The 72,089-nt window shown below is 40.3% G+C and overlaps 1 long non-coding RNA gene across 3 annotated transcripts; it reads left to right on the top strand.

The window, feature by feature from the left end:
* The first annotated feature begins 25,314 nt into the window (after window positions 1–25,314).
* On the top strand, window positions 25,315–64,048 carry LOC122551121. Of its 3 annotated transcripts, none has more exons than XR_006312012.1 (3): window positions 25,315–25,409; window positions 58,899–59,016; window positions 62,695–64,048. It is a non-coding gene; the product is annotated as an uncharacterized LOC122551121 (long non-coding RNA). The 3 variants fall into 3 exon arrangements; XR_006312013.1 differs by lacking the exon at window positions 25,315–25,409 and adding an exon at window positions 27,647–27,777; XR_006312014.1 differs by lacking the exon at window positions 25,315–25,409 and adding an exon at window positions 57,812–57,949.
* The last annotated feature ends 8,041 nt before the right edge of the window (window positions 64,049–72,089 follow it).

The following is a 72,089-nucleotide window of genomic DNA, read 5'->3' as shown; positions in this document are numbered from 1 at the left end:
CACCTGAACCAGAGGGGCACCTATATCCTGGGAGGTGTGAATTTGCTAATGCTATTCGGGAGAGTTTAAACTAATTCAGCAGGGGGATGGGAACCTAAATTGGAGTTCCAGTGTCCAGGAAGCTGATTGTAGTGATGTCAGAAATATGGTTTCAAAGTCGCAAGAGTTCACCGGCAGATGCAGGAAGGTGGTTTGAAGTTGTCTAATTCAATGCCAGGAACAGCATACAGTGGGTGAACTTGCAGCATGGGTTGGTACATGGGACTTTGATGTTGTGGCAATTTCACAGAAATGGATAGAGCAGGGACAGGAATGGTTGTTGCAGGTTCCAGGATTTAGATGATTCAGTAAGAAGAGAGAAGATGGTAAAAGAGGGGGAGGTGTGGCATTGTTAGTCAAGGACAGTATTACGGTGGCAGAAATGACGTTTGAGGACTTGTCTACTAAGGTAGTATGGGCTGAGGTTAGAAACAGAAAAGAAAGAAAAGGCCACACTGTTGGGAATTTTCTATAGGCCTCCAAATAGTTCCAGAGATATAGAGGAAAGGATAGCAAAAATAATTCTGGATAGGAGCAAGAGTAACAGGGTAGTTGTTATGGGGGACTTTAACTTTCTAAATATTGACTGGAAATACTATAGTTTGAGTATTTTAGATGGGTCAGTTTTTGTCCAGTCTGTGCAGGATAGTTTCCTGACACAGTATGTAGACAAGCCAAAAAGGGACAAGGTCACATTGGATTTGGTCCTGGGTAATGAACCTGGCCAGGTGTTAGATTTGAAATTAGGTGAGCACTTTGGTGATAGTGACATCGGTTTGCTTATATTTACTTTGGCGATGGAAAGGGATAGGTATATAATGCAGAGCAAGAGTTATTGCTGGGGGAAAGGAAATTATGATGCAATTAGGCAAGATTTAGGATGCATAGGATGGGGAAGGAAACTGTAGGGTTTGGGCACAATTGAACTGTGGAATTTATTCAAGGAATAGCTACTGCGTGTACTTAATAATGATGTACCTGTCAGGCATGGAGGAAGTGGTTGAATGAGGGAGCCCTGGTTTACTGTAAAAGTTGAATCTCTTGTCAAGAGGAAGGAGAAGGCTTATGTTAGGATGAGACGTGAAGGCTCAGTTAGGGCAGTTGATTGTTACAAGTTAGTCAGGAAAGACCTAAAGAGAGAGCTAAGAAGAGCCAGGAGGGGACATGAGAAGCCATTGGCAGATAGGATCAAGGAAATCCCTAAAGCTTTCTATCGGTATATCAGGAATAAAAGAATGACTAGAGAAAGATTAGGGCCAATCAAGGATAGTAGTGCGTCAAATCCAATGAGGTAGGAGAAGCGCTAAATGAATATGTTTTGTCAATATTCATACTGGAAAAGGACAATGTTGTTGAGTAGAATACTGAGATTCAGCCTAGAGTGTGGTGCTGGAAAAGCACAGCAGGTCAGACAGCATCTAAGGAGCAGGGCAAAAACCCTTCATCAAGAATCATCAGATAAAGGCTGCTAGACTAGAAGGTATTAACCTGAAAATGTGTTGCTCGAAAAGCGCAGCAGGTCAGGCAGCATCCAAGGAGCAGGAGAATCGACGTTTCGGGCATGAGCCCTTCTTCAGGAATGAAGAAGGGCTCATGCCCGAAACGTCGATTCTCCTGCTCCTTGGATGCTGCCTGACCTGCTGCGCTTTTCCAGCAACACATTTTCAGCTCTGATCTCCAACATCTGCAGTCCTCACTTTTTCCTAGAAGGTATTGACGTTCGCAAGGAGGAGGTGTTAACAATTCTGGAAAGTATGAAAATAGATAAGTCCCCTGGGCCAAATAGGATTTATCCTAAGATTTTCTGGGAAACCAGGGTGGAGATTGCAGAGACTTTGGCTTTGATCTTTATGTCATCATTGTCTACAGGAATAGTGCCAGAAGACTGGAGGATAGCAAATGTTGTCCCCTTGTTCAAGAAGGGAAGTAGAGATAACCCTGGTAATTATAGACCAGTGAGCCTTACTTCAGTTGTGGGTAAAGTGTTGGAAAAGATTATAAGAAATAGGATTTATAATCATCTAGAAAGAAATAAGTTGATTAGGGATAGTCAACGCCATTTTGTGATGGGTAGGTCGAACCTCACAAACCTTATTGAGTTCTTTGAGGTGGTGACCAAACAGATGGAAGAGGGTAAAGCAGTTGATGTGGTGTATATGGATTTCAGTAAGGCATTTGAGAAGGTTTCCCACAGTAGGCTATTGCACAAAATACAGAGGCATGGGATTGTGGGTGATTTAGTGGTTTGGATCAGAACTTGGCTAGCTGAAAGAAGACAGAGGTTAGTGGTTGATGGGAAATGTTCATCCTGGAGTTTCGTTACTAGTGGCATACCGCAATGATCTGTTTTGTGTCCAAGGATGGGTTAGTAAATTTGTGGATGACACTAAGTTCGGTGGAGTTGTGGATAGTGCTGAAGGATGTTGCTGGTTACAGAGGGACATAGATAAGCTGTAGATCTGGGCTGAGAGGTGGCAAATGGAGTTTAATGCAGAAAAGCGTGAGGTGATTCACTTTGGAAGGAGCAACAGGAATAAGGAGTACTGGGCTAATGGTAAGATTCTTCATAGCATAGATGAGCAGAGAGAGCTCAGTGACCATGTGCATAGATCCCTGAAAGTTGCCACCCAGGTTGATAGGGTGTTTAAGAAGGCATACGGTGTGTTAGCTTTTATTGGTAGAGGGATTGAGTTTCGGAGCCACGAGGTCAGGCTGTAGTTGTACAAAACTGAGGTGCAGCCACACTTGGAGTATTGCATACAGCTCTGGCCACCGCATTACAGGAAGGATGTGGAAGCTTTGAAAAGGGTTCAGAGGAGATTTATTAGGATGTTGCCTGGTATGGAGAGAAGGTCTTATGAAGAAAGGCTGAGGAACTTGAGGCTATTTTCATTAGAGAGAAGAAGTTTGAGAGGTGACTTAATTGAGACATACAAGATAATTAGAGGGTTAGATAGGGTGGACATTGAGAGTCTCTTTCCTCAGATGGTGATGGCTAGCATGAGGGGACATAGATTTAAATTGAGGGGTGATAGATATGGGACAGATGTCAGAGGTAGTTTCTTTACTCAGAGAGTAGTAGGGGTGTGGAATGCCCTGTCTGTAACAGTAGTAGACTCTCCAACTTTAAAGACATTTAAATGATCATTGGATAAACATATGGATGAAAATGGTATAGTGGAGGATAGATGGGCTTCAGATTATTCCACAAATCGGCACAACATCGAGGGCCAAAGGGCCTATACTGCGCTATAATGTTCTATGTTCTAAAGCACATACCCATCTCAATCTGAGCCACAAAGGCCTTGAATCCAGGTAAAGCATTAATTAGCTAGCCTCTAGATGCACAACTCCATTCTATCTTGGAATTAAATTGACTGTTTAGTGGTAAGCCATTTATAAGATTTTAGATTTCTTTTTATATTCATTCACAGAGTGAGAGCATTGCTGGTTGGGCTAGTGTTTTTTGTTATCCCTAATTACCCAGAAGACAGTTAAGAGTCAACCATATTGCTATGGGTCTGCAGTTGCACGTAGGCCAGATCAGGTAAGATTAGCAGTTTCCTTCCTTAAAGGACATTAATGAACCAGCTATGTTTTTCCCAACAATTGATTCATGGTCATCAAACTCTTCCAGATTTTCTTCTTGAATTCAAATTTCACCATCTGCCATGGCAGGATTCTTGGTCTCTTGGTTAACAATCCCATGATAATACCGCTAGGTTATCACCTCCTCATCATACTGTCACCTCTCTTTATGACCGGATTGAGACCGGAGACTGGATTGATACACGATCAATGCAAATGAACTTGTCATTGTCTGTAATTATGAATGTATTGTATATTCCTTCTTCCTAGTAAGTCAAACTATCCTCAGCCCTCTATGCTACACTTCAATAACAAAGCCACTCAAGCTTGTTGTCATTACACAATTCAGAACAGGTACATAAGCCTTTTTATTTCTATTTCAACTTAAACTCATGAACCAGTCCTCGAACAGAATGATCTTACAAAAACTTTGTATCCACTAAAATTTCAGAAGGGAAATCATAGAATTATAGAATGATTGAATCCCAAGCACGTGAAAGCAAACCATTAGGTCCATCGAGTCCACACCGAACCTCTGAAGAGCACCCCACCCAGATGCACATCCCTCCCCTATCCCCTTAATCCTGCATTTCCCATGGCTGATCCACCTAATCTGCACATCCCTGGACAAATCAGGAAACATTTAAACTTCCAAAGGTTAATAGAAATTTGGAACTCAGTTCTGCAAATCGCAATTGATGTTAAGTCAATGTGAAATCTTGTCATCAAAAGGAATTAATAAATGTTGGTAAAGACAAGAATATGGAGTTAGATTATAAATCAACATGATCACATTGAATGGCAGATCAGAGTAGAAGGGCAAATCCCCATGTTCATATTTTCTTTAAGAAGAAATTTCAGAGTCAGAAATACAGGACATACCATTAGACCCCCTTGATTGAGAAATCAAGCATGACAGCCCATCGGTATGGACTACTTTTGTGAGTTGTACTCTTTATTTTGACAGATTATACTAATTGAATGAAATAAGTTTAATGGTAGTTGTTGTTTGGTATGTATTACCACAGAGAAATAAAACAGCTAAAGTCTTGAGTGAAGTCTCATATTATGGGTTTGGGTTGGCTTTTAAACACATTAAGTACAAATAAGAAAGATATGATTGTTCAAACATATCACAAAGGGACCCTATTGTTATCTTCATCTGTCAAACAGATAGGAAGAGGCAGTGGTATTGCAGTAATGTCACTGGCCAAGTAATCTGAAGGCCCAGACAAATGTTTTCTGGGGTCATTGGTTTGAATCCCACCATGACAGATGGTGAAAATTGGATTCAATACATTTTTACAATGTCTGCATCGACAAGTGGCCATGTTATCAGTTATTGTAAAAACCCATATGGTTCACTGATGTTAGTTAGAGAAGGAAATCTGCCTTCCCTACCTGTACTGGCATAAATGTGACTCCAGCCCCACAGCAACTCTATCTTGTCAGTCGGGGAAGGGCAATAAATACTGGCCTAGCCAGCGATGCCCACACTCCATGAATGAATAAAAAATAAGATATCAGTGTGAGTAATTTCCAGTGAAAGTAATATGTACTTAAAATAGTGCTATTAATATTAAACACCAGAAAGACCCTATGGAGGTCAAAAAGATACACTCTGCACCTTTATTACTACTGCAAACATACACCAGAAGCTTGCAAAAATCAACTGATATTATATATTATCAATTTGTTTGAGAATTTGGAGAAAAACATTATTAGTGATATCCAATTGAAAACATACATCTTTTTGGAATCAGTAAAGGACACTCTAAATCAATTAACCCGGAGCAAAAAAGGTCTCAACCACATGATCTTTAGGATTAAGGGTCATTCCATTGCAGCAGGAAAATCGATGTTTCGAGCAAAAGACCTTCATCAGGAATGAGGGACTCCTGCCCGAAATGTCGATTCTCCTGCTCCTCGGATGCTGCCTGACCTGCTGTGCGTTTCCAGCACCACTCTAATCTTGACTCTGATTTCCAGCATGTGCAGTCCTCACCTTCACCTCGTGCATTCCATTTTTTAAGTGCTATAAAACAGCAAATATCTTTCTCAGAGAAATGGACTGCCTGTTACCTATTTGCAGTAATTCCTTCTAAAAATATGTCTCAAATTGGGAAGCATTATTTGCTTTCTTGTACTATGATTTATAATTATCAGCTTAAATGAAAACAAAACTGTTCTTGTGCATGATACATTAAACAAATTATCACCATATTTGGAAAACTGCAGGGGTAATAAAATTAATCCAGCATGCCGGAATATTGCACAAGGTAATTGATTATGCATCTTCCTGGATGAGCTTTTACAGATGCAAAAGTACATTTTCTTACACTTATTTCTTGGTAGAATTTTTGCATTCCTGAGTTAGCTTTCAAATTCTAGTGAATGTTCATATGTTTAACAAGGTTGGCAGCCTTAACACCTTCATTTGAGGAGGTGTGTCCAGAGGAGGAGTGCAAAAAAGAAACAAGCTAATTCTGAGCAGGTTTCATTCTTAAACATGACCATCACTTCAACAATTAATTAATGGGTTCAGACTTTTCTGCAAGAACATCATTGTCATATGTTGTGACCAATGTGCTATTACTTACTCATGGTTTTGACTACGAATTACTTCTTTCTGTCAATAACATGATCTTTAACTGACAGCTTCCCAGAGCTATAACATCAGAAAGTGCCTTAGAAATAGCCCTTTGTAGAAAGGGAGGCAACTCATTTTATCTCAAAGTTAAATTAGATTAGGTTAGATTAGCTTTACAATTATTGTCACATGCACCAAAATATAGTGAAAAGCATTGTTTTGCATGCTATTCGCACAGAGTTACCACTGTCTAGCACCATCTTGGATTTTTGTTTAAATAGTATGTTATTACAGCAATATCTTTTATATTTTGTCAGGTACAGTTCCCGCTTGCACACCTAGCTGAGATCTCTTTGGCTCTCCTTCCTGCTGCTGGATATCGGCCAGGTCTTGGTTTCAGATTCGACCTTTACCGCTGCTGCCACTCCTGCGGTCATATGCAAGCTGGACCGTGGGCCTGAGTGCTCTCCAGCTGGGTCTTGATTCTAAGCACCTCCTCCACCATTGCTCCCATTCCTACCGTGCTGACCATGGGCCCAGGCAAAAGAGTCGGTGAACCTGCAGACAGAGTGGAAAAACATCCGTGGAAAGACAATGAAGACATTACGGCATCGAGAACATGAATGATGAAGGTGTGTGGGAGAACGCGGATTACAGCATTGTAGTATTTTTCTATGGATCCATGTATTCATATGAAGATTTTGAAATCTGATACTTTGTCTGGATTCAAATTAGGATCAATATGCACATCAAGCATGCTGACACCATGTTTGTGTGATTGGGTGGTAAGGTCTGTGCAAGTGAAGAATTGTGTGAATCAGTCTTCCAACGTGAGAGCTTCTGATGAAGGTAATGCATTGTCGAGTGAAGTGGAATGAAGTTTTGAAACAGTTATTTGAAAATCTTGGCAATTTGCTTAACATTTCATGATCATGCATCCAAGGATCAACATGAACAATGCATTCTGAGAGACGATTTGAATTTCATCCCATTTTCTGCACATCTTGGAAGGATACACAAGTGTATTACAGTCTATTATCAGATACAATTTACTGAGTTATATTGAGCATACTCAATATGGTGGCGAAAGAGAAGGTCAATCACCAGAATGTAATCATGTCCATGAACTTGGAAAATATCAGTGACAACCCAGCACCCGAGCTCAAAATGAATTTCATGTAGAATAAGAGATTCTCTTGATGCTTGAGGTTGTTGAAGTTGACATGTTTCATACAGATTAATCAGTTCATTAATGTCCTTACAAATGCTGGGTGAATAGATGGATTCACATGCAATCTTTTGATCTTTATTGATTTCCATATGTCCAATATGCATATGAATAAACATTTCATGACATAGAGTCAGAGAGTCATAGCGATGTACAGCACAGAAAAAGAAACTTTAGTCCAACTCGTCCATGCTGACCAGATATCTAGCCAAATCTAGTCCCATTTGCCAGCAGCCAACCCATTTTCCTCCAAACCTTTCCTATTCATATACCTATCCAGATGCCTTTTAAATGTTGCAATTGTACTAGCATCCACCTCTGGAAGCTCATTCCATAAACGTACTGCCCTCTGTGTGAAAAAGTTGCCACTTACATCTCTTTTATATCTCTTCCCTCTCACCCTAAACCTGTGCCCACGAGCTCTGGATTCCCCCATGACAGGGAAAATAATTTGCTGGAAATGTGTTGCTGGAAAAGCGCAGCAGGTCAGGCAGCATCCAGGGAACAGGAGAATCGACGTTTCGGGCATAAGCCCTTCTAAAGGGCTTATGCCCGAAACGTTGATTCTCCTGTTAGAAGGGCTTATGCCCGAAACATCGATTCTCCTGTCAGAAGGGCTTATGCCCGAAACGTCGATTCTCCTGTTCCCTGGATGCTGCCTGACCTGCTGCGCTTTTCCAGCAACACATTTCCAGCTCTGATCTCCAGCATCTGCAGACCTCACTTTCTCCTCAGGGAAAATAATTTGTCTATTTATCCTATCCATGCCCCTCATGATTTTATACACCTCTATAAAGTCACTCCTCAGTCTCTGACGCTCCAGGAAAAACAGCCCCAGCCAGTTCAGCCTCTCCCAAAAGCTCAAAACCTCCAACCCTGGCAACATCCATGTAAATCTTTTCTAAACCCTTTCAAGTTTCACAACATCCTTCCGATAGGAAGGAGACCAGAATTGCATGCAATATTCCAATAGTGGCCCAACCAATGTCCTGTACAGCCGCAACATGACCTTTCAACTCCTGTATTCAATACTCTGACCAATAGAGGAAAGCATACCAAACGACTTCTTCACTATCCTATCTACCTGCAACTCCACTTTCAAGGAGCTATGAACCTGCACTCCAAGGTCTCTTTGTTCAGCAACACTCTCTAGAACCTTACCATTAAGTGTATAAGTCCTGCGAAGATTTGCTTTCCCAAAATGCAGCACCTCGCATTTATCTAAATTAAACTCCATCTGCCACTTCTCAGTCCATTGGCCCATCTGATCAAATCCCATTGTAACTTTAGGTAATCTTCTTCACTGTCTATTACAGCTCCAATTTTGGTGTCATCTGCAAACTTACTAACTATACTTCTTATGATCACATCCAAATCATTTATATAAATGATGAAAAGTAGTGGACCCAGCACCAATCCTTGTGGCACTCTCCTGGTCACAGGCCTCCAGTCTGAAAACCAACCCTCCACCACCACCCTCTGTCTTCTAACTTTGAGCCAGTTCTGTATCCAAATGGCGAGTTCTCTCTATATTCCGTGAGATCTAACTTTGCTAACCAGTCTCCCTTGTCAAATGCCTTACTGAAGTCCATATAAATCACGTCTACCACTCTGCCCTCATAAATTCTCTTTGTTACGTTTTCAGAAACTCACTCAAGTTCATGATACATGATTTCCCACACACAAAGCCATGTTGACTATCCCTAATCAGTCCTTGCCTTTCCAAATACATGTACATCCTGCCCCTCAGGATTCCCTCCAACAACTTGCCCACCACCAACATCAGGCTCACTGGTCCCTGGCTCGTCCTTACAAACTTTCTTAAATAGTGGCACCACATTAGCCAACCTCCAGTCTTCTGGCACCTCACCTGTGACTATCGAAGACAAAATATTACAGCAAGGGGCCCAGAAATTACTTCCCTAGCTTCCCACAGAAGGATACACCTGACCAGGTCCTGGGGACTTATCCACTTTTATGTGTTTCAAGACATCTACCACTTCTTTCTCTGTAGCATGGACAATTTTCAAGATGTCACCATCTATTTCTCTACATTCTATATCTTCCATGTCCTTTTCCACAGTAAAGACTGAAGCAAAATACTCGTTTAGTATCTCCCCCATCTCCTACAGCTCCACGCAAAGGCTGCCTTGCCTTTTCTCTCCCTAATTACCCTTTTATCCTTAATGTATTTATAAAAACCCTTTGGATTCTCCTTAACTCTTTTTGCCAAAGCTATCTCATGTCCCCTTTTTGCTCTCCTATTTCCCTCTTAAGTATACTCCTACTGCCTTTATACTATTCTAAGGATTCACTTAATCTATTCTGTCTATACCTGACCAATGCTTCCTTCTTTTTCCTAACCAAAACCTTAATTTATTTCGTCATCCAGCTTTCCCTATATCTACCAGCCTTTACTTTCACCCTAACAGGCATATACTGTCTCTGGACTCTCGCCAACTCATTCTGAAGGCTTCCCATTTTCCAGCCGTCCTTTTACCTGCAAGCATTTGCCCCCAATCAGCTTTTGAAAGTTTTTGCGTAATGCCGTCAAAATGAGCCTTCCTCCAACTTAGAAGTTCAACTTTTAGATCTGGTCTATCCTTTTCCATCACTATTTTAAAACTAATAGAATTATGGTTGCTGGCCCCAAAGTGCGCCCCCACTGACACCTTAGTCACCTGCCCTGCCTTATTTTTCAAGAGTAGCTCAAGTTTTGAACCTTCTCGAGTAGGTACATACACACACTGAATCAGAAAATTGTCTTGTACACACTTAACAAATTCCTGTCCATCTAAACCCTTAACATTATGGCAGTCCCAGTCTATGTTTCAAAAGTTAAAATCCCCTACCATAACCACCCTATTATTTTTACAGATAACTGAAAACTCCTTACAAATTTGTTTCTCAATTTCCCACTGACTATTAGAGGGTCTATAATACAACCCCAATAAGGTGATCATCCCTTTCTTATTTTTTAGTTTCACCCAAAGAACTTCCCCGGATGTATTTCCAGAAATATTCTCCCTCAGTACAGCTGCAAAGCTATCCCTGATCAAAAATGGCACATCCCCTCCTCCCTTGCCTCCATTTCTGTCCTCCTGTAGCATTTGTGTCCTGGAACATTAAGCTGCCATCCTGTCCAGCCCTGAGCCACGTTTCTGTAATTGCTATGATATCCTAGTCCCTGATTTGCCCTGAGTTCATCTGCCTTCCCTGTCAGGCCTCTTGCATTGAAATAAATGAAATTTAATTTATCAGTCCTACCTTGTTCTCTGCATTGTCCCTGCCTGCCCTGACTGTTTGACTCGTTCTTTTTCTCAACTGTACCAGTCTCAGATTGATGTCTTTCCTCACTATCTCCCTTCGTCCCACACCCTCAACTTGCTAGTTTAAATCCTCCAGAGCAGCTCTAGCAAATCTCCCCGCCAGTATATTAGTCCCCTTCCAATTCAGGTGTAATCCATCCTTCTTGTACAGGTTACTTTTACCCCAGAAGACATTCTAATGATGCAAGAATGTGAATCCTTCTCCAACACACCAGCTCTTCAACCACACATTCATCTGCTCTATCCTCCTATTCCTGCCCTCAGTAGCTGTAGCACCAGGAGTAATCCAGATATTACTACTCTCGAGGACCTCCTTTTTAAATTCCTGCCTAACTCCCTATATTCTTCCTTCAGAATCCTTTTTCCTTCCTATGTCATTGGTTCCAATGTGTACAATAACCTCCTGCTGGGCTCTCTCCCCCTTGAGAACATTCTGCATTTTCTCTGAGACATCCTTGATCCTGACACCAGGGAGGCAACACACCATTCTAATGTTTTGCTGCTGGCCACAGAAACGTCTGTCTGTGCCTCAGACTGTAGAGTCCCTAACACAATCGATCTCTTGGAAGCCAACATACCCCTGATTGCATTAGAGCCAGTCTCAATGCCGGAAACTTGGCTGTTCGTGCTACATTCCCCTGAGAACCCATCACCCCCCTACATTTTCCAACAAGCAAACTTGTTTGAAATGGGGATAGCCACAGAAGACTCCTGCACTACCTGCCTCCCTTTCTTACCTTTCCTGGAGTTAACCCATCTACCTGACAGTATCTGTGGCTTTTCTCTCTTCCTATAACTGCCATCCATCACATCCCCTTGTTCTTGTAAATTCCTCATTGCCTCAAACTGTCGCTCCAACCGATCCATTCAATCTGACAGGATTTGCAACCAACGGCATTTATTGCAGATATAATCCTCAGTAACATGTAAACTCTCCCTAAACTCCAACATCCGACAAGAAGAACATTCTTCTACTAAGGGCCATTTTTGCTTCTTCCAATCGACAGACCTAGAAAATAGCACTGTCTTATTCCTCTACAAACATTGCTCCAGGCTAACTTAATACTAATGGCTTATATTTTTAACTTTAATCAGGAGACATATCTCAATAAAACATATAATCAAGAATTCACTACTGCAGACTTACTGTAAGACCCCAAGGCCATACTTAAAACTGTTCATTTATCTGTCGCTCTACTGTGACCTCTCACAAACAGGTTCCTCCAAGATCAGTTGTGAATTTCACTGTTTGCTAAGTTTTCCTTGACACACGCCGATGTCCAATGATACATTAATTCAACAGCAAAGGCAGTAACTGCGCAGGTTCACTGCTGCGTCAGTTAGCAGTGTGGGATTCTTTCTCTCTCTCTTTCTCCTGCACTGACCTGACCATGTCCCTCTTCCTTTCAAAAGTGCCATGACTTTTTTTCTCCAAAGTTCCAAAACAATGTAACAGCATATTAAACAGTAATTGCTGCTCTTGGAATTTGAGGATCTCACCTCTAACACCTAAAATACCTCAAAAAAGAAGCAGCCTGTTCCAGCCAGAAATTTTTCCCGTCCTCCATCTTGGATTACCCAGCATCAAGCTTTGGAATAATCATTTCTTTGCTTTTGAAGATTACATTCCTAGACAATGCTGGTTCATTTCTGATTGGGCAGAAAGTGCTTGCTTGGTTTAATATATGGTTCAATGTGTCCAATCCATCTTCTGCTGATGATCGTCTAGATCATCATCAAATGTAGTTTGCTGGAAGTGTTCTGCTTCGTGGTGAACAGATTGAGGTAGATTGGTGTGGAGATGATACTGTAACACAGATTTGATAATATCTGCTTCTCGGTATTAGAGAATATCTTTGTTCTTAATGAGATTTCAAAGTTGACTAAGCACATTGTAAATAGTTATCTTTGATCTTGGTTTTTATTGTACTTCTACATTGTGCCCTTGGAGCAAGTAGTCGTGAGATTACTTGTGAGAGATTTTTGACAGATTATTATTTTCATTGGTGTATGGTTGGTACAAATACTGAAATGTTTGCTGAGTAATGATGTGTGAAACATTTGTCTTCCAAAAGCTGGACCAAGATTTTCATCTGAACTATTGTGAGAACTTTCAAATCCAAAGTAATGCCATCCTGTAATAGACATATTGCAAGGCCTTCTTGACATAAATCTACTTCCAATGTTGTAAGCCTGGAGGGATCAAAATATTGAAGGACAGATTTCCTGGTTGAGAAAGTATTTCTGAGAAATTAAAAAATATGCAGGTGACCTTCCTCCATATGCATGATGCATCTTTGAGGAGCAAATCATGAAGAAGAGAGACTTTGTTCGCAAAATTTATAAAATGTGGGAATAAAAATTTGAAGAAACCTTTGTGAATCATATTTGATTTATGGTGAAACCATCCTTGGTATGTCTTTTATTGTGGTCGGTTTAGGTCTAATAGTTTTCAAAGAGTAGATTGATCTGAAAAAGTTGATTTGGCTTTGCTTGCTGTTGAAAATGAAGTGGTGTTGCCTGCCACTCCATGAGCGGATTGAGGTTGGTGACATGTTCCTGTTTAGTTTTCCTGAGAACTGTAATGTCATCTATGATACAGAGACAACTAGCAAATTCTTAATGATACAATCTCTGTGTTGCTTTACTATTTCCTAGCAATTGATAGTCAAAATAGTAATCTGCAAAAACAGTGTCTACAAAGTGCGTTCTTAAAGTTGTCAGTTCCTGGGGGAAAGATATGTACGGATCAACATTCATTCTCGGCATTGAGCTTGGGAAAATGTCTGCTACCTGAGAACTTGAGGTCAAGCTCTCCCAGGGTAAGATGTGGACATAATTTATAATCAGTCACCCTGGATATAAAATACATATAGAGTGTCATGTTTCTTCAAAATAAAAGTAACGGAGTTGCACCAATCAGTATTCTGTTCAATATTTCCAATGTTATTGCTGTGTATCAAGGAATCCTATTCCAGTTTGAGTTGTCTTGAATGTAAACGCTGCATTTACAAGTGGTGACGGGAAGGGGATCAGGGTCAGTGCTGAGTTGTGCATCATCTTTCAGTTGTAAGGTTTTAAAATTGCCAAAAAAAATCAAACCACTATGAAAATTTGCTGCGAAAGAAGTGCAGTGGTATTCGGTCTTCAGAGAAAAGCAGCTTTCATTATAATTAAACAACTAGCATTAACAATGCTAGTGATAAGGTATTATGATAATGATAAACTCATGTGACAGTGTCTGACAGCAAGACAAACAAACTAAGAATAGAAGGAGACCATTCAGTCTATTTTGATCCACACTTAGGCAGCAGGAACAACATGTTGCATTTACTTTTAGGGTATTAAAACAAATTAAATGACTCTATATTCATATAGAGAATGCCTAGCTATTGTTCTTGTTTGTAAGAATTTTAATCAGTACCTTGTTTGGGAGACACAAAATGACAGTGGATCCAAACACAAACCGCTTCAAAGCATCTTTCTTAAACTATTTCATTCTGCTCCAAAATATCTGCAGAGAATGTTACTTTATTTGTAGTTACATCATCTGGGTATGATTTATAAGCAAAAGATATACATCAGTGATATGCTGACAAAGCAAAACACTGTGAATAAAAATTGAAGAAGCTAAGCTAAGCATGACATTTTCCTGATTCAATGAGACACAACAGTTTGACATACTCTGAGAGTTATCAACCCATCAGAAACATTGAATCAAAAAGACAGGTATCTTGCTCAGATTAAGAAATCTGAGCAATAAGATGCAACTCTTCAAGTGCTGCAGGAAGTGATGATGAAATGATGGCCTGAAAACATTAAAACCAAGGGTTTTGTTATAAGACAGCACTAGGCTTACAAAAGTGAAGTGATAGCCCAAGATGACATCATCTTCTTCAAAAGAAGTAGAGAAATTGCCCTGAAAAAAATATTGAAAGAGATAGTGAACCTCAAACACGCAAGACATTGAGACTAATCTGGATAAGGCAAGAGAAATGCTCTACTGGCCAAACATGAACAATGAATTTAAAGATTACATCAGCCAGTAAAGTGCTTTTACTGAATTCCAAGTTAAGCAAGCCCAATTGTCACTTATGACACATGATATCCTATACAGACCACGAATGAAGCTTGGAGTAGACCTCTTCACTCTCATGAGAACTGATTATCTTGTCATCAACTACTGTTCTGACTACTGGGAGTTAGACCAGCTGACATCAATGACTACCAGTGAGATTAAAAATGCCTGAAAGCACACTTCAGTCATGATAGCATTCCAGACATAATGATGTGACAAAGCCCCTCAGTTCACGATTTAAGAATTCAGCTAGTTCATAAAGGTTTGGGAAATTCAACACCATCCATCATCTTCACACCATGCATCCCCAATCAAATGGAAAGGCTTCGGAAGCAGTGAAACTCACCAAAGGGATCAAAATGAAATCAGGCAAGTCCAGTATAGACATGTACAAGGCAATCCGTGTGAACAGAAATGTAGCTACTGAAGGAATGGAAAGTTGTCCAGTCCAAAAGCAATGATACCACCACACCCAAGCTATTCTTCCAATTACAAGTAAAACCTACTACCTTTATACAGAAATAACACAATAATGTCATGCATAATGTCATACTGATATCATCACTTAGCTTTGTTAAAAGGTACATGCATGCTTAATTATAGGTACATACAATATTACAACAATATTCATACATTGTTTGACCTTTTTTTACAACTAACAACTAATCTACATACTTTTACCTATTGGAAACAAGCTACTGGGTATTGAAAATAAACAAAAACTGGCAAATGCATATAATCAATGCTGTAGGTTCCATTTGATGTGCCTCTCCATTTTTACTTCTCTCTCGGATACACAGATATATAACTTTATTTTACATTTTAAGAACTCAATCTAAACTAAAGTAACAAATACAAGACCTATGAGATGTACACATTCAGTTAATCAGCTAATTTAAAAATAAATATGCTCATAGATCTCCTCTGACATTGCTCACTGTACACTAAGTGGTACAGTGTTTTGTAAGGACTGCAGTATTAAACAACTTTTTTAAAATAAATGTCATCCAATACTTGATGCTGCTAAGATAACATTCTGTCCTTGGAAAGCTGAATGTGGGTTAAAAACAGTTTAATTGTTATTTGGCTGGAGAACATTGCAGATTGAAGTGTGTTTGCCAGTTCCAGTCCGTAACCCAGAATGACCTAGTAAGTTAAGTTTGTTTTGTTTCCATAACAGAGTATGATGCCTAGTATGTGACATTAGCAGCATGACTTCAGAAGATAGTTGACCTGCCATTTTTAGAAGATATTAATAGCTAGATATTAATTAGCCCTATTTTCATTTAGTCACCTTTTGATATTTGCATTGTTTAACTTGTACTATAATGTTGGGATTTTAGAGATCTTGATACAATTTCCATTTATACATATAAATCTGTTTTAAAAATACAAACATCTGCACCCATAAAACTAGAATTGAAAGATAGCTGTGCCAGCAAAAACATCTCAAAATCTGACATACATTTGCATTAGTCACTAGCGAGGGAGCAAACATTTAAGCAAACATGAGGCAGCAGCCCTGCCATTCTTGGCACTCTAGCCAATCCAAGAAACACATTTTTATATTGCCAAGGAATGTCACTACACAGCAAATAAACATATTCTGGTTCTCCAAGTGTTGATATCCCTATTTTTCAGGTCATTTAATGCTAACGGTCTTCAGTTTGAACTCCCACGTGTTTTCCACTGGGAGAATTCTTTCACCATTTTGGCATTAATGCAAACACCAGAGAGCTAGACAATCTGTGCCAATGCCAGTTTCACACTTCTGAAGTCATTTAAGAGCTGCTTAACTTCTATAAGTGCGCCCATTAATGTGAAGCCAGCTGGAGAGAGTGCAGCGCTGGATCTATTATATCCTTAGCCGTGTGGGATAGAATCTTACACCTAAATCCAAACTTTAGATGTGGCCCAGGCTTTTTTTCTGCCTCAAAGCCTCTTAACAGCATTAGAACCATGCACCAGCTGGCCTGTCATGATGTATAGATCGTTTAAGCACAAGACCTGTTTGCATCACCAAATTTGCTCAAGAAGTTCAAAGCCATGCCCAGAAGTATAAAGGTCAGCTAGCACTAAGATGTAAAGCGTGGCCAGTGGACAAATATAGATTTTGAGGGGTGAGATCAACATGGTATTGTTTGTGTTGTCATCCACGTCTTCTAAGTGTGTGAGCTATTTAGGGGTATGTACGCTCAAGTGTGTGAGGGTACCGACTTTCTGGCCTAACGAGAAGACTGATGTAAAATAAACAAGGTGTATTTTATTGCATAATAACTACAAGAATTGCAGATGCTGAAAATCAGAAATAAAAACATAAATTGCTGAAAAGACTCAACAGGCCTGGAAGGACCTGTAGAGAGAAATCAGAGCTAATGTTTTGGGTCCAGTGACCCTGTTCTGAGGAAGGATCACTCGATCTGAAATTTTAACACTAATTTCTCTCCATCGATGCTGCCAGACCTATTGAACTTTTCCAGTAATTGCTATTTTTGCTTGTCATTTATTCCATCTCAGCAATTATCTAAGCTTTGTATGACTATTAAGACTTTTGGGAGGACCTAGCCTTCGGCTTATCTCCCACAAGATCCTAGTTTACTCTCCCACCAAATCCTTACACCCTCATCACACAATGAGTGGTGTTTATAACAGTCAATGAAGTATTAACCCTTGCAGACTTATATAAAACACATGGTTTAACAGCAGAAGTGAATGTGCAACTTGTTTCAAACTCCAACTAAGGTATAAACTTATTAGTATTTGTAATAATTTCCAATAGAGCTCAGATTGCTCAATAACTCAGATAACTCCTTAGATATGGGAAGAGAAGTGTGTGAGTATGAATATATACTCCTACTCTTATTTCAGTCTTATGTTTTATGTGAAGGAATTGGTTTTCATTTTGAATGATTTAGCATGGTTGAGTATGCATAGTGCCCTTGGATTCAAAATAGTTTTATCTTGACAGACACAAGGTTAGAATACACCCCTTGCTTCATCAGTGAAGTTTGTTATGACTGAGATAATTTCTTTCATCAAGATTAATCTTTCAATACATAAGACAGACGAGGAAACACAGGAAGATGGTTCTGGATGGTAAGCTTGATGGACTCGGAGCTGCATCAAATTGAATTTCTTGCACAAGCAATCATTCTAGGGATGGAAACTTGACACTATCTAGGACAAAGCAGACTACTTGGTTTGAATCCCTTCAACCTCTTTAAGCATTCACCTCCTCCACACAGATGCACAGTGGTAACAATGAATACCATCTATATGATGCGCTACATCAAAAGTCCTTTTGACAGTACCTTCCCAATCCCCAATCTCTGCCAACTAGAAGTACAAGAGCAGTAGATACTAGGGAGCCCCATCAACTGCAAGTACCCTTCCAAATCACTCAGTGTCCTGATGCAGAAATATTGTTCCATCACTTTGAACTTCCTCCTTAGCAGGACCCTGGGTGCATCTACTGCAGATAGACTGCTGCAGTTCAAGAAAGTTTTTCACTGCTACCACTGCAAGAGCAATTGATTAACAATAGCTGGCCTTACCCACTATACCTTCATCCCATGAAATGACATTTTTAAAAAATGTCTTGCAAACTGAAGCGTTTGAAACGCCATGAGGATGTTTGCATGACTGTTTATTACCATATACTGAGCATAGGCAGTATATAATATATATTACATTATGTATGTCACAACTGCACAAAATGTAATAACAAAGCTCCAATGCTTCTTTGCAATTGAAGAATCCACAACTTGATCACTGGTACTTTCAGGCGATTGACACCTGAAATGTTTTCATTCGCTGGATTTATAATTCATAGGATTGGAAAGCACAGAACATTTCAACACCCTGGGAGTGCAATAGTTCTACTGTGGAGGTTTAACCAGCCTTCAGTGCGATTCAGAGGGAAGTACCTCATTCAGTCAGAGAGTCAGAGGAAATAGGTATCTCAGTGGACTTCTATCATCAGAAGCTGCTCGGTCATGTTTTTAATGTTTCTGTGTCTAACGTCCGAGGATGGATAAGATGATCAGGTCTGAGGCCTAAAGCACTGTAAGTGCTAGCTGCTGTGACAAGTGCTGAAGAAAATTGAGACCATCAGCTGGAGATTCCTGCACACAACATGCTGCTGTTCGTGGTATTTGTGCAAGTGGCAGGAGCAAGGGGAGGGAGTTGTAACTTTTGGAACTTCCTGTAACTTTCTATGCAGTCCATATGGCATTTTAGAATTAGAATCCCTACAATGTGGAAACAGGCCTTTTGGCCCAACAAGTCCACACTGATTATCCGAAGAATATCCCACCCAGACCCATTCCCCTACCCTATTACTCTACATGACCCCTGACTAATGCACCTAACCTACACATCCCTGAACACTATGGCCAATTCACCTAACCTGCACATCTTTGGATTTACTCAAATCTCACATCTTTTTTGCTGCAGAGCCTCAAAATGTGTAAGAGCTTCAAATTCCATAATCAAACCAGTAAAATTCCTTTGCCATGTATTCTGTTATCCCATGTAAAATAAGTGTTAATGGCCAGTTAAGCTTTTAACTTGTGAGTTAGTCATTCTTTCACATTGAGCTCTCTGTTATGTTACTGACACGATTTGATTCAAAGCTATGTGCATTGCTTTCAATGATGACTGAACACTACTTGATAATGATGAGGACCTGTTTCTGCAAGCCTCAATTTTAGGGAGCCAACTTTAAAGTAGTGTGAATAAGATTTGAATTCCACATCCAACATGATCATTGAACTTTCAGTTCTAACTCCAGCTCCTTTCAGATTGACTGAAGGATCATCAGCAATATTACTTAATTTATTGGCCACATGTTAAGCAGGCAACTTCTCAGCATCAACTGCACTATGACATCAACTGCACTCAGCATCAACAGCATCAACTGCCCAACTTGACTGCACTGTTGGATTCCCCAAGGTGCATAGTATCAATGGTTCAAGCATCAAATGCTGTAGATGCCGGAAATCCACAAAAAACAAAATTGATGGCAATGCTATATCTACTGAATACTTAGTATATTTTCTGTGCTTATTCCACAGGATAATTGTTGGCACTCAGGAAGCTAACCTGGTTTCCAAGCAAAAATCATGCCATATACGAACAGAAAAATTGTTCTTATTCATCAGTGTGTAATGGTCAGTGACATACCAACATTGCACCACAGCAATCAATGGACAGTGCCGAGGCAGGAGTCACAATGTTTTGATAAGACTCATGTGCACAGGTTGATTTGAAGATAGTGGCACTTTACAAAAAACTTGCTTTGTAGCTCGTTTTTTTCTGTGGAGGCAAAGTATGGATTAAATACATATGTCATTTTCTGGTTCATTATAAAATGGAATTTGTAAAGATTATATCTGTTATGTATTATTACAGGTGGGACAATGTTACTTTCAGATATAAGTCTCATAGCCATTGGTGAATCACATTGGTAAGTATTCAACCAGGTTTTGTGCTTTTACAGAGTGCAAATTTATTGAATAAAATCTTTTGATTGGGTTGCATTGATCAATTAAGTTGTGTGTTCTTTAGTTCCAACTGGAGCCAACTAACTGCCCAGTACAGAATAACTAGTGATGAGTAGAAATCAACCAGCCTGAGAAGGAGAAAAGAAAAAGGACTTTTTTTAACTCACTAGTGTGTCTCAATATTAGACTAACAGGAGAGGAATCGTACCTGACTTCCGAACTAGTAAGAGAGAGGGAGGAGAAGAATGGCAAATTCCTTGCTCCCAAACAAAATCAAAACTGAGAAAATTCAAACTTTAAATGGGGGGAGCTCAACTTAAGTGATGTCTCAGAAAAATTACATGTTAGCTCAAACAGTTCAGCTCAGGGGACAAATCTAAGCATATTATGTCAAATTTCAGAAGTTCTTGAGTGTAAAGAGGACCTGTTTATGCATTCCAAATTAAAAAAAACAAAATGGCAGACCAATTTAGTGACATCGGTAAGACTTTGAAGAAGGATGGAAAGACTCCACTGAAAGATTCAGTTATTATACTACGGCAGCTAGAATTGTAGATGGATTGGTAGTACCTGTGCCCCTCAGTCAATACAATCTTTATGTATTTAGAAGTTTTATCTAGTCAAATAAACCCGTAATCAAAATGTAACAGGAGTTAATTGATATTTTGGTGGACCAATATGTCCCAAAGCACCTACTAATCACATGCAGGTTCTGATTTCATAAGAGGAATCCACTGGATGCGGAATTGGTGGCTCAATTCATCATGTCCCTAATGGGCCTCACGGAGCACTGAATTTGGAAACGTTTTAGATGAGGCTGTAAGAGACAGACTGCTATTTGGCCTATACAACGAGGCCATCCAATGAAGGCTGACTGAGGGAAATCTAAATCTTAAAACTACATTGGTCATTGTAGAGTCTATGGAATTAGCAGCTGAAAAATCTACACAGCTAGGGCCCAATACTCAAGTGCATAAAATGGAGACCACACAAAAGAAGGATACACTGCAGCAGAAGTGCCCACCAATCTGGCAGATATACACATTCTGAAGCTACAAGAAGGGTATGCGAGTAAACCACATTGCTAGGGCCTGCTGGAGAAAACAGAGCAGTCTGGCAAGACGCCTGCCAAAGTAAAATCAGTTAAACCCAAGGAAGAAGAGCCAAGTGGTACACTATGAGGAAGAGGTAGACGTGAATCAAAAATCTCTGATAAAGAATTTAAATTGAACATACTGCCAGTCCAGGGTGAAATACATACATTTCGGGTCATGTCTAAGTTGGAGGGTCAACCCATCAAAATGGAGGTAGGCAGTAGGGCGGCAGTTTCACTTATTCCCAAAATAGTTTAGAACCAAAAGCTGAGACAACTGCCATTCACAAATTCCAATATCAACCTCAAAATATACACAGAGCTGGTGGTGCCCATAAAAGTGTATGTAATGGTGAGGGTGCAACTGCAGGACCAAGCCATTGAGCTACCCCTGCAAGTTGTGAAAGAAAATGACATAGTCTTTCTTGCACATTCATGGATACAGAAGCTAGAATTGAACTGATGCTCTGTGAATAAATAGTTTGAATCTAAAACAAATCTTCGAGTCAGCTTAAGTAAGTGCCACATTGTTTTTGAAGACTCTTTTGAAGATATGAAATGAGCCTAGGTTAAACTCAGATCGAAACCAGGTAGTTAACACAAAAGTCTTAGAGCATTCCATATACCTTCTGTCCAAAAGTAGAGGCAAAACAAGTGAGACGAGTGGACCCAGCAATCTTGAACCAGTCAAGTCACCATAGTCTTAATAAGGCTCTCATTAAAGAGAGATGACTGCTGGTGATTTAACCTGAGGACCACCACACTTTAGGTGAGAGGAGAGGTTGAGAAGGAACGTCCTTCATGGTAACCTTAGCTGGTGCAGGGATTGAACCCATTCAATCACATTGTTTTTGCAAGCCAACTGTTCAGCCAACTGACCCCTAACTCAAATCAGTAACAGCCAGTGATTGAGCAGTCCTGATTGTACCTGTTTTGAAATATGACATATCAATTAAATCTGCAGTAACTTCATAATTACTGTTAATCCTGCCCTTTGTGCAGATAAATACCTAATGCCCTTGATCACAGATCTGTTCAGCAGCCTGATAGGGAGCCAAACTTCACGAAGATGGATCTTTTACAGGCCTACCTGCAGATGGGAGCATTGCTGAATCTGAACACTTGCCAACTATGGTGACACTTTGGGGCTTGTTTTGCTATACATGGCTCTCCTTTTGGATAACGTCAGCCCCAGCCTTATTTCAGAGGTATATGCACCAAATCTTAATTGAATTAAAAGGGGTACAATGCTTCCTCAATGATATCTTAATCACCAGCTCTGCAGAGGAGGAACACTTGAGAAATCTGGAGGAGAACCCAAACCAGCTGCACACATGGATTATGAGTAAGAAAGGAAATCTGTTACTTCTTCCAGGACTTGATTGAATACTTAGCATGCATCAGCAAAAGCAAGGGGCTTCACAAAGCACCAAAGAATGTAGGGGTATGGGTGGGTTGCGCTTCGGTGGTGCAGTGTGGACTTGTTGGGCCGAAGGGCCTGTTTCCACACTGTAAGTAATCTAATCTAATCTAATCTAATCAGTGGGCGGCACGGTGGCACAGTGAATTGGCCATGCTAACTTGCCCATAGTGTTAAGTAAGGGGTAGATGTGTAGGGGTATGGGTGGGTGACGTTTTGGCGGGGCGGTGTGGACTTGTTGGGCTGAAGGGCCTGTTTCCACACTGTAAGTAATCTAATCTAATCTAATCTAAAATGGGCGGCGTCACGGAGGTTCCTTAGTCTACAAATATGTCCCAATTAAGGTCTTTCCTGGGTCTGGTGAATTATTATCGCAAATTCATTCCAAATTTGGTGACATTATTGAAGCTGTTACACAATCTTCTCTGCAGTCTTGGAATTGGAACCCAGACTGGAGGTGAGTGTACTTCACTGTCAACAGACACTCCAGAGGTTGGACATTCTGATTCATTTGGACTTTAGGTTGTCTTTCTAATTGGCACACAGCACCTCACCCTACAAAATTGCACCCTACAAAATACCATACCCAACAGAGAGGAGAGGTCAATTGCTTTCACTTCATGCTTTCTCACTAGTCCAGAGTCAGAATTGGAGAATTGAAGAAGGAGGCCTTCAGTATCATTTCTGGGGTGAGGAAATTTTACCACTAATTATACAACTGCCATTTCATTCTGATGATGGATCATTGTCCCCTCACGTCCCTCATACACTGGATTCCCCTCAATGGCAAGCAGTCAGCTTTGGAGATGGGCCTTATTCATACAATATAAAATTCAGGCACTCAGAGTGACATGTAAATGCAGATACATTGTCCATGCTGACCCTGCCTTCCAGGGAAGGGCAATCCAGTAATGGGTCAAAGATTCTCTACTCCTCCCATTCAGAAAATGTGCTGGTGATGGTGACACAAGTAAGGAATTATGCCAGAAATGACCTTGTTTTAAGTAGTATGATGGATCTGGAAATCAAGTCCTGAAGGTGGGAGTCATCAGGTCAGAATGGCTGTCTACAATGGGGATGAGAGTGATCATCCCTCCGAACATACAATATAAGGAGCTGGGACTATTGCACAAGGACAATTTAAGGATGATGAAGATATAAGAACTCACGTGAAACTGTTTTTAGTGGCCTAATTTGAATACGAAGATCGAATAAAAAGCAAGGTTGTGCCAAAATCAGAAATGCACTGTCATTGTCAATGTGACACTCCTGGAAATGACCCAAGATCCCATGGTAGCATGTCCAGTTTGATTTTGCTTGACCCTTTGAGGGTCAAATGCTGCCGGTAGTAGTTGATGCCCATTTTAAGTGGCAGGAGGTGACAGTAATGAAGTCCACTTCTTGCAGTCCTGACCACTGAGAAACTGAACAAAATGTTTACAAGGTTCAGTAACCTAAAGTAGTTTGTCAATGACAAGGATCCTCCATTCCCAGTGCAGGAATTTATCGACTACATGAAATGTTACAGTATTCAACACATTAATTTGGTGCCCTTTTATCCCTTGTACTATGGTTTTGCAGAGTTTTGAGCTATCATTATTGCCATCAATAAAAGTGGGAAGGGTCACTGGTTTATTGAGTCAAAAGCTTCCAGACCCTGGCAGCACCCAGAACTCACTGGTGTACAAGTTACCAATCACATTCAAATTGTTACGTTCTGAAGAAATGCAGAAGAAATCATTGTCAAGAAGAATCACTTTGTGCAGATATTCAGAGGGAGAGAGACTCCAGGATGTACTCTTTTCTTCCAGGTGAGCAAGTACCAGTCTGGAGCTACAGCATGACTGGCAAGTGGATACCTGCCAACGTCCTTGCCCAGAGAGGTCCCATCTCCCACACAGTCCAGGCCTGGTATGAGATCATGTGGTAAAGGTATGTTGGCCAGCTGTTATTGACATGCCCTGGACTATTGGAACCATCCATCACCTCAGTGCCTCAAGAAGGGACCTCTGCCTTACTCACTGAAGGCAATATTTCATCCCCAGAGCAAACCATTGTAGCCAATGAGGATACTATCTCTGTGGAAGAGACAAGCCTTCTTTATCTGAGACTTCCAGTATCCCTAAAGTGAATCCTACACCAGAAGTAAGAAGACGGCCACAGTAAAAACAGGTGACCTTCAAGTAGATTTCCTTATTAAGTGGTGCCTCCTGTTTGTTGTATCTAATGGAGTTTTACATCATCTTCATTTAAATAGTTTTGCTGCCTGTACATATATATTGTGGTTGGAATGATGTAAATGTTGGGCTTTGTTTGTTTAAGAGGAAGTTTTAAAGCAAAGGGGAGGATTGTTATATATTATAGTTGGTGTATTTTATGCTGGCACAGTGTCCCTTTAAGAGGTGAGTCACATGACAACTGGTGTACCACATCAGTGAATCTTCAGGCAGGCTGGTAGGCTTTTTCATACTCGTGTTGTGCTTTCACAGAGGACACACCTATGAAATAAAACCTCCCCGCTGGGTTGCAGTGAACAACGAGTGAGTATATACTTTAGTTCTGACTGAAGCCTAGTAACTGCTCAGTACAGAATAGTATCTTTTTTTATTTTTGATTGTGAACTGAAATGAAAACCAAGGAGCAAGTTACCTGGCATTCATTGTAAGCATTGTTTGTTTAAGCAGTGGGGCAGTTTACTAGATATGAGCTGGCACCAGGACATGCAGTCGAAGGGAGATTCAACCAAAACCAAATAGTTGATTAGTATATGGAATAGTGACCTGTTGTTGTGATTGGCTCCCAGGTGGATGTGAATGTTTGATGAATATCCATTGGATTTCTGGATAGGAATTAGCTGTCCTTCTCTCTGCAATAAAAGTATCTGAAGCCTGAAGAAAGCCAGTTTTTGTTTTTTTATCCCCCTCATCAATTGCTTAAAGCTGTGACTCTTAATCAATAAGTCAGAAATACCACAAGTGTGAACCAGTTACCCTGTGCAAGTAACTGGAAGTATCTGAAGAAGGAAGAGCGACGAGAAGCTGATCCTGAAAATGCAAGGTCATCCCAGTGAGTGTTGTGGATAGGGACCTTTGAGCTGCCTTCCCAGTCTGTTCTTTTCCCCATCACATCCATGTGTTTCTGCCTGTATGCATATGTGTATCAGTAAGAGTGGAGGAAGGTGTATTTATAATGGGTTAGAGTTTTCACCAGTTGAGTTTTATATATCAATGGTTTATAATTGTTTATCCATAGCTAGAATCTATATATTTCTTGTTAAGTACAGAACTTGGTCCATGCTTTCTGTCAACCTGGATCTAAAAGACACATACATTGGGGAAATTTGTGTACTTATTTTAAAATCTAACTTTTGTGATGACTCCAAGAATGATGGGACTTGATTTCCAGTGCACATTCCCCCAAGTGAGGTATTTAGGAAACACTTCTGTCTTACGCTTGGAACGACCCCTCTATTAATTGGCTGATATGAATTAACATTGGTGTTACATCACTGTAACAAGAAAGAATCCCACCAATTTTCTGAGATTTTGGTGCGGAAGATAGAAATAAGTATCACTAAAGTTAAGTTTCTTTCTTAAGAATGAAAAGCGTGTTGTACTAAGAAACACATTTCACCTGTTTAGCTGAAAAAATATACATAGCTGCTGAAATTTGGTCAAGCAGATAATAAGCTTTTCTTAGTTTAGTATTCCCAGGGTTCCAACGCATTGCTGAAGCATTGAAAATAAATTATTGCTAAACCAAGTTTTCATATTGGCTTTGAGCTGGAGGAACAGCAAATTTAACTGGTTGTGCCAGGTTTGGCTTCAATGGGGCTTGACTGAGATTGAGCTGACTGCTACCCAGACACTTTTCATGAGCTGTTTGGTCATCCTGGCTCATGGACGCTTTCCCAAAAAACATCAGAAAATATGATGTCTTGCAAATGATTCATTGCAAACCAGGTCCACCCTCTAGCAGCCATCAATGCATTGTGGAACTCTGTAAAGTATTTGTAATTTATTGCATTTTTATTTTCACATTTTTACAGTTTTTTATGTGTAAATACCACTCTTATGAATGTTGTTATGAAGCTCACTTCTGGCACAATGCAAAGTACAGAGTTTTGCAGATGCACACAGATTTGATAAATAGTTGTGTTACTATGGTTATGGAACAGCTGCTGCAGTTGACATGCCTACCCTGAGTGAGATTGTCTGCACATTGTGGCAGGTGCATACCACGGTTCCAGCTACTATTTATTTCGCCATGACACTAATTTCATTGTCTAATTCCAGCTCCACTCTTAACAAACATCTGTTAGCAGAACACGAAGGAATTTAGCTGCATATATGGAGCTTTGAGTCAACGAGTGTACTCTTTCCATTCGCTGAGTACCTCCTCAACAAATCACTGAGGAAATGTTTTTCTTCATGGGAGCTTTCTACAATATATCTGTGTGGAAATGTATGCATTTGAGCTGCTTCATAAACAGAGGGCTACTTATTCAACACATGTATTAATAATGTTAGACACACAATTGGAACTGTGACTCTGCATGAGGAATACATAGAACTGAAACGAAGCCAAACTCATTGGCCAAACATTTCTTCATCCCCAGGTGATGTGAAACAGCAAATTAGGTTAGTGCAGACGAATTCAGCATTGAATTGCTTACACTGTGTTACTAATTCTCTGCGTCCACACGTGTGCTTTTAATTTATGACCTTTCTTTGTTATTTCTTCCCAGGCAAAATTCATCCACATTTTTCCCAGGATGTCTGGATGTGTACAGCAATGGGCAGTCACAGACTCTTTGTGACATAGAAAATGACTGAGGTTTGGGACTGTTTCCCAGCCCAGATGTCACTGGTGTCTGCTGCCCCTCACCACATCGCATTCTTACGTGAGGTGACTATTGAACAGAACACTTCTGTTGTCTTCATCAGTTGAGGGTGGTGGGAGAACTGAGATGCAGAAGGCCCAAAGAAAGGTCTGTAGCATTAGATGACTACTGACCTTATTTGAGAAAGATAAATGCTACTCCGACAAGTAGGCGAACAACTGAGTAGTCTTAAGGTAGAGCCTGTGGATCATTTGAAAAGAGGATGGCACAAGCGTGAGAGAGCCGTCTGAGTGGAGGAGGCCAGTGACAGTGACTATGGCTGCCACTATGTCAGCCAGGAGGTTCCCTTATTAGGGATTTGAGGCAGAGGAGCAAATAGCCCTTTGACATGCTACTGGCCAGTCATCCGTCCCCACGGCAAGTACCAGTTTTAGCAGGGGACATATCCAATGCTGGCAATGTTCTGTCAGTGTGGGATCATGTTCTGTGCTTAGAGCCTTGATTAGATTGATCAGCAGTGAAGGGAGCTGTCAGTTCCCATGTGGTGGCCCATCATTTTAGAGTCATAGAGTCACATAGATGTACAGCAGGGAAACAGACCCTTCAGTTGCCGGCACACAGCCCATATCCCTCTAAATCCTTCCTATTCACATGCCTTTTAAATGTTGCAATAGTACCAGCCTCCACCACTTCCTCTGGCAGTTCATTCCATACACGCACAACCCTCTGCAAGAAATGTTTGCCCCTTAGGTCCCTTTTATATCTTTCCCCTCTCACTCTAAACCTATGCCCTCTAGTTCTGGACTCCTCCCACGCCAGGGAAAAAAACCTTGTCTATTTGCCCTATCCATGCCTCTCATGATTTTATAAACTTCTATAAGGTCACCCCTCAGCCCCCATTGCTCCAAGGAAAACAGCCCCAGCCTATTCAGCCTTTCCCTATAGCTCAAATCCTCCAATCCCTAGCAACATCTTTGTAAATCTTTTCTGAACCCTTTCAAGTTTCACAACATCCTTCCGATAGGAAGGAGACCAAAATTGCATGCAATATTCTAAAAGTGCCTAACCAACGTCCTGTACAGCCACAATGTGACTTCCCAACTCAATATTTAATAATCTGACCAATAAAGGAAAGCATACCAAATGCTGCCTTCACTATCCTATCTACCTGCGATTCTACTTTCAAGCAGCTATGAACCTGCACTCCAAGGTCTCTTTGTTCAGCAACACTCCCTAGGACCTTACCACTAAGTGTATAAATATTGCTCTGATTTGCTTTTCCAAAATGAACCTGGCTTTAAACTTTGAACTTGGCTTGGTGAAGAAACAGATTTCTTCCAAATCATATTGCTTGGCCTCTTCCCCCACCTTCCCCCATTCATCAAAACTACCTACAAGGGGCCAAGAGGATTCCATTGGTTACTGTACAAATCTTATAGATGCCTGAGCAATGTGGGCGATGCCAAGATGCATGCCAGAACTAGGTGAGTCTTAGCTCATCACCAAGATCATCCTGCCACATCCTTTACTCAAGCGACATGGCCAGATTCTCAGTGGGCAGCAGCGTGTTGCCAATTGAGAACATCTATCATTTGCTATGGTTCTTGTTGGTGGCCCATCATTAATATTCCAGTTGCAATCTTACAAATGTGCTCATCAAGCAAGCCATTAGGAAAACCTGATGTGGAAATCGGAGCATGTGCTTGGTGGTTTCAACTCGCTCCATCCTCCGAATGAGTTCCAACCTGCCCTTGGCCAAATTGTAGAGCAGGGCATGAACCATCGGTACCAGCTGCATGTACCCTTCCACCATGGACACTGGGACCCAAATTTCAACGAGCCATCGCCACAATCCTGGAATACCTCCATGCCCTAACTGTGCTCCCTGCAAGGGCACACTTGACACTTGTCTAGCAGAGTATACAAACAATCAGCAGTCACAGTCTAGAGAGGAGTTTTGATGGGAAATTACTAGGAAGAGAAAGAACTGCAGTGCTATTTCACTTGAAAGACTGGAAAAGCCTGATCTTCAGAAAATAAAAGATATGTGAAATTCTGAGAACAAGCTTGCTGCACTTCAGACTTGGATGGATTTGTTATCTTCAGCCTGCACTCAGACAGATTGATGAATAATTGCTTGGCAAAAAAGAACATTTCACAACAGATAAGCTGCTCTCGCCTTTTCAGCATCCACTTACTGCCACTAATGACTAACTGTTATTACTAGCTTTTAGAGTCCACCATGATCATATTCATGGTTTACTATATGTTATCACATGTAACATACAATAAATGAGAGTTGAGTCAGACATCTTGAAGTTTATTTACGACATTAACTATTTTACAAGGCTATGATATCACAAGGAGCCACACATAGTCTGGGTTCTAAGCTTACTGATGTTACTTTACATCACAAACACATAACTGATTGACTACATTAATTCCAATACACGGACTGAAGGCAGGATATCCAGTATATCTATATACTGGACAGAAGGGAATTGGTTTAGCTCAGTTGGCTGGATTGTTGGTTGACAGAGCAGTATGATGCCAATAGTGTAAATTCCATTCCCATCACTGGTTTAAGGTTACCATGAAGGACTCTCCTTCTCAACTTCTTCCCTTACCTGAGGCTTGTGGCCCTCAGTTAAATCACCACCAGTCACTTCTCTCTAATGAAAGAGAATCCCCTATGGCTTGGTAAAACTATGGTGACACAACTGGAAAGAAACATGCTATGATGTTATGTAATTGTCTTAAAGATGGAGGCCATCCACTATGGAATCTATGTTATAATACAACAAGGGCCAATCAACTGCTCTACAGTGCTTTAACCCATTTTTCATTCTGTTGGGGAAGAATGTGCTAGATGAGAAACATTAACAAAATTTAGGATTATGCATAATTAATACCATGCCATCAGTAAAATATATAAACATTGGGAAGAAATTCTTTAGTATCATTTTATCAATGCTAGGATACAGACTTAACAAGCCATGCACACAAATCAGGGCTGATAATGGGCCTACTCTAAATAATCCAGGTAATACTTTCAGGGCCTTCATAGGCTCCTTGCTGTTTTGCAGCTGTGGATTTTCTCAATTTGTTCATGGGATGTGGGCACAATTGGCTCAACTATCATATCTGTAAGCAAAACAGCAGCACTCTGAAAACTTGTGAATAAATCTGTTGGACTATAACCTGGTGTCATATGACTTCTGACTTCATCCACACAAGTTCAACACCAACACCTCCATCTCACAATTTTCCTCAAATCTTCCTGCCCAATAAATCCTTGCTTCCCTAGCATTCCTGGTAAGCTATGTATGTCTACTTCTGTGAAGAAAGACAAAAGTAATTGTTTAATTGTCCTACATTCAGAATTGCCTTTGCAATTTTTTTTATTTTTAAAAAGTTTTGGTGCTTTGCACCCTACCGTTTTGAACCACTGCAGTCTGTAAGAGTATAACCCAAGGTGCTGTCAGAAAGGGAGTTCCAGGATTTTAGATTAATGGCAGTGAAGGAATGATGATACATTTGAAATTCAAGATGGTGATTTGCCTGGAGGACAGTTGCAGGTGGTGGTCTTCCCATGTATCTGCTACCTGTGGTCCTTCTAGGTGTTAGACATTGCAAATTTGGAAGGTTAGGCCACTTTTGGAATATTGTGTGCAGTTCTGGTCTCCTTCCTATCAGAAAGATGTGAAACTTTAAAGGGTTCAGAAAAGATTTACAAGGATGTTGCCAAGGTTGGAGGATTTGAGCTATAAGGAGAGGTTGAATAGGCTTCGGCTGTTTTCCCTACAGCATCGGAGGCTCTATAAGGTTTATAAAATCATGAGAGGCATGGATAAAGTAAATAGTCAAAGTCTTTTTTCTAGGGTGGGGGAGTCCAGAACTAGAGGGCATAGGTTTAGGATGAGAGGGGAAAGATATAAAAGAGACTTAAGGGACGACGTTTTCACGCAGAGGGTAGTACCTGTATGAAATGAGCTGCCAGAGGAAGTGCTGGAGGCTAGTACAATTGCAATATTTGAAAGGCATCTGGATGGTACATGAATAGGAAGAATTTGGAGGGATATGAGCTGGGTGATTGCTGGTGGGAGTAGACTGGGTTGGGATATCTGGTCGACATGGTCGAGTTGGACCAAAGTGTCTGTTTCCTTGTTGTACATCTCTATGATGCTATGACTCTATGGTGGAGGAGCAGGGGTGAGTGCATCAGTATTTCGGTCTTTGCTATTCTGGTTTCATGTAAGTGCACCAGAAAGAGTATAAAAGTACTTTTAAGATTTCCAAGACATATGGAGTATACTTTCAGGATATGGAATTGGTCTTTTAGACCTGCGATGAGGAGATATTTCTTCACCCAGGGATGTGAATCTTTGGAATTCTCTGCCTAGGGGCTATGCATGTTCAGTGTTTGAGATAGAGAGTGATGGATTTCAGGACACCAATGGAGTCAAGATGTAGAGAGTAGGGCAGGAAAGTGGAACAGACATGATCATATTGAATAGCTTTCAGTACCACAGAGCCTGCTCCTAACCCTCCTCTTTATTCCTTCATGTTTCACATGAGCATTGAAAACGTGATTCCAAATAAGCCTTTCGCTGAGAGCTGAGATTGTATCGACACAGGGTGAAACTCAGTAGAAAAGCCTTGTTAACTGCTTAGCTTTCCAGGATGCTAAATTTCACAAGGGGTCTGCAAATAGGACTTAGACCTCCTTCCTCATTTACATATGTAAGGGGCCTAATGGCTCCAGGGATACCTGAAAAATGTTCAGCATGACATTGGCTTCATTGTGCCTGCACTAAAGCAAGCACAACAAGGTTCAATTTCTACTTGCAGTACATCAGGAAATGGTGGTTTCTAGTAAATAAGCCACTTATATCTAGAGCAGTCATGAGTTGTATGACTTGTACCACTTGATGACTCATTTTCCATAAGGCACTGAATGCCATGAAGTGTCCTTTTATGTTTATTTGGAGAAGCTGCTAGTAAGGAAAACTAAGAGTAAAATGTATAATTTAATCTAGTTTTGCTATTTTATTACATTCTGTTGATTCTGTGAAACTTAAGAGGCTTGAGTATTTACAAGGAAATAAAGAGGCTTATATAAAATGTGTTTTGAAATAGCATTTCACATGCATTGCCTGTCTGATTGACTAGTTAGTAATAACTGAGTTATGAGGATGAGTTCAAAACTATATCAGGATACTAAAGCATTCTAAATTGGACTGATTTATTGTGTTCAAAATGTATCTTTGCAAAGTCAAGTTTTCAACCTCATATTATAAAGAGAATTAAACGTAACTGTTTCATTCACACAGTACGTTTTGTGCCCTCAGGACAGTTCTGAAGCCTTTGAAGAGAGTAAAGTCACTGTGTTAGCATATGAAAAGGAGCAATTAATTTGTGCTCAGCAAACTCATAAACAAAACCAGTTAATGATCAAAAGTTTTTTTTGGGTGATGGTGGATCCATTGTAGCAGGATGGCATCCATTCTGTGTGTGACATGTCACTCCAAGGCTGATGTGCTCCACGCAAGAAGAATTTGTTTCGCTTGAGAAGCATTGCATACCTCCAACATGAAGAGGGCAACAGTGTTGAAACAGAATATTGCTGGCCACATCCCTTGCTGCACAGGATGTCACCACTCAGGGAGTGGGGAAACAAGTGAAGCAGCAGGTAAGTCATTAAGAGTCCACTCTGTGGTAATTTCACAAATTAAAAACTGAATTCTACCATGCTGTAATAATCATAGTTTTCATAAAACCAAATGCTCTTGAGTCTGAGTGTAGTGAAAGTTATATTTCTATCTATATGGGTTGCTGTGTCACTTAACGGTGGAGTTGGCCATTAACGTAGCCTTAATAAAAATATCAGCAGGTCAATTATTCTAATACCTCTTTCACAGCTCTGAGAGAATATCTTTTAATCGTAAGCAAATAAAAATCACTAGGCTATTGAGTTTATTAGGATAAAACTATATTTGCTAATGATTGCTCCTTTCAGTGGTTGCTGTGTACAGCTGTCCTACCTGAAAAATTGAAGTGATTCATTGATGAAGATCATCAATGTCTGTAAGCTACGCCTCCTTACTGCATCGAAAGATGTTTTAATAGTACAGTGTGGCATGCACATATACTAATCTAGATCACTTGTAAATATTTACTCAAATATTTATCAACATTTTTGCAAATATCTATTCCCAATTCCAAATGATATTTTTAAAAAGTGATATGGGAGAGGCAAATAACTTCATAACCATTGTTCATAATATGGCCTTTCTCCATTTAAAGCCAATGCTAGTGTGAATATATAATCAGCAAAGTCACTAGATATGTGTTGTAATATTTTATTGTCCCACACCTCCACTGGTGAGTGTAAGTTGAAGAGTAGAAGTTGTAATTGACAAGGGTCAGATATGGATTAATTTTCCATTTCCCCCAACTTCTCAACAGACCACAACAATATGTAGTTTAGGGATGTGTCTTACTCCCCTCAAGTGCTGTGACTCTCGAGCACAAAATAGACTTTTGGTGAGTTTAAATCAAAAGAAGGTATCGACCTTTATTTTTGTACAAAACCCAGAATGTAACTGCAATAATTATCCATTCTCCAATCACACAGATATACAAACAAGTAAAGGTGATTGCAAAAGAATAGTTTCATGCACTGATATCATCAAGGTGAATTCAAAGGTCACAATTAAATTTTCTCTTGAAAGCGGTCATCATAAGCATTGTAGACTTGGAATTTCTCTTTTTAGTTTGCCAAAAAGAAAAAAGTTAAAGTCAAAGGTGGCTGATGATGAATTGACAATGGTTTAATCCGAGCAAGAAAAGCAGATTTCTGGCATCTTCCATCTTTTGTGTTCAAACTCATATTCCACAGATACACCAACAGCTCCATTTCTCTGTTGGAGGTAACTTCTTCAAGTCAGGATTATTTTCTTTCTAAAGCAAGATGGCTTCCTGCTGAGGTCCTTGTCCTAGTCTGATTGATTGTTTTTGTGCTGTTCTTAGAATTATATTTATTTGCTATCTCAAGACAGATTTTGCTATATGGTGACAGTATCAAAGTTTCTATCGTCCACACAAAAGGATTAATGGCTACACAATTGGTTACACAATGGCTGATGTCTAAAGTATCTCACTTACATTCCAACTATGAATGGAAATATTTTTACTTGCAATCCCATCTTCGTGGGCTGACACATACAAAAACCATTGTTACTTAAGTTTCTTCAATTGAAATGAGGATTGAGTGGTCATCACCACCTGAGTAGGTAGTTTTTATGGTAAATGACCTCCCAAACAAGCTCGGTCATGTCTGTACAGAAGCCATAAAATAAGCCACCTGACCCCTGGATTCCATTTTCTTCAGGGAAAATGTAAATATTCTGTGTTCCTTTAAAAAGGTCAAGATGTCCACTGTCATAGTACATTGACAAGCATGTGATATGGGTGTTGCAAGGATAAGAGATTGAGCTGTCAGATTCAGATACCTCTCCTCAGATGAGAAGATGCCCTGGATGACTTTTCCACAATATTGTGGGCTGTTTTCCTTCTGGATTTAGAGGCAATTATCACAGGAGCTGAAAGAGGGTAGCACAGCTGTTCTTTTTAGCGTAGGCAGGAACACGTCCAGTAAACAGTGCAGAAAACATGCAGGGTGAGTGGTAATGAGGGTTGGGGTGGGTGGCAATGAATGAGGGAAGATACTGCAGTCAATAATGAAAGTAGTAAAGCAGGAACCTTGTTTGGGAGGTATAATAGCAGAGATAGTGAGTGTGACATACTGAAGAGAACATGATCGCACTCATACTGGCAAAATGGAGAAACTCATTGATTTTCTTCCTGTAGTGCTGGGCTTTCCTCCAGATGGATGAGACTGAACTGGCCCGGGTGGAAACCTCAGACCAAGCTGACATGGTCTTATGTCAAGGCCACCACTGCCACAAAGCAGCCAACAATGTTCCCTTCTCTATCATGACTGAGGGAAATGTCAGGATCTGTGTAGGGCTAGTGCTTGTCTTGGTGCATAATGGGATTTTAAAGATGTTGGTCCATTCTGGGATATCCTGCTAGTTATGTGTTGCTCCAGGTGGTCATAGGGGCTAGAATAGAACAAGAAGGGTATCTTCGCGTTATGATAAATAGTTAATGAACCAAGAGCTGAAAATGTGTTGCTTGAAAAGTGCAGCAGGTCAGGCAGCATCCAGGGAGCAGGAGAATCAACGTTTCGGGCATGAGCCCTTCTTCAGGAATGAGGAAAGTGTGCCAAGCAGGCTAAGATAAAAGGTAGGGAGGAGGGACTTGGCGGAGGGGCGTTAGAAATGCGATAGGTGGAAGGAGGTTAAGGTGAGGGTGATAAGGTGAGGGTGATAGGCCGGAGTGGGGGTAGGGCGGAGAGGTCAGGAAGAAGATTGCAGGTTAGGAAGGTGGACCCCAGGTCATCTCCTCTGCCCAGATTTTCTCCTAGTTAATGAAGCAAGTTTGGTAAGGTGCAGTGAGAAAACCTGCTGGGCCATGTGGAGAGAAACAGTTCATAAAATCTTGATGAAACTGATACTTAACCAAAAAAAAGGATTCAACCCAGTGTTCCTGGCAATTTTGACATTGTGAGATATATGCTTGTGTACTACCAGGATTAGAGAGGAATTAGTAAATTAAAATTTGGAATTGCATGCATGTGTTGTCTTGAAATTCTATTAAAGCTTAATTCAGCCCAACACTTTAACTTTTGGCTTACATTCTTCATAATCTTTCCAAAGTGGAGTCTCTTTTACTACTGTTGCTTTATTTCCACTTTTCAATCAGTCTGTGTTTGAAGCCTGAAGTAATACCACTGCAGCTTACCGTTTTCTTTCCAGAGGTTTGTGTAACTAGATTCCAGACCAGAGGTCAGCCATAATTCAGATTTTATTCCAAGGTGGGCTTCAGTGGAATAATTCTGAAAATCAGGAATTTGAATTAGAAATGATGTGATCAGTTGTCTCCTTGCAATATTGATTAACTTGCCTGCAGTTCATCCAGGGTTATATTAATAGAGTCTCATTCTGCAGATTTCAGCTGCAAGGAACTTCCACAAAAGAAATTAAATTTTGAATCGAAGGGGTCTCCATTTTAACCTTATGAGGAACTGAATATAATCTATCCCCCTCTTAACAAAATGTCAACAGCATTTCCTTTGAAGTTTGTGGCTATCAGAGTCTCTGGTTTATTGCAAATGGATACTTAATTTTGCTAAATCAGCTCTGCAGAATGGTGAATTGAATGAATGAATGAATTAAATTTATTGTCACGTGTACCAAGGCACAGTGAAAAGTTTTGTCTTGTGAGCAATACAGGCAGATCACTTAGTTAGATAGCATAGACAAGTGAATAATAGGTAAACAGTGGCAAAACAAAAAAACAAATGCTAAGAGTTTGTGAGTCCATACAGTATTCTGCAACAGGAGGATAGAAACTGCTTTGAAATCGGCTGGTGCATGTGTTCAGACTTCTGTACCTTCTCCCCGATGGTAGAGGTTGTAGAAAAGCATTGCCAGGGTGGGATGAATCTTTGAGAATGCTGGCAGCCTTTCCTTGACAGCGGGCCTGGTAGATGGATTCTAAAGATGGGAGGTTGGCCTTTGTGATTGTCAGGGCTGAGTTCACCACTCTCTGTAACCGTCTCCAATTTTGAATGGTACAATTGCCATACCAGGTGGTGATACATCCAGACAGAATGCTCTAGATGGTGTGCCTATAAAAGTTGACAAGGGTATTTGCTGTCATGCCAAATTTTCTCATGAGGAAGAGGAGACATGGTTGGGCCTTTGTAACCAGTCCGTCCACATGAAGAGTCCAAGAAAGCTTGTTGTTGATGACCACTCCCAGGAGTTTGACACTTTCCACTCATTCCACCTCTGTGCTGTTAATGTATAGGGGGCCATGAGTAACATTCCTCCGAAAGTCAATAATGAGTTCCTTGGTTTTGTCGTTATTGACAGCTAGGTTGTTCTAGTCCACCATTTTTCCAGGTTTTCCCCTCCTGTCTGCAGTCTGTCTTGTCGTCATCTGAAATTCGATCGACTACGGCGGTGTCATCAGTGAACTTGTAAATGGCATTAGTCTGGTATTTCACAATGTAGTCATGGATATACAATAAGTACAGTAGGGGGCTGAGTACGCACCCTTGGGGGGCTCCAGTGTTGAGCGTTAGTGAGGATGAAATATTGTCTGCAATCTTCACTGATTGTGGCCTGTGGGTCAGGAACTTGAGGATCCAATTGCAGAGAGTGGGGCTTAGTCCAAGATCACAAAGTTTAGTAATCAGTCTCGAGGGGATAATAGTGTTGAAGGCTGAACTATAGTCAATGAGTAGGATTCTTATTTAGCTTTTCTTGGTGTCAAGATGTTCTAGGGAGGAGTGAAGAGTAAATGATATGGCATCTGACGTGGATCTGTTGGTCCTCAAGGTAAACTAAAGGGGGTCAAGAGTAGGGGGGAGGTGAAGAGTTGATCAATACCCTGACCAGCCTTTCAAAGAACTTCATGACCATGGAAGTTAGGGCCACTGGGCAATAGTCATTGAGATATGCTGCATGAGCCTTTTTAGGCACAGGGATGATGTTGGCCTTCTTGAAACAGGCAGGGACAGTGGCCTGCTGCAGGGAGAGGTTGAAGATGTCAGAGAAGACCTCTGCCAGTTGATCTGCACATGCTCTGAGTGCACAGCCTCGTACTCAGTCTGATCCCATCAATTTCCTTGGATTCACACGAAGTGAAACTGATCTGACCTGTGATGTAGTGACTGTTGGGATAGGTTGGTCAGGACTTGTCAGAATAGGTGGTCTCTGACAAAACACACATGACCAAATGTAACTTACATGAAAATGAGTCAGTGAGGCATTTGGAGAAATGCTCATAAACTCATGAAGTCAAGACACACAACCTAATCCCCATTCTTCCATTCCAGTGTGTTGTCTAACTCCAGACATACTGCTAGGTTTCAAGCTCTAACAAGCTATCCTCAACAAGAAGGCTAGATAGTAGGAGAGAAAATCATGCTTCCTTCAATGCTTGCTGACATATTCCTCTCGTTGTAGCCAGGGAGCAGATCACTTGTCAGTCCTCGATGTTTTCGAAAGTTATGTGGCTGAAATTTGGACCGTTAGAAAAATAAGTACTTCACTCCCCTCCAAAAGCACATGTGAATCAGCAGGAGTAGCAAATGTACACTAGCAACTATTAGAAACTGTTTTCAAAAGTTCATAATTTGATACCGGTCTTTCATTCCTTGGTTTACGTGAGCCATGGATGTCAGTTCTTTCTTTGTTCCAAGCCTTTAATAGCACTGCGTTTTAACTGAAAGTCCCTTCTTGACAGTGTTGTGGGTTGCAGTGGTTCAAGAATGCAATGTTTCAAGGGTAATTCAGAATGGGCAATAAATGCTGGCCCGGCCAATAAAGCCCTCATGCCTAGGATAAATAATTTTAAAAGTACAATGGTGGTACAAGGTGCACAGAAGTTTATCAAGGTGCTTGGCAATCTAAAACCAAAGTATTATCAATTGAGCAAAATTCAACCATTCTCAAAGTATCCCACACTGTCCCATTCAGAACACTTTGGGTACTACTTAGATTATGTTTATGGTATTTTAATAACTTTACACATAGTAGATTACAATAATGATATTATGGTTATGAGTTAAATTATTTCGCATGAGGACTTTGCGCCTTGCAATTTATCCTGTGCAGTCAAATTTTATTGCCTCATATACCGTCTCACTTGGATAAACTCTGTACATTCCTTTCTCTGCCCACACCTACTTTTTATTACTTGAATTAGCTGCCATGTGGTAGCTATTATATCCACAAAGTATTTAATTATGATATGTTTTTTTTTATATTCCTACTTTTAAGAAGACTTAAAGAACAGTCATCTTAGAACTAACATAATGAAGTATTTAAGGGTGCACGTTGAATATATATCCAAAAGACATGGCATTTTAGTCACCTCTGTTTATTTTTTATGACAACAATTACCTCAGTAAACATGCCACCAGATAAATATATATCATAAATAATGATTCTGAACTGGTGATAATTAAGAGAATAATCCAAAACATGAAATAATTCTGATTCTATTTCTCTTCCAGTGCAGCCCAGTCTTTAAGACACACTTTTAATGAAGAAGCGTAGGTACAGCACCTAAATAGCGCAGTCCCATCTGTGTGGAGAGGAGAGAATTTGTTTAATTGTGACCCTAATAGACCAGAAATAAATGATGACAGAGCATTCAATGTGATTCTTTAGGGCTAGTTCCATGTTTAAAAAGTTTTTTTTTTCCTGAAATACATGTATTCCTTTACAAAATGATATACTGGTACTGGAGGAGGAGTGGTGGGAACGAGGGGTGACATTACACAGCCAAAGGCAGATGAGTTTTGATATTTTTGTGAGTTAAATCCCCGAAAGTGATATCCATTCAGAATCCTGACATTATTAACCACCCTAATAATCCCCATTTGTAGCTATTCAATCACCTATGCTGACCTTTAACCACCACTTTGTCTGTCCAACTGTTTTTCTCCCCTCTCTTTGGGCTTTATCACCACCTATCATTTACTCCTCTCCCCAGTTCCCACCCTATCTTCTGCATGAATGCTAACCTTTTCCTACCATCAGTTCTGAAGAAGGTCACTGGTCCTGAATAATTAACTCTGCTTTCTGTCCATAGATGCTGCCAGACCTCCTGAGTTCTCCCAGCAATTTCTGTTATTGTTTTCAGCATGTTCACCACACCCCACCTCCCCACCACCCCCACCAAAACTCCTGACATTGAGTTCCTCAATTGTACAATGAGTCCCCTCCCCCATTAGGACATAGGACCTGTTTAATTTGAGTGGCTTTCCCAAATGGCTGTCCCCCACCTACTGCTGCTGGAACGTCAGTGGCTCTGAAAGAGGTACTTCGGACTCTTTGGTAAGTTGGTCATGAATTAGTTTATTGACTAATATGGAAAATTCACATGTAGAAGCCAACTGCCAAACGAGTGCCACCTTTTGGCGGGGGGGGGGGCGGGTGCGGCTTTTTTTGTCGCACTGGCACTTCTGACGAAAAGGTACATCCTCAATCATGTCAAACATTAACATGTGTTCTTGCCAGCTCTGCAGTGAAATGCTGGGTGAGAAGGTGCATGGGTGACATCATTGAAGGACCTTCGGTGGTCAAATAATAGCCTTAAGCCATGCCTCCCCAATCATGAGCATCCATCATGTGGGAATGATGGTTAGTTTAGGCGCTGTGACACAGCGACTGACAAATCTTTTTTCACTTTTTTTGTCAAAATACATATGACAATAAATTGCTATTCTAGTTTCCCAACTGAGAAACCATGGTAACCTGCCTCCCATGTTGAGGAGGTGGGTGGTCTTCAACTACCCCACCCTGGGGCAATCCAAGAAATGTATGTGATGCAAGGCATAGCCTCTGAATACTACAACCCTGCTCTTGCCTTGAACCTCCTGATCCCATCCTCCCAACAACCCCTTGCAGCAAGAAGGAAAGTGAAATGTCTTACCTTCTGGATCCTCCAAAGAGTAGGACTGAACTGGCAGAGTTAAGGACCCAGAAGCTGCTGGATTTTGATTGGCCTCTTATTGAGTCAACTGGCAGGTGATCTGGTGAGTTATCTTGGTGGTGGGGAATGACAGGTCAGTCATCTTGACTGTCATATTTAAAAAAAAGGAAAATTATGCCCAGGATGCCTGCCATCAGTTGGATTTGCTCTAGCATCCTCATCTCCAACCAATCTTTCTGATTAAGTTGCTAAAGAACAAAAGTATGTTGTCACTATGAGTGAACGTCTGGGAGCCAAGTGAACATATCTTTCAACAGAGTGTTTTCTTAACAAATGAAAGATAAGGGTTAGAAAGGCAACGGTGGAAGGTTGGAGAAAGAGGGTAAGTTAAATTTTGGATGGATTCATTAACATATCATATACAGAAAGATAAATGATTGCTTTGGAGGAGATAATGGTAAGCTGCTTTCTTAAATTGCTGCAATTATTGTGATGTCGATACTCCAATCCTATTAAGAATGGACTCCAGGTTTTTGATGCAACAACAAGGATACTAATATAGTTCCAAGTCAATATGTCATGTGGCATGGAGTGGAACTTGCAGATGAACATCATCATGTGTACTTGCCATCCTTATCATTCATAATAGCAAAGAACTCAGTTTTGGAAGGTGCCACGTGAGTTGCTTCAATGCATCTAGTAGATAGTGGACACCTCTACTCTGTGTATCAGTGGTGGAAATGTTATAACCAATCTCTGCATGAGGTTCCCCAATTTGTTCCTGATAGGATGTTGCAAATCATTAAGTTCATTGTGAAGAGTGATGAACAGGTTCTCTTCCCTTATCCACAAAAGTTAATTTAAAAAGTATCCCTTCCTTTGTGGGTATCTTTCTCCCACAACTGAATTTATGTTTTAAAAGGAAACAATTTAACCAAGCTTTCTTTAGTTAACACTCACATGTGTTGTTAATTACTCAGCACAGGAAGAAATAATTACACAATACATATACAAACAGATTATGAATAATGAGTGAGTCCAAAAATATAAAAGGTTACAAGAAAGTACACAAATCAGTCTCTGGATCATTCATGAAGAGTAGATTGCAGAATGATGTAGCTGTTACATTGGGTAGTGCTGATATTGGTGGCTGAGTAGTCAATTTTGAGATTCTTGGCTTTATAATCTGAGGATTTTTTTTTTTGTCCTGGTTTCTTTTGATGGTGCATTGCTGGCAGCACTGAGAATCAGAGAGCACATTTTCTTATTTTACCTGCAGTACAGGGGTGTTTAATGGCTGTACCCAAGTTGTGACCATCACAGCACACCAGCCCACACTTTAGTCATACACAAAGTAACAATGGCAATTGGTTTTTAAACTGCTTGTTTTGGAACATCCTTGGAAGTGTAAAACACAAACATATATGCAGGAGATGGCTACTTGCTGAGAGCGGTGTCTCCCTCTCAAACAGTTGAATACAATTCTGCTGCTGTTGATGGCCCACAGTGCCTCAGGAATGCCCACTTGCTATATCAGAGGATACCTTGTGGTATTGTCCCTAGACTATTAATTCAGTGATACAGGTACAAATCTCTCAGATGCCAGGTGGTAAAATTTGAATTCAATAAAAATCTAGAATCAAAACTATGAGAACCATGAAACTGTAACTGATTGTTGAGAAAAAAACCCAAGTAGTTCACTAATATCCTTTTAGGAAGGAAATCTGCCATCCTTACCTGGTCTGCGATTTCAGAATGTGGTTGATACTTAAAAGACCTCTGGACAACTAGAGAAGGGTAGTAAATGCTGGCCCAGTCAGTGACACAAACATTCTGTGGATGAATTATGAATTAAAAAACACTATTGTATTCAGCATATTGGTATTGTCTCACAATATAATAGAGGGTATGCTTAATGAGTAGATGGTAATTTGTTTCCACAAAACAGTGTGGTGACAATATTGGATGGATGGATCTGCTGCAGACAGATTGGCGAAGATTAGGTCACATTTGTTCTTCCCTCTTGTTGTTCTCTCACCATTTGTAAGTCAAGTCTAACAGCAGTGTAGTTGAGGAGTCAGCTGGCTCAGTCAGTATTGGTGCAGCTGAGACACACTTGATAATGGACATTGAAATCTCCGATCCAGAATCAAACCTGCAGCCTTATTACCTTCAATGCATATTCTATCTGCTGTTCAACATGGAGTAGAACTGATTTATAGTTGAATGGAGGGGAGGTGGCGGTGGTATATTGTAATCAGTTGGAGGTTTCTTTGCCCATGTTCAGAGTCAATGATGTGAACTCCCTCATGACTGTATACCATTGTGTCACTTCCTCAGCTGAGTCTGTCCTATTGGTGGGACAGAATATACCAGGGATTGGCAATGGGGTGTCTGGGGTATTGTCTGTAAGCCCTGATTCCGTGAGAATGCTGTTGCTCGAGTGGTCTGTGGGAAACTCTCCCAAGTTTGGCCCAAGTCTCCAGATTAGCAAGAAGATTTGGCAGATTTCATAGTGGGTTGACAGAACTGAATGGCTTGCAAAGTGATTCATTGGGCAAGTAAGAGTCAACCAAATTGAATTTACAGTCTTCAAAGCAATTCACAAACTCAAGTGGCAAAGGTGCAGGATTCATCCTGGCTTCCCAACACTTCGATCTCTCATTTGCTACAATGTTTAAGGAGGGCACCAAAGACTTGTCTGCATGCATTAAGTTAAGTTCCATTTGGAGAATCTCTTCCAGACTTCTCTAAAGTCACAGAGAAAGTAATCAGAGAGGTTATGTATGCAGATGCTGTTTCATAGCTTGTCACAGCAAGAGAGACAATCAGACTGTGACAAACATATTCTCATATGCTGCCAAAAGCCCTTGTCTCCAAGTCAGTGTGCAAACAAGTGAGGGATATGTTTCAGGAAACACCAGGCACATGCTATGAAGAACCAGACGTAACTGTTGACAGCACCAGCCCGAAGGCTATAGAAAAATTCTCAGATATCCTCTCAGGTGTTGTTGACCCCTAAATTGTCTAAGCTTGTTATGCTATGCGTGCATAAACTTCCAAGTATCTAATTATACAATAATGGGAACCTGTAGGTAAAGCAATAGGAGCCCCTTGTGATCTGAACTGGATGTTGTCCTGACACGTAATTCTCCAATCTTTGAATAGTCAAATTGAGAAACATTTTAGTGAACTGCAGCCAAACATGAATTATTAAGTTATCTTCACTTACAGGCGAGAATTAAATATAAAGATTTACGGTTGTATGCAAATGTCGCTTATTTTACTCAATTTACCGTTTTATTTATTAGAAAAAAAATCACATGCTCTACCCCTTTAGCGGCCCTTTTGCCATTACCTTGCTTTCCAGAGAACTTCTCACAAACTGAACTGATCTCTACAGCCAGCCTGTCTTGAGCTCTTCTATGCAAAACCTAAAAGACTTCCTCATTCAAACACTTGCCAGGTGAACTGTCCAGAAAAACAGATGATTTTCCTTCCTCCTTGGAGTATGAGACTTGAGTGCAACCTCCTGCTTTTCTCAAATGTAAAGGGAGCATTCCGGCTTGATGCAAAAGGAATGATGCGTTTCATTAGTCAGTTGAAAGTAAGTTGTGAGACATGCCATTGTACAGACTGGCTTGTCTATCTTTAATGTCTGTCTTTAGTGCCTGTCTCTCAATAAGTAAACCTTTTGTTACAGTTGACTTTTTTTTTGCACCTGTGCAAAACTGCATTTTTCAAAAAATATACAAACTTTAAAGACAGTATTCTTCTAAATAAGCATAAATATAAGTGTACGGATAAATGAATCCTGATATATGTACCAGTCATTCACTGGAATTCCCACATGGCTTAAATACGTTGATACTTAAATCCTGACTAGGCTTCAATCTAGCTCCATACAAAATGTGGTTTGAGGTTAATACATGTTCCTGGTATGTTCTTTTGCTAGCAGAGCCACTCCCAAGCGAGACTGGAAGTTACATTCAGCATTCAAATGCCGCTAGCAAGTTGATAATTACCTAATACCTGAAAGTCTGCTGGCATGGAATGACTGATTATTATTTCCCTAACAAAAATGATCTGGTTAATTCGAAGAAAAACATTTTGAGATTGTTTGCAAAGCTGAACAGGTAATAATCTGGTTTAAGGAATTTATTCTTTTACAAAAAAAAAGCATTGTTTTGCAGTCTGCAAACGTCACTGGCTTTAATAAGTCCTGAATTGTCTACCTTCATTGACAAACAGAAAAGCAAGTGTTCCGAATGACCCTCTGCCTGTCATGTGTAAAAAAATGGGCAACCTGCTATTTGCCTTTATAACTGGCTGAGATAAGACCAGAATAAATGGTTTCTTAATCAGCAAGCAGAAAAAGAATGCACTCTCTATTTAGATTTTCAATAACTGCAAATGGTCTTTCAAAATTGACACAAATTAGTTCTTCTGTCAGATGGCGACAAACTAAAACACACCTGACTGTTTAAAGCTCTCAGAAATAACTATTTCGCTGATATCCCATAAAAGTAAAACAATTTCATTAATTAAAAGTTATTAGTTGGCACTCCTCATTTTGAAGAAGAAATAACTTTTCTAAGAAGCCTGAATCAAAAAGCACCGTAGCCATGCTGAACAGCAATCCCATTGAGAAAGTGCAACAGGGCTGAGTACTGAAATAAAATTGGAGCCTAAAAGTAGTAAATGAGATTACCTTGAATGACTGTGCAAATATATTTAATTTTGAAATGAAACTGTCTCTTTAAACAAATTGCTACAGGGACACAAAGGAGATAATTTTGACTTTGTGCATGATCTTGCAAAATAGTGAAAGCAAATTGGCATCCTGCTGTACATTTCTATCCCAATTTGTGTTCTGACTGAATTCAATGGAAATAATTATCAGAAGAGAAGTCTATATGCAAATAGCTTTTAACTGTGTCATATACACCTGTGAGTGCCAGTTTCAAATTAAAGCTTGTTCTAAGTCACCAACTCAGCTAGGATTGTAGCTGCAATATTAATAATGCCTTCAGCAACCATGGGCTAGTGAAGGCAACAAGAAATTGTCCGTAGTTTTTAGAGTCATAGAGTCGTAGAGATGTACAGCATGGAAAAAGACCCTTCGGTCCAACTCGTCCGTACCAACCAGATATCTCAACCCAATCTAGTCCCATTTGCCAGCACTTGGTCCATATCCCTCTAAACCCTTCCTATTCGTATACCCATCCATATGCCTTTTAAATGTTGCAATTGTACTAGCCTTCACCACATCCTCTGGCAGCTTATTCCATGCATGCACCATCCTCTGCATGTAAAACATTGCCCTTGAGGCCCCTTTTATATCTTTCCCCTCTCACGCTAAACCTATGCCCTCTAGTTCTCAACTCCACCACCCCAGGGAAAAGACTTTGTCTATTTACCCTATCCATGCCCCTCATAATTTTGTAAATCTCCATAAGGTCACTCCTCAGCCTCCGACGCTCCAGGGAAAACAGCCCCAGCCTGTTCAGCCTCTCCCTATAGCTCAAATCTTCCAACCCTGGCAACATCCTTGTAAATCTTTTCTAAACCCTTTCAAGTTTCACAACATCCTTCCTATAGGCAGAGATCAGAACTGCATACAATATTCCAAAGTGCCCTAACCAACGTCCTGTACAGCCGCAACATGACCTCCCACCTCCTATACTCAATGCTCTGACCAATAAAGGAAAGCATACCAAACGCCGCCTTCACTATCCTATCTACCTACGACTCCACTTTCAAGGAGCTATGAACCTGCACTCCAAGGTCTCTTGCAACACTCCCTAGGACCTTCTACTAGAAAGTACAGATTTGAGAATTGATTGGGCAGAGCTGAGTATACCTACAGTTGAATGGTTTGCCAGTAGAGTATTTTATTGTCACTTGTGTGAGGTAGCAGAAGTTACCTCGATCCCAAGAAATTGAGCATGAACACAATCAATGTTTTCAGATGAGGAGGGGCAAAGATTATCATTAAATAAAGACCATTTCTTTTTAGAAAACCTTTAAATATGCTGAATGTTTTGTTAATCCAGTTTTTTTCCACATACACACATATATAAACTGATCTAGGATACAACTACAGTCTTACATGGTATGTGTGTATCTAATTTTTGACAACTTTATTGGAAGGCCACTTGTATGTGTTCCATCATTGAAGGATACTATTCTTTGGGATGGGGGTGTGGGGCAGTAGAATGCATTTATATTCTTTGAAAAAAATGTTGTTGTGTGTCCATCTAATACTGGCAGTCAAGTGAATCAAATGCCTGAATGCTGCAGTGTATGTGAGATTGCATTTTTACTTCAGAGGGACTCTGTGGTTGCTCTACATCTACTTTCTGTCAGTCCAATAAAATGGAGGTGTATATTTATCTTTTCTGATGTACTCATGGTAGTCTGTATATTTATTGGGGTCTCTGGTGGTTTAGCACTGCTATGAAATAGAGACATAGAATCATAGAGTCCAAACTGGTCCATGCCGACCAAAATGTCCATCTACGCTAACCCCATTTCCCTGCACTTGGCCCATATCCTTCTAAACCTTTCTATCCATGTATTTGTCCAAATGCCTTTTACCTGTTGTTAATGTACCTGCCTCAACCACTTCTGCTGGCAGCTCATTCCAAAGGCATACCAACCTCTGTGTAAAATAGTTCCACCTCAGGTTCTCTTTTATCCTTTCTCCTCTAACCTTAAACTGATGCCCTCTCATCCTTAATTCCCCAACCCTGGGAAAAAGACAGAATTAGTTCACTCTATCCATGTCTCTCACGATCTTATACACGAGATACACAATTCACTATGGTCAAAAACCAAAATACATATGTGTGTTATAAAAACAATCTCATGAAGAATAGTTGAGAGTGTGCTGTGTTCTGTCTCATTTAATTGAAGATATAGCTAAGTGAACATAATGTTGTACAACATATGTATTTCATAAAATGTATTTTATAATACATCTTTACCCACATTGTTTTAAGACAGTGTGGTATTAAAATATCCAACTCCACAATACTTTTTAGGAGGTGGGATGTCATGTTGAGATTGTACAGGATGTTAGTGGGGCTTCTTCTGGAGTACTGTGTGCAGTAGGAAGGATATTATCAAATTGGAGGGGATTCAGAAAAGAGTTACCAGGATGTTGCCAGGAATAGAGGGTTTGATTTAAAAAAAAAGCCTGGATAGAGTCATAGAGTCATAGAGATGTACAGCATTGAAATGGACCCTTCAGTCCAACCCGTCCATGCCGACCAGATATCCCAACCCAATCTAGTCCCACCTGCCAGCATCCAGCCCATATCCCTCCAAACCCTTCCTATTCATATACCCATCCAAATGCCTTTTAAATGTTGCAATTGTACCAGCCTCCACCACTTCCTTTGGCAGCTCATTCCATATACGTACCACCCTCTGTGTGAAAACGTTGCCCCTTAGGTCTCTTTTATATCTTTCCCCTCTCACCCTAAACCTATGCCCTCTAGTTCTGGACTCCCCAACCCCAGGGAAAAGACTTTGTCTATTTATCCTATCCATGCCTCTCATAATTTTGTAAACCTCTATAAGGTCACTCCTCAGCCTCCGACGGTCCAGGGAAAACAGCCCCAGCCTGTTCAGCCTCTCCCTATAGCTCAAATCCTTCAACCCTGAGCTGGGACTTTTTTCACTGGAGGGTAGGAGGTTGAGGGGTGACCTTATCAACATTTATAAAATCATGAGGGACAGAGAGAAGGTGAATATCAAGGGTCTTTTTCCTAGACTGCAAGAATTCAAACGCGGGGGTATATTTTTAGGGAAGGTAATGATCTAGTGGTATTATTGCTAGACAATTAATCCAGAATCTCAGCTAATTTCTGAGTTCAAATCCTGCATGGCAGGATTCAATAAAGAATCAAGAATTAAGGGTCAAATGATGACCATGAACCCAATATCAAGTGTTGGAAAACCCCTTCTGATTAAGTAATGTCCTTTAGGCAAGCAAACTGTCATCTTTACCTGGTCTGGCCTACATGTGATTCTGGACCCAATGTGATTGATTCTTAACACCCTCTGGGCAATTAGGGATGGGCAGTAAATGCTGGCCTGGCCAGAGATGCCTACATTCAGCGTGTGAATAAAAATGAGAAATTTTTAAAAAGGACAGGAGGTGCAAATGTTTTAGACTGAGAGTGGTTCATGTGTGGAATGAACTGCCAGAGGAAGTGGTGGAATGCAGGTACAGTTACAACATTTAAAAAACATTTGGAAAGTACATAAATAGGAAAACTTTGGGCCAAATGCAGGCAAATGAGACTAGTTTAGTTTGAGGATATGGTTGGCATGAACTTGTTGGAGTGAAATGTCTGTTTCCATGCTGTATGACTATGAGTCTACAACTTGGGTAAAGCACAACGTCTGGATCTGACTAGCTAAGTAATTCATGATAAAGGTGAGTTATTAGATTAGATTATTATTGGATCATGAGTTGTGAATTAATATCTGATTGCTCCATAAATCATATTTTCATGTTCTTTAATTATTACAAGCATTATCAAAAAAAATCATTAAGAATAAAATGCACCATATAATGCAAAACAAAGTTTCTGTTTCTGAATCCAAATTGTTTGGTTTTGTATATACTTTCACTGAATGGAAAAAGAATTAGTTTCAGTCCAATACCTATCATCCACCCATATGTGTAAGTAAACAATGCTGATAAGTAACTATGCACATTTTAAGCTTTCCTTGTCTGCGTACCTGGAAGGGATGTTTGCACACACTTACCTGTGTAGTCACATATCAGAAGTCCCTCAATATCCGCCCCAAAGCAAATAGCCTTTTTATGATTTTCTGTCACATCATTGCAATTGTTCATGCAGTCACCATGGAGTTTTTGGGCTTGCCGGATATGAACAACCTCTGTAGCCACTTGGGAAAGAATGTATCGGGAAGAGATAGGATATGTTAGCAAACATAGCCCAAAGAGTAATCTCAGAGAAGGAGGAAGATGGAATTGTAGTCACTATTATTGTGTACTGTGAAACCAGTCAATCTAAAAACAAATAGGAAAGCATTAAAGCTTTATCAAAGTATTAATTAAATGAAAACTGTAATTAGTAATCCTTACTGTTAATAAATGTTAGCTCCTTATCATCTCAGCAATAATATGCCAGTGATTGCAAGTAAAGAGTCAGGCTACATATGCATGCAACATTTTATTGTTTTGTGATTCTGACAATGTGTCCATTTGAAATTCATGTCAAAATCAGGTATGTATGATGCAGAAGCTGAAATTGGTGCCTGAAGCAAGACTTCGAATGTTTGTATTTGCTGTCTATTTTTTGCCCTTAGTGATATATGCATTGTGAGGAAAGCAGAATCGAAATATTTATTGTTATCCTGCAATATTAATCACAATGTTAAAACATGTTCATTATTTTAGAGTATAAGTGTGCAAAATCATCATGGGCAGCATAACTTCTTCAAAAACACTGATATACTCTACAAGTGGTCACTAAATTCAAGAAAGTTAACATCAGATAGTACTCTATCCAATGAATCATAGAATCCTACACCTTGGACCATGAGTGTTGAATGGATATGTTTTAATGTGTGGAACATCTTTATTCTACATTTGTACTTGCACACAAATGCCTTTCTCTGTTAGTTTTGTTTTTATTCATAATAAACTGAGATGAAAAGCCAAAGACTTATTACATCTTGCAAGATGTAACAGACAAAAATGAAATATATGATAGATCAACACTAGTAATTAGCTTTCTCTCACATTTTCCTAAAATCACCTTGGAAACTGCTCTGTCCAGCATTAGGTGAAACACAAGCTATACCAAGTCCCTGAGTTTTCTCCTGTCCTGAGGTCAGGCCTCCAACAATCCTGGAAGGTTCCTGATTTAAACAAAACACACAAACTAGGCACCCTCTCGCCTACTGCCATTGTAAAATCACCAAAGTAAGGAGAGCCAAGATTAAGACTGAAGCTTTCACTTCTGACCTTACTTGGAGGCTTGTTGTTAGGAGTGAGACATGATACAATTTCATTTTCTGAGCCTGCCTGTCTCAAAATGCAATAATGAAAATGCTGTAAAGCCTAGACTTCTATGTAATTTATTCTTTTGGTAACAGCTCTGCCTGCCTCTACTAGGCTGATCCGAGAAACAATCCTAGTTATCTTTAATGACTAATGACTTTGTAAACTTATCACATTTCCACCAGTATTTGCAAGGCTTTGTCAAAGGCTAATAACACTTTTCTGATTGTACGAACTGTCGAAATACTATATAACTCTCACTATTATTACCCTCAGCTCTAATTATTAAGCCATTTGCATTCCCTGATATCCTTGCACATACTAGCACTGAAAATCTGAATTAATTCAAAGATGCTTCTTATTGTGTTCTAACAAGATATACTCCAAAACTAAATAAAAGTATTTCACACACCATTTCCTATGTTATTAAACTTGACAATCCTAATGACAATTCCAGTTTTGTTAGTCATGACTGATGGAATGCCAGGGGGAAAATCAATCCAATAATGATCTATGGGAAATTTGGAAAGGAAAGAATATGACACTTTGGGTCTTTATCACCCACTCAGAGTAGGACCTTGGAAAATATGCAATGAAATCTTCTTTCTTTATCTTGCTAGGTAAAACTCAGAGTGCAGATAGCAGCTTCGAAAATCAGTTTTGGTTGCCAGTGAAAACTTGTCAAATTCTACACTTCCAATCTGTCGTGGAATTAAGCAAACTCAAATATAGCTGGAGTTTCAACCCAGAATAGATCAGAGATCACAACATGTCAACCGACACAGTGTATATCTGCTTAATCCTCCTTTATAATTAACTCAGTTATTCCCATTGCACCTGCACTTTTACAGTTATTGTGTGTGTGTATCAAATGAATGCACATGCTATATACATGCAAAGGCACAGTTTCTTTTCACTGGTTCTGAAGATGCATGTGTTCCTTATTGTCCTTTGGAGCATATAAGATGTCTCAATATAAAGAAAGTTTAAATTCTGGATGAAGTTGAATTATCTTTGTTTAATTGTTAGCTACAGTGAGCAATGATATCTGTGTCTTTTTAATCTTTTTTGAGAGCAGCCTCTGCATTGAATAAATGCCAAGATACAGAATACTACAGAACAAGGGTGAATATGACCTCTAGACCAATATTCAACACCCTTTAACATCTTTTTCCTCAAATGGAAAGCAACATATAAAAAAAATCTTTTCCTCTGTTTCATTTCACAGTCAATTTTGACTCTCTCTTCTTCCAGGTAGTAATTTAGTTTATTCTCAGGGTTTCTATGTGATTGCCAAACAGGAAAAGACCAGCAGGCTACCTCATACAACTGTGATGTCCTAAGCATCAGGTCATGAAATCTCTAATCCCAGACCTTTCGGCCCCCCCCCCCCCCCCCCCGCCCGCCCCCGGTCAGTATCTCCACTGAGCAGTCCAAAAACAATGGCTTCTGGTTTTACGGATTACACCTCATACATGAATGGTCATTGAACGTGCAGACTGTCAACAAGAAGCAGGGATGATCTTACCACAAGTAGTGATAAGGTATGGATTTTTGCCATCAGCTACATCAGTACACTATAACTACAATATTGGTGACAAAATGAAACATTTTCCAGGTTTATCTTGTCCATGCAAGACAGAACAATTCTGGCAATCACTGCCCAATTAGGAATCTCTCAAAGTGGTTTTGAAAGTGTTATCAATGGCATATACTCAAGGATAGCCTGCTCATTAATACTCAATTCGGTTTCTGACAAAACCATTTGGCTCCTGACTTTGCTCCAAGCTCAATAGCTGAATGCTGGGAGTTAGTAGGAATGAAAGCCTGTGATATTGAGGTTACAAATGATTTTGGGTGTGATAGTTCGCAGAGGGATATTGATTGACTAAATAAGTGGGCAAAAAGTTCTCAAATAGGGTACAAGGTGAAAAAATGTGGAGATAGAAGGGTAAACAAAAGAACAGTATGAAAAAGAACTGTAGCAATTTACAACACAAGGGGACAGAGAAAGTCAGCACACCGATGCAGCAGGTAATCAAGAAGGCTAATGGAATGTTGGTTTTTATTTTATTTTAAGTGGGTGGGGCATTAGAGTATAAGAGTAGGAAGTCTTGCTGCAATTGTACAAGGTGTGGTGGGGTCACATCTAAAGTAATGTGGGCAGTTTGGTCCCCTTATTTGAGAAAAGATATTATTTAATTGGAGGCAGTTCAGAGAAGCTTCATTGGAAAGATCCTCAGTATGGCGGGATAATCTTATGTGCAAAGATTAAACAGGTTGGGACTCTATTCATTGGAATTTGAAAGACTGAGACGTAAGCTTGTTGAAACATATAGGATTCTTAAGGGTCTTGATAAGGTAAATAGAGTCATAGAGATGTACAGCATGGAAACAGACCCTTTGGTCCAACTCATCCATGCCGACCAGACATCCAAACCCAATCTAGTCCCACCTGCCAGCACCCAGTCCGTATCCCTCCAAACCCTTCCTATTCATATACCCATCCAGATGCATTTTAAATGTTGCAATTGTATTAGCCTCCACCTGGCAGCCCATTCCACACACGTAACACCCTCTGTGTGAAAAAGTTGTCCCTTAGACAACGAAAGTTGTCTCTTTTATATCTTTCCTCTCTCACCTCATGGATCCAGAAGGGACCGTCCCAGAATTAAAGGGCACCAATTTAAGACTGAGATGAGGAGGAATTTCTTCTTTCAGTCTTTGAAATTCCTTGCCACAGAGAGCTGTAGAATCAGAATCCTTGTGAATATTTAATACTGAAATAGATTCTTGATCCAGTAGGGGAATCAAAGGGTACTGGATAGAGCAATCAGCATTGATCCTATTAAATGGCAGAGTAGACTCGAGGGACTGAATGGCCTACTCCTGTTACTATTTTGTATGGTCTTACAATAAGATTAACATCATCCAGGGCAAAGTAGTACATTTGATTGACACTCCACCTTACGCATTCAGTAGTCACCCTATCCATTCAATAACTAAACATTCACTCCCTTCACCACAAATGCACAGTAGCAGCAGTGTGTACAATCTATAGGATACCCTCCGCAACTTATCAAGGCTCCTTTAACAGGACACACTGGACCTATGACCTCTACCACCTTGAAGGCCAAGGGCATTAGACATAAGGGAACACCACTACAGACAAGTTCTCCTCCAAGTCACATGATATCCTGAATACCAATAATATTGGTAGTCCTTCACTATTAATGGGTTAGGCAACAAAGTGTTCAAGGACTTTGGAGATGGAAGAAATGTTAGAGGTGGGGCAACAGTTGTCAAAGATAGCTGCTGACAAGAAGGGACTGTTGGTGACAAAATGGAAGGGAAGAAAGCGCGCATCCAAGGAAAGGGAACCAATTGTGTTTCAAGTCAAGGCATAGCGTCTATTGTTTCATGGGAATTGGGTTGGGAGAGTGGGACCAGCACAGAGGCTCAATGGTTAGCATTGCTGCTTCACAGTGCAGAAACATGAATTCCATTCCAGTCTTGTGTGACTGTCTCTGAGGAGTCTGGGAGCTCTGGTTTCCTCGCACTGTCCAAAGACTTCACCTGACAAAGAGCAATGCTCAGAAAGCTTGTGATTTCATATAAATCTACTGTACTATAACCTGGTGTTATGTGATTTCTGACCTTGTCCAAAGATGTGCAGGTTAGATGGATTGGCCACGTTAAATTGCCCTGTAGTGTGCAGGCTAGATGGACTAGCCTTTGGAAATGAGATGTTAAAGGAATAGGGTAGGAATAGTGCAAACTCAATGGGCCAAATGGCCACTTGCCATATTGCAGAAATTCTATGACCCTGCGCAGGGGTTTTTCTCTCCTTATTTGTCACTTTATTATTCCCAATTATTTTTATAAGTTTACTAAACAATACAGAATTCTGGATAGCTTTGGATTCACAGCTATTCAGAAACGAATTGAGGTAACCTCAAATGTTTTTGTGTCTGGCCTCTGTATCTGACAGACAAAGGAGAGTTTTCTGCAATCAAATTCAAAGGTAGAGATAAAAAGACATTGTTCCTGACTCTTTGCTTCACCAAATCCCTCTGTTAAAATAAAAATTATCCCTGAATATTTTGAAAAGAGAGTTCAAATGGAATGTGGTTGTTGATCTATAACCAAGTATAATTATGAACTTTGAAACAAGAAACAGTTGATTATGGACTGCAGCCACTTTAAACATGGAAACATCCGCCCAGAAAGATTTGGAATTGAATACAAGTTGTGAGACTTTTTACTGCAATTGGTTTTGATGTCAAAAGAAATATTTTAAATATTTGACACTTCAAGACACAACTATTAACTAGCATTCAGATCTATAATTGTGTAATTTGATGAGACCTGCAAGCAAATTTAAAAGCAATAATTTTCATGTGAATAGAGTTTGAGAGTATTAAACCAGTCTGCACTATAATTTAAGATTCTCCTACACGAAGGATACAAAATCAAAGAAAGCACAATGAGCAGAATAGTTGTTTCCAGCAATAACTGGCATCTAGATCTAAAGAAAACTGCAAGTGCTAATTGTTATTTTTGCTTTTCTGCAATACTGTATGATCTTGAGGATAAGAAGCACACAGCTGTCATTCAATTTGTGTTTTCATCCAAATGTTATGAAAATTTGGTACTATAATTTATGACAATAACTGCTAGTGAATTGCAGTGAGTATTAGAATCAAAGTGATTGCTACCTACATTATTTTCTGCTTTTCCTTGAAATTGTTCAGTTTAGTCCTGCCTGTTGTTGCTGAGCTTTCGCACAGTTTTCTTTGTTTTCCTGGACATTACTAGAACTATGTGGATGCGAACAATGTTATTACTATAGCAGGGATGTGGAATGCTATCATTTTCCCACAGTATCGTACAAACCTTGCCATGACAATACAGATGCTGTGCTGTAGACTTACTAAGTATTAATGCACGTACATTTCTTGGTAATGTGTGTGAATGTATTTTTGCTAATAGGTAACTCCAACTTCGTAAAAGTTATCAGATTTGTTGAAGGATATTTGATACCCTTATACTCTACTTTTGCCCTTTTCTGATGTACCTTGCTTTTATAGCTCAGTTTGGTTGTTATTTGATAGGAGATCAGCTCTAACCTCCAACCTTTCACTGTGTTGTAATTTTTCTTGTCTTTGCCTATTTTATTGATATTGCTATGGTCATTGCCCTCCTGAACTTTCCTCTTGTTCATCTGAAGCAAGAACTCACCCTGTACACCATGCTCTGCATTCCTCATCTGCTGAAATCAGGATTTACGAGGGGATTCGCTTGCTGTTGGCCATGAACTGAGGGTAGTACCAGAAGTGAGCAGCTCAAGAGCCACCTGAAATTGCTGCTGGTGCTTTGTTTTAATATTGCAGGCAAAATGCTACAATCTGCCCAACCTTTAGAGACAGCTTGCCCATATTGAAAAGTTCCATTTTAGGTCTCCTGCCTACCAGCAGCAACCTTCAGTTAAGCTCTAGGGGTGGGTGGTGAAGAGACCAGGAGATCAGAGAGGAGTTAATGCCTGGCTAGCATCTGACCTCAGGAATGCAGTGGATCTGGGAAGGAGGATCCTTACTCCTTGCAATAAAGCAATAGACTTCATCATTAATGTAAACTTAACTTCTTGGCTCCTTTCCAAAATGTCATTCCAGAAATTGACCTTTGTTGCACCCATTCTATATTCACAGAACAAGTGTATGATTTCTGCACTGCAAAGCAGATTTCTAATCTATCTCTAAGCTATGGAATACTTCTCTGCCTCATTTTTTTGCTTCAGTCTGTACCTTTATAAAGTTTTCGACCTAACTTCAGACCACCTAAGAACAATTTTTTTTTTGATTTGTCTGGTCTCCTTGCCTTCTCTTAATGATATCTTCTTATAGTGGAACTTTTCTCTTCATCTAGATTTCTTAACAAAAAAAAGTGTTAATTCTTGATGCCTGTTATTCCCAAAGAAGATGGTAAAGAATTAAGCTGACTTCAAACCTGTAATAATGATGAGGTTCCCCAAGTTATTGAAGTTGGGGAACCCCAAATCATTAAGCTCCAGGCTGAGGAGGGATAAACTGGCTCCACTTCTTTCCTCACCCATCCCCCACTAGATCAAAACAAGGTCAAATCACAATAGATCCCTCTCTACTGTTTGATTTTCTCCCACACCAAATGAATTTATGTTTTAAAAGACAATTTAACCAGGCACTCTTGAGTTAATGAAAGGGTGCATTTATTAATTATTAAATGTGTGAAGAAGTAATAATGATATCCACAAAAACACAGATTAGAAATTAGTTCAAAAAGAATTAAAGTTAAAAAGATATATTGGCCAGCATCTGGGCTCTTCCTGAAGAGTGTAATGTGGAACATTGATAGTTAAGCAGCCGATTTTGAGATTCTTGGCTTGGTAGATTAACTGAAATTCTTTTGTCCTGTTTCTTTGTTAGCTGGCTTCTCGCACTCAGAATTATAGAGTCCTTTGCCTACAATGCAAGGATGAATCGTGGATAGTTCTTTAACTATGACTTGCACAGCACACCAGCACTCTCACCCGAGTTAGTGCACATGAGCAGCTCAGCTCACTTCTTCCATAGCAGGTACAGATCAGGATTGAATTAGCTTTTAACCATTGTTCTTCTGTATTCATGAAAAGGGAGAACACAAGCTTATTTCCCAAACAGATTGTTATCATTTTGCTCATAATGTTTGCAGTCTGAGAAAACTCTTAGGGGATTACTGTTCAGTTAGTAGCACGTTTCTCCCTTTTAATTCCACTCTTTTGAAGCTTCCTTGGCATCTTATCAGGTATGACATTCCATGGCCTCCCTCTCTTTCCTCTGACAACCACTGAATGTACATTCATTGTCAGTTTTTTTTTTTGGCTCCCGTACTCCTTTTTTGAAAAGACACATGTTGGAATTCAGAATTCGATATGTCTCGAGGTGATCCAGGGTTTTGGTACATAGACATGACAACTGATTGCTAGGTCACAGATCACCTTCAGGATTTCCTTCCTCCTCCAATTTCTATTATATCTGTGTAGAGATCACCATGTTAATCTTTCCACCAAGTTGTATTGTTATCTGTTAAAGAACAGGCACCTTTACTAGCTACAACGTTTCATTTAGTTTTCATATAACACAACAGAAGATGATTGCACAGTGCACTTTTTATACCACTAACTTACTACAACACCCTGATGTAAACGGAAACAAATATTTACACTTAAATATAACACAAAGTTTAAAACCTAAGTAGAATCATCCAAGTGATCCATAATGACTTATTGTTTTTATTACTAGGAAGGCTGATCGGAGAATTTAAAGTATAGCCAAAAAAGACTTATCTCAAAGAACTCACATGTTCTGTTCAACATGTGAAATATTCATTCCCAGCTTGTAAACACTGATTTAACTGTTAGGAAGTAAACTTGGAAAAACCATCACAGGAAATACAAAGTCTGCCAGAATTAGAGACAGAAATAGGTTAAAGATTTGAAGTGGAAACTCTCATTAGAATTCACAGGCATTTTTTCTTCCTTTGCAGCATTCAAGCTTTTCACTCTGAAAATCAATCCAAACTATCTGACATTCATCAGCGTCATATGAAAATAACAGAAAATACTTCTACAGCTCTCAGGTGACAGAAGTGTTGTAAGAAGAAGGTAAGTGACACAACTGTGTACTTTTAATTGGATACAGTCAAAATTTGTCTTGTCACAAGTCATCACGCATGACTCATTTTTAATATTCTGATTAAATTTAGGTCCAACAATAAAGTGTGTAGGTCTCCACTCTATTTAAAATTCTTTTAAACAGGTACATTGCAGAGATTATACAGCCCTGTAAAAATTGGTTAGGTCTTTGGGTGGATTCTTTCTTACAAGCCCAATTACATTTGTCTCATTTTTCACGGGAGCATAGGTAAAGGTTTAATGGAAGGGTTGCTATGGACGTGGGTGTGGGAAATTTAAATGGATCACAGCTGTGATGCACATTTTGGTGAAATTAAATCAATATGCTCACTTACTGAGTATGGCTGAAGGAAAATACTGATTTTCGAAAACCAAGATCGCAAAGGCTGGTTCCAGGGCAGAGGGAGTTTTGACAGATGGTTAGGTTAGGGAAGCTGGGATTGTTATCCTGGGAGCAAAGGAGACTGAGGTTCAATATGATAGAGAGGTGTGCAAGATTATTGAAGGTTTAGATAAGGTAGGTAAAGAAAAGTTGTTTTCATTAGCTGATGAAACCAGGTCAAGTGTCACTTTTTTAAGTTTTTGGGCCAGAGGTACAGGAGAGACTGAGAGAAAGTGGCCATGGACCACCGTCTATAGGGAGGTGGGAGGAGAGTCAATCAGTGATTTCAAAAAGAAGTGACAACACATTTAAGGGGAATGAATTTGCAGGGTTCTGTGTATAGCATAAGTAAGTGAGAGACAGGCATCAAGGATCTAATGGGCCAAATGGCCTTCCTCTGTGCCATAATGGGCGGCACGGTGGCACAGTGGTTAGCACTGCTGCCTCACAGCGCCAGAGACCCGGGTTCAATTCCCAACTCAGGTGATTGACTGTGTTGAGTTTGCACATTCTCCCCGTGTCTGCGTGGGTTTCCTCCGGGTGCTCCGGTTTCCTCCCACAGTCCAAAAGATGTGCAGGTCAGGTGAATTGGCCATGCTAAATTGCCCGTAGTGTTAGGTAAGAAGGGGTAAATGTAGGGGTTGCGCTTCGGCGGGTCGGTGTGGACTTGTTGGGCCGAAGGGCCTGTTTCCATTCTGTAAGTAATCTAATCTAATCTAATCTAATCTAATCTAAAATAATGACTCTATGGGTTAGATTTTATGTTTACCCAGTCTGCAAGCCAGGGAACTATAGACCAGTGAGCCTGACCTCAGTGGTGGACAAGTTGTTGGAGGGAATCCTGAGGGACAGGATGTACACTTATTTGGAAAGGCAAGGACTGATTCGGGATAGTCAACATGGCTTTGTGCGTGGGAAATCATGTCTCACAAACTTGATTGAGTTTTTTGAAGAAGTAACAAAGAAGATTGATGAGGGCAGAGCAGTAGATGTGATCTATATGGACTTCAGTAAGGCATTCAACAAGGTTCCCCATAGGAGACTGATTAGCAAGGTTAGATCTCACAGAATACAGGGAGAACTAGCCATTTGGATACAGAACTGGCTCAAAGATAGAAGACAGAGGGTGGTGGTGGAGGGTTGTTTTTCAGACTGGAGGCCTGTGACCAGTGGAGTGCCACAAGGATCGGTGCTGAGCCCTCTACTTTTTGACATTTACATAAATGATTTGGATGCGAGCATAAGAGGTAAAGTTAGTAATTTTGCAGATGACACCAAAATTGGAGGTGTAGTGGACAGCGAGGAGGGTTACCTCAGATTACAACAGGATCTTGACCAGATAGGCCAATGGGCTGAGATGTGGCAGATGGAGTTTAATTCAGATAAATGCGAGGTGCTGCATTTTTGGAAAGCAAATCTTAGCAGGACTTATACACTTAATGGTAAGGTCCTAGGGAGTGTTGCTGAACAAAGAGACCTTGGAGTGCAGGTTCATAGCTCCTTGAAAGTGGAGTCGCAGGTAGATAGGATAGTGAAGAAGGTGTTTGGTGTGCTTTCCTTAATTGGTCAGAGTATTGAGTACAGGAGTTGGAAGGTCATGTTGCGGCTGTTCAGTACATTGGTTAGACTACTGTTGGAATATTGCATGCAATTCTGGTCTCCTTCCTATCGGAAAGATGTTGTGAAATTAGAAAGGGTTCAGAAAAGACTTACAAGGATGTTGCCAGGGTTGAAGGATCTGAGCTACAGGGAGAGGCTGAACAGGCTGAGGCTGTTTTCCCTGGAGCGTCGGAAGCTGAGGGGTGACCTTATAGAGGTTTACAAAATTATGAGGGGCATGGATAGGATAAATAGACAAATTCTTTTCTCTGGGGTTGGGGAGTCCAGAACTAGAGGGCATAGGTTTAGGATGAGAGGGGAAAGATATAAAAGAGACCTAAGAGGCAACCTTTTCATGCTGAGTGTGGTACATGTATGGAATGAGCTGCCAGAGGATATGGTGGAGGCTGGCACAATTGCAACATTTAAGAGACATTTGGATGGGTATATGAATAGGAAGGGTTTGGAGCGATATGGGCAGGGTGCTGGCAGGTGGGACTAGTTTGGGTTGGGATATCTGGTTGGCATGGACGGGTTGGACCGAAGGGTCTGTTTCCATGCTGTACATCTCTATGACTCTAAGTCTGAAGGCAGGTGTGCTTGCTAAATCTAGCTAACCCGTTAACCATCCCTCGCCCCATCACAACTCTGCCAACAGCATGAAGTGACCGTTCTGCCAGTGGGCTGATGCTGGCCCTTATGAGCAATTAATTCCCACTTGAAGGCCTCATTCTGCAGCAAGGGTTTAACTGTTGGTGGGAGGAGATCACTCCAAGTGGCCAACCTGGCAGGTTTCACTATATTGACTGGAGGCAGACGGGGGGACTATCTTCTTAAGGGAGCTCCTGAGCGCATCAAGGGCACTGCCCGAGGTTGCGTCATCACCATGGATTTTCAAGTATTAGCCCAATTCCACCCGACAAGTCCCCTCACCAGGGGCCTGCCAGTTTGGCACCGGGGAAGATGACCAAAGATATCCTTAAGTCCTGATCTGTAAGCATCTGGCCCAAACATTGGACAGCTGCTGGTCCATGATTGGCTGACTGCTATCGAAGGTGGGGCAGTATGTTCCACAGGGACAGAAAGCCAATGTCAGCTGATGCCCAGTGCTGCATGCAGCTGCATGTGTGCACAAACCCAGAACCACGCATGCACAGCAAAGAAATGACCCATTGAAATAGAGTTCGTCAGCGAGAGGTAGGACAAGTGGAGAGTCGACTTCATGGGGAGAAAGGGAAGACAGTGAGGAGAGAGGGAGAGTGGGGCTGGGAGAGAGACAGCGAGGACCGGAGCAAAGGGAGGATCATAGGGAGAGTGTTGATGGGGTCATTGTGTCAGTGATGGGGAGAAAGAGGACCACCATCTTTTGACTAGTTGGATTCACAAAACAGCATTCTCATTTCCACCCACACCAGCAGTAATATGGTTGCCATTACTGAGAGCAGCCTTCAATTTATTGACTGAAATTAAACTCCATTTACCGTGGTAGGACTTGAATTTATGTTCCCGGAGCATTAGCATGGGCCACTGGATTGTTCGTCCAATAACATTGCCAGTACACCGCTATCTCCTCATGCGATTGTTTTGTAATTTTATTTCAAAACATATGATCATTTGGGAAGTTGGAAACAATAGTACTGTCTACAACATGGGTTTCTCTCCAGCAGAGGTGGAGTAACTGGGAGACTTGAACAAAAGGCTTTCCTTGACAGAGGATGCAGCAACGACAGTATGAGACTTTAACATGAACAGTTTCTATTATAAATATGTGTGGAAATTTATAATGGGAAAATTTGACAAATAAAATGACGAGCAAAGCACTGCGAGAACAAGTAAAGCTCTGTATGTAAGATGTGAATGCCAATGTAAATGTGATAGATTAGAGGTAAATATGTAATCCATAACTGCACAAGAATGTAGATCCTTATATTTTGCAAACTAAGATAAAGTGTGCATATAAAATCCGTAAATTCTTATGCTGAACCAATAAGGACTTCAAACCCTCACATGGGCTGGACATTTCTAACACAGCAATGAAAATTGTTATTGCATGGCCCCTGTAGGGAACTTGCACAAAGATTCAGTTCTTACAGGTTAAGTGAGATAAATTAGCATACTGGAGACACACTGTTCTCAGCAAGTGGCCTGGAGTGCACCACTGACTGGCAGCTGCAACAGCCGTCAGAACTGGATCCACTCGGTAATTACCAGTTCGGAAATGTCTTTGCCGTGATTGTGACAGACAGTAACCAACTGTGCTTTGATTGCGAAGAGGAATGGGCAAGGCGGACCCTGGAGAGTAAAACCCACGTACAACCAGCTGCAACCTGCAGGTCACACTACCATGTTAGCAAAATGATGTTATTCAATATTTGCCAAACATTGAAGTGATTCATCACCGCGCATAAGTGGATCTAAAATTTCTATAATGGCCTGCACAAGATTAACAGTAGGTATCGGGTTCCACTGTGCTGACCCAGTTGGGAAACAAAACAGTGTGGTGCCAGTTGGAAAGGCGCACACAGCAGTGGCTCCTTTCAAATATCAGCTCTCCATAATAGGAGGAGAAAGGAAATTGCACACTCAGAATTTGGTGAACTCCTTAGAAATTGCATTACGTCGGTTTATCCCAAAAGGTGTGCCAGTGACATATACTGAGTGCAGGTCAGGGTGCTTTGACCAAGGAGGGTGATATTAACAATAAATATTTTTCCCTGGAATTATTCAGAAGTTTGCCCCTCTCCCTCAAATCTTGTGTTCTGGAAGGAGAAAATAAAAGGTGAAGGTGTACCATATACAAGTAGTTTTTCTATAACGTGACGGTGCAACTCCACATTAAAGAAAAATCGCACAGCGCTTAGTGTTGGCGATGTAATCGCGTAACAGCCAACACATGTTTTAAAAGTTAGCGCTATAGAAACAGTGTCCCCAATTTGGCAATCGCGGTACAGCAAACTTACATCGACAACACGTGTTGTAGCAGCAGGACCTGTAAATCATACACTGCAGTTTCATATTGTCTTGCCACTAAAGCATGATATTGTACAAAGATTTACATATATAATAAAAGGAAGTTACCTATTGTACTAATGCTCTTGTATTTTAACTTGTCTAATATGTCAACAAAGAAGATTAAATAAGATTAATCCATTTTTGAAAATTAGAAGTGCTGTAATCAACTGGGTTTAGGTGTAATCCTTCGATATTAGGTAGCATCAAATTTACAAGCCTTGCCTCTCAAATAAAACTCACCTTTTTGTTTCTGATGTTTTGTGACTTGATCTGAATATTATTACCACTTTTATACTTTAAAATGAAGCATTTATTGGCTAGCATCATTTAAAAAAAAAGTCAGTGGATAATCACAGTAATTTTTTGTAGATGGAAGCAAATCTCCAGATTTTAATGTGACCAATTTGAGGACTTACAATGACATGGTTCTCTTCAACAGTCTGATTCGTAAGTACCAATAACTTTTAAAGATTGTTAACATCATGCCTGCCACCAGCAAGCCCAGTGAAACTTGTTTCAAGTCAAACCTAAATTAACTGCCTGCCGACGATGGAGCTAGAATTCACAACTAAAAGACAGCGTCCATTTGTAGACCTCCTTCTCAGGCACTGAATTAAGTCAACCCTCTTTGACAGGCGTAGTAACCCAATACCCGGTCCCAGCAGGCCTTCAGTTCTCCAAGGCAATGTCAGTGATTAACCAGTCAGGCTGGCTTGTTAATGAAACATGAAGTATAGACCTGTCACTTCAGCACTCGGCTCCAGACAACACTACAAGTCATTACCTCCATGTGGAGTATTGTCTTGGACCAACAGCAGGAAACAGCTTCTTGCGAGCTTCAGGTCAGTGCTATCCCTTCTAGGTGGACTGTGTGGATTTGTGTTTTGATAAGGCCTTCTCTAGTACTAAAGTTTAATCTGGTTTACCACCAATTCTTCCAAGTTGCCACAGCCATATTAAACATCTTAAGTATCAAGTACCAAAATAAAATTAAACCAAATGCACCAAGAATATTACAAAAACAAATGTTTCTATGACTAAAAATGAACAAATCAGTAAATCTTAATAGTGTAATGGGCAGTGCGCCAAGATACTGAAGTTCTGTGAATAAGTAGTGAACTGGAGATGCTCAGTAAGAGACATTATAGGGTGAAAGTCAATATTAAAGGCTTTGTTTTCATGTAGAATATTTCTAATGATCATTAAATCGAGTTGTGTAACTGCTGTATATATGGGAAGTTGTTATTCAAGTAAGTATGGATAAATTAAATTTTGAAGTAGAGGGTGAAGATATGAAAGCTAATTCACTAGTTCAGGGGCAACTGGTCCAGCAAGTGTGTGACAACTCTGGAATAGAAACAGCGAGTTAGACTTGACAGGTTAACTCATTTTAATAACTTACTTGGGTTTGATTGCTTATGGAATGTCACAAAGGTGAAAGGGGCTGGGTGTCACCATTGCAGAGCATGCAGGTTTTAAATAGCTTTAACACAAAGTTAGAGATGCATAAATGTATCTGATCATAGACAGAGGATAAAAATATTGGAGCCTTTTCAAAATCTGAAAACTGATATAGGTCTTTTCAGCCCTCAAAAAGGTTGGGCATGTGTTGAAGAACAATAGTTAAAAAGCAAAACAACAAAATAAGAAGGGACAAAATTGATTCTGAGGGCAAAAGTGACTGTGGAACATCTGCCAAACAGTTAAGCAGATAGCAATCAGCACTAAGAATATTGTACATGTTGCAATGTGTAGTATGTAATCTCTCCCATGCTTACTGTTCACGCGGGCACCCATGCCAAACCTTCAAATTACTGCACTACTCTCTTAAGTGAATGCCACTTCTCAGCAGGCACATAGTGAACATGTACTGTAGACAATAATTGAAGGATTTGTCACACTCACCTACATAAACATGATATTCCGTTGTAAAGGAATTAAAAGAGCTGGCCATGCCGATTAAACGTTATTTATTTGCTTAGATCCATACAGTGCATGTTATTGTCGCTCTAACAAGGAATGAGCCAAAAGCATAATCATTGAGAGTATCCGTGATCTTGCCAACCACTGGTCATGCTAGCTCTGAGTTGCAGACGACAGTGGTTTGTCCTATTGAAATGTTGAATTTGCTGACTACCCTGGCATCCCTGCTTTCACCTGACTCCACCTCATTCAGGCAGCATTTCACAAGATGTGAATAAAATAACGGTACAGAGTTTGTCTTCTTTGAAAATTGCATATTAATAAAAGTGCTGAAACTCTGGAGACCAGTGTCTCAGACAGCATGCTGCAATAACCAGGTATATCATAACAGACAGCCAAAGGCTGGTTTTAACTTCTTATATACATGACTCTTTCCCTTGCCTCTGTAAACCTGAGTCATCCAAACTGTGTTGCCCATGTTTTCACTTGCAATAAGTCCCATTCCCCTCTCACTCTTGCTTTCTATGACCTTCATTAAGTCTAAGCCAAGCAATGTATTTAAAATAATTCTCCTGGTTTCCAATCCCTCCACAGTCTTACACCTCCAACCTCCGAAATTTCTTCCAGCTCCATAACCGACAATAACATCTGTGCCCCTCTAATTCTAGCCTCTTTTCTGTCCCCACTTGTTCAACCATTTGTAGTTTAACGATTCATGGCAGGACTTTCAGTTGCCTAGGGTCCATTCTCTGGAATGCCCTCCCAAAAGCTCTCCACCTCACTACTTCACTTTCAACTTTTAAGAAACTCCTTCAAAACTAGCTTACCTGACCTAATATCTCTTTATGCGTCTTGGTGTCATAGCTTGTTTAATAATACTGCTTGAGAGATACCTTCAGCTTTTGTTAGGTTAAACATGCAATGGAAACAGCCTTTGTTAGGTTAAACATGCAATGGAAAAGAGAAAAGAACAAGCCAATCACAAATGTCATTGTTCTAGATATACAACAAAATAATTTTGTGTTCTAAAGCTGGGATCATGGAAGCTTTTGAAGAAAAAGAAAAGCACATCAAACACACTCATTGAGAAAACTGCAACACTGGAAGGCAGAAAGAAGCTGGCATCAAATCTATTACATTAATTGGTCATTCCCTGTGTGTAAAGTGCTCACCTACTCTGCCAGACTGTGGAAATGGTCTTGTGATGAGAACAGGAAGAATTGATCACAGATACATAACAGGTAAGTATTCATTAACAAAGCATCTGAAAGAGAGGAGGTGGGATCTGACTATGAGCCATACATTACAATTATCAAGGAGGAGAACGTGAGGACTGCAGATGCTGGAGATCAGAGCTGAAAATGGGTTGCTGGAAAAGCGCAGCAGATCGGGCAGCATCCAAGGAACAGGAGAATCGATGTTTCGGGCATAAGCCCTTCTGTCATTCCTGAAGAAGGGCTTATGCCCGAAACGTCGATTCTCCTGTTCCTTGGATGCTGCCCGACCTGCTGCACTTTTCCAGCAACACATTTTCAGCATTACAATTATCAAGTCAATTTGAAGTGGTAATCAACAACGCTTATAAAATATTGGGATGTGTATCAAATGCATTTGAGTGCAAATCCACACAGTTACTTAATCTGGTTTCCACAGCACAAAGTGATCCTAATTCCATGCAAAATCATTCACAGACGACTCAAAGTGATGGGTTCAGGAAATGGGAATGGCTGGAAACATTTGCTGCTGATTCCACATGCTCAGGATGGAAACTGTATTCCATTTCTCAGCTCTGACCATTACAATCTTGAAAAACATGCAAATTATTTTGTTTTTAAAAAGTCATGAACAATTGAGGGATTGCTCAAGTCTGTGGGGGGGAATGGAGTGAGGGGTGAATACTTATTCATGTCGATTTAAGGTTTTGAGAGAGTTAACATTTTCTGGCATGCAAGTTCTTCTCCTACTTAAAATACTTCTCCTAACATTCTACAGGTGACCTGAGCTTTTCCTTCCATTGAAGCTTATTCGAGTTTTTGTGTCCTTGCCTGTAACCAATCGTAAAATATTACTTCCGCACAAACACACACATTTGCATATTCTGTCCAATCTGCAATTCTTCATCAACTCTCTTCAAGACTCCTTGTAATTTATCCTTTATACTCATGTCAGGGATTCTTACAAATAAGGAACTTCAATTGGATTTACAATTTTGGTATAGTTAACATGTGACACAGTTCTTTTTTTTGGGCATTACATTATTCCCAATGTGATGGTGTATTTACAGTGCAGTTTCACCTGCACCACCAATATGCACTCAGAAAGTTTCCTTCCCCTTTTCTGTCACAACGTGCTGAGGTTCTATCTGTCCCCATGTGGTGAAGGATCGGACTGGCCTCATTGCCGTGGACTGCTCCAAGTAGTAGGACTGTTCCATATCACCTGTCCTTCGTTGAGAAATCTGCAAAGTGAAATACCTTTTGAATACAAGTCCATCAGAAAGTAGTCAATGCATAGCATCCTCGAGATGCTATTGGAAAAGGGTCATGAATCCTGTCATGTTGCTTCCGGAGCAGAACTGTCAAAGTCATTTCGCAGAATACCTCAACCCCAGAACTTTCCAATAAGCACCAAGACATCGCTTGGCTAGTGGTGAGAAGGGCATTACCTGTGAGATCCTTCATGTACACCCAGTCTGTCTGCACCACCACACACTGCTCTTGAAGTGGGCTGCAGTGAGGGGGGCAGTGAAACTGTCACACATCGCGTTTAAGCAAAGGAAGTCTGGAGAAAGATGTAGTTGTTTTTGTCAAGATTCAGCCTGAGGAGCTCCGTGATGGAGGACTCTGCGCTCTATGGGCTGTTACCCGGGACAAACATCAACTGTGCCCGGAGGGCCATCAACTCGGTGAAAGGATGCTCTTTGGTCTGCCTGAAACCGGTTGGTTTTCCAGAACTAGGGGTTGACCCTGACTGAATGTTGCAGACTGGCACATTCCAAGGTCTAGTGCTGAGGGACCCGCTGAAGCTTAGGGCAGCTGCCACCAAAGCACGGTAGGTGAAGACCATCATCCAAAGTATAATGGGAGTCCATTCAGTTATCAAACTACCCCCGCAACTCCCCTCCCCCAGTTCCTCGATGATGTAAATATAGTCTTGTACAAGTAAGAAAGGCCTTTGGTTTGTTTGTTGGTCAGAGTCAAACCCCAATGTTTGCTTGTTCCTTCATATGCTACTGTATAGAACTGAACTACTTTAGTGACTATGTATGTATATAAAGATAATATATATTTGTGAAATTTAAAAAAAACTAGGAGCAGCCCTGGGTCTTTTGCTGAGGTGGAGGAAGCCTGCTTAGTAGTGGGGAGTGTTGGCCTTGGAGTGTTTGACCCAGGGACATTTGTGTCTAGAAGATGTAGGCATTCTGGATGAATCTTGCTCAGAGGAAGGTGCATCTTCCTCACCTTGAACTTTCACAGAGCTGAGAGAGCTACAGATAGGCTGGATATTGAAGGCAAGACTATCTCTGGAATTTCCTGAGATGAGCTCTCTGGGATGCCTGGATGTGGCTCCTACTCCCGGCAGTTCGTTCCACACACTAACTACCGTCTGTGTGAAAAAACATGCCGTCAGGTCCCTTTTTAACCGTTCCCCTGTCATAATAAAAGTAAGCCCCGAAGTTTTGAAGTCCTTCACCCTCGGGAAAAGGCCTTTGCTCATCACCTTATGAATGTCCTTCTTGATTTTACAAACCTCTATAAAGTCACCACTCAACCTCCAGTGAAAAAAGTCACAGATTATCCAACCTATCCTTATAACATAAACCCTCCAGTCCTGGTAACATTCTGGTAATTTTTTTCTGAACCCTGTACAATTTAATAATATCCTTCTTATAGGGAACTGACCAGAACTGTACATATTATCCAAAAGTGGCTTCACCAATGTCCTGTATAACCTCAACTTATATTCCAATTCCTCTACTCAATCATCTGAGCAATGAAACCAAGCATGCTAAATGCCTTCTAAACTACCCTGTCCACCTGTGATGCAACTTCCAAAGAAATATGTACCTGAACTCCTAGGTGTCTCTGTTCGGCAACACTCCCCAAGATCCTACCATTTCTTGTAAAAATCCTGCCCTTGTTTGTTTTTACCAAAGTGCAGTACCGCATATTAATCCAAATTAAACTTCATCTGCCATTCCTCAACCCTTTGGCCCAATTATCCAAGATCTCTTTGTTATCTTAGATAACCACCTTCACTGTTAATTATACCACCAACTTTGGTGTAATCCATAAACTTAATAACCATGCTTCCTAAATTCTCATCCAAATCGTTCATATAAATGAACAAACAAAAGTGGTCCCAGCACAAAGCCCTGCAAACTGCCACTGGTCACAAGCCTCCAGTCCGAAAATCAATCTACTACTAACACCCTCTGTCTCCTATCTTTAAGTCAATTTTGTATCCAATTGGCAAGCTGTCCCTGAATCACATGTGATCTAACTTTACTAAGTGGTTAACCATGTGGAATAATGTTTGAAAACTTTTCCAGCGTTCTTTGAGGATAATAACAAGCAAAATTGACAGGGGGAGCTCGTGTATATATAGTATGTATGGATTTTCAGATGGTATTTGATTAGGTGCCAGATAAAAGATTATTGCATAGGATAGGAGCTTGTGGTATAAGGGTAATGCATTAGCATGGATTGATTAACACACAAGACAGGGTTCAGTTGAAAAGGTTGGAAATAATTTGCTGGTAGAATGCCACAAGGTTGGGTATTCGGGCCTCAATTATTCATGTTAATGACCTGAAACAGGGGCCTAGTTTAATGCATCCAAATTTGCTGATGATACAAAAACAGGAGGGAGGCCATGTTGCATTGACAACACAGGAATCTGCAAGATGATATTGATAGACTGGATGAGTAGACAAAAATTGTCAGATGGAACATAATTTGGGGGAGTATGAGGCCATGCACTTTGGTAGGAAGAATCAAAGGACAGACTATTATTGAATTGGAGAGAGACTCTCAAAGAAAGTGCAGCATAAACGGATCTGAGTAACTTGTGCATAAAATGCTAGCATGCAGGTGCAGGAAGTCAATAAGAAAGCAAATAAAAATGTGGCTTTTCTTACTAGGGAGTTGGAGTTTAAAACAGGAATGTCATTGATGAGGCTATACCTGGAGTACTGTGTATAATTCTGGTCCCCATATTTAAAACATGGATTCATTGACATTAAAAGCAGTTCTAAAGAGTTTCACCAGGCTGATTTTTGGGATGAAGGGGTTGACTTAACAAGAATAACTAAACAAGTTGAGCCTTTATTCATCGGAGTTTAGAAGATTGAGGGGTGATATAACTGGAAGACATGATTTTGAGGGTGACTTGAAAGGGGAGATGTTGAGAGATTTTTCCATGAAAGGGGAAATCTTTAACTAAAGGACATAGTTACAGGATAAGGGGACACTCATTTAGAACTGAGATGAAAAGGAATTTCTTCTCCCTGATGGTTGGGAATGTCTGGAATTCTCTATACCAGAGAACTTTTGAGGCTAGATCACTGAAAGTATTTGCAAAGGATGTAGAAAAAATTTGAAATATCAGGTTGCTAAGGGCTACAAAGAGCTGACACAACGGAGGAATTGAGTCTGGTGCAAATCAGTCACTATCTTGCTATAAGGCAGGCCAGGTTTGAGGGGCTGAATGGTCCATTTGTGTTCCTATATGTTTTTTTGATTTATCCCTGTGGGACATTCTTATGATCCCAGTTAATGGTACTACTGGACAAGTCAAATCTAGAATGAATCCTAGCCTGAAACTTCTTTTGTTTCAATTTCTTTATTAACAGAACAGTTTATTACACAATAGAAAAGTGCAAAAAGCAAGCTGTCTGAACATAGAAGATGGTTAGAATCACCTTAAAACACACAACAAAACAACTGATTTGTGACACTATCAATTAGAGACTGATGTCAGAGAAAATACATTACTGCATCAACTCTTAAGTTTCCGCTTGCCGTGGACTGGGGAAACAGTTCAGTGATTCCTTTCCAAGGTTGCCAACATGACCATTTCATGATAATATGAGAGCCTAAATTTTCTCAGTTCTAGTAAAACTACA

The sequence above is a fragment of the Chiloscyllium plagiosum genome, chromosome 6 (assembly GCF_004010195.1).
Source record: "Chiloscyllium plagiosum isolate BGI_BamShark_2017 chromosome 6, ASM401019v2, whole genome shotgun sequence".
Taxonomy (NCBI): domain Eukaryota; kingdom Metazoa; phylum Chordata; class Chondrichthyes; order Orectolobiformes; family Hemiscylliidae; genus Chiloscyllium; species Chiloscyllium plagiosum.
This window is presented reverse-complemented; position numbering and strand designations above follow the sequence as displayed.